The sequence below is a fragment of the Heptranchias perlo genome, unplaced genomic scaffold (genome assembly GCF_035084215.1).
Source record: "Heptranchias perlo isolate sHepPer1 unplaced genomic scaffold, sHepPer1.hap1 HAP1_SCAFFOLD_465, whole genome shotgun sequence".
NCBI lineage: Eukaryota > Metazoa > Chordata > Chondrichthyes > Hexanchiformes > Hexanchidae > Heptranchias > Heptranchias perlo.
The window spans coordinates 58,714-116,164 of record NW_027139479.1 but is presented as its reverse complement, the minus strand read 5'-3'; the positions used below and the strand labels follow the sequence as shown (position 1 = coordinate 116,164).

At 50.1% G+C, this 57,451-nt stretch overlaps 1 protein-coding gene across 1 annotated transcript; it reads right to left on the bottom strand.

Moving 5' to 3' along the window:
* Positions 1-12,176: 12,176 nt before the first annotated feature.
* hpxb (hemopexin b) lies at positions 12,177-44,865 on the bottom strand. Its single transcript, XM_067979421.1, has 10 exons — positions 44,752-44,865; positions 34,769-34,836; positions 33,652-33,729; positions 31,283-31,425; positions 29,767-29,914; positions 23,092-23,304; positions 22,147-22,257; positions 21,411-21,541; positions 17,506-17,656; positions 12,177-12,682 (listed from the first exon to the last, which is right to left on the bottom strand). The coding sequence occupies exons 1-10, from the start codon at positions 44,814-44,816 to the stop codon at positions 12,456-12,458; spliced, it is 1,335 nt and encodes a 444-aa protein (XP_067835522.1). The 5' UTR covers positions 44,817-44,865; the 3' UTR covers positions 12,177-12,455.
* Positions 44,866-57,451: the final 12,586 nt, after the last annotated feature.

Genomic DNA, 57,451 nt, shown 5'->3' with positions numbered 1-57,451 from the left:
TCATGGCTGATCTGTGATCTAACTCCATATACCTGCCTTTGGCCCATATCCCTTAATACCTTTGGTTGCCAAAAAGCTATCTATCTCAGATTTAAATTTAGCAATTGAGCTAGTATCAATTGCCGTTTGCGGAAGAGAGTTCCAAACTTCTACCACCCTTTGTGTGTAGAAATGTTTTCTAATCTCACTCCTGAAAGGTCTGGCTCTAATTTTTAGACTGTGCCCCCTACTCCTAGAATCCCCAACCAGCGGAAATAGTTTCTCTCTATCCACCCTATCTGTTCCCCTTAATATCTTATAAACTTCGATCAGATCACCCCTTAACCTTCTAAACTCCAGAGAATACAACCCCAATTTGTGTAATCTCTCCTCGTAACTTAACCCTTGAAGTCATTCTAGTAAACCTACGCTGCACTCCCTCCAAGGCCAATATGTCCTTCCGAAGGTGCGGTGCCCAGACCTGCTCACAGTACTCCAGGTGCGGTCTAACCAGGGTTTTGTATAGCTGCAGCATAACTTCTGCCCCCTTGTACTCCAGTCCTCTAGATATAAAGGCCAGCATTCCATTAGCCTTATTGATTATTTTCTGCACCTGTTCATGACACTTCAATGATCTATGTACCTGAACCCCTAAGTCCCTTTGGACATCCACTGTTTTTAACTTTTTACCATTTAGAAAGTACCCTGTTCTATCCTTTTTTGATCCAAAGTGGATGACCTCACATTTATCTACATTGAATTCCATTTGCCACAGTTTTGCCCATTCACCTAATCTATCAATATCCCTTTGTAATTTTATGTTTTCATCTACACTGCTTACAATGCCACCAATCTTTGTGTCATCGGCAAACTTAGATATGAGACTTTCTATGCCTTCATCTAAGTCGTTAATAAATATTGTGAATAATTGAGGCCCCTGCGGAACTCCATTAATCACATCCTGCCAATGTGAGTACCTACCCATTATCCCTACTCTCTGTCGCCTTTCGCTCAGCCAACTTCCTAACCAAGTCCGTACTTTTCCCTCGATTCCATGGGCTTCTATCTTAGTTAACAGTCTCTTATGTGAGACTTTATCAAATGCCTTCTGGAAGTCCATACAAATAACATCCATTGACATTCCCCTGTCCACTACTTTAGTCACCTCTTCAAAAAATTCAATCAGGTTTGTCAGGCACGACCTACCTTTCACAAATCCATGCTGGCTCTCTCTGATTAACTGAAAATTCTCGAGGTGTTCAGTCACCCCATCCTTAATTATAGACTCCATCAATTTCCCCACAACAGATGTTAGGCTAACTGGTCTATAATTCCCCGGTTTCCCTCGCGCTCCTTTCTTAAAAAGCGGAGTGACATGTGCAATTTTCCAGTCTAGAGGGACAGTTCCTGAATCTAGAGAACTTTGAAAGATTATAGTTAGGGCATCTGCAGGGAGGTTATGCTGGAACTGTATAAAACACTAGTTAGGCCACAGCTTGAGTAATAAAGGAAAGCATTCCATATGCCTTCTTTACCACCTTATCTACCTGTCCTGCTATCTTCAAGGATGCAATCCAAGGTCCCTCACTTCCTCTACACCTCTCAGTATCCTCCCATTTATTGTGTATGGGTAAGGAGACCAAAATCGTACACAATACTCCAGGTGTGGTCTCACCAAGGCCCTATGTAATTGCAGTAAGATATCTTTACTCCTGTACTCAAATCCTCTTGTAATAAAGGCCAACATATCATTTGCTTTCCTAATTGCTTGCTGCACCTGCATGTTAGCTTTCAGTGACTCATGTACAAGGACACCCAGGTCCCTTTGAACATCAACATTTCCCAATCTCTCACCATTTAAAAAAATACTCGGCATTTCTGTTTTTCCTACCAAAGTGGATAACTTCACATTTTTCCACATTATATTCCATCTGCCATGTTCTTGCCCACTCACTTAGCCTGTCTATATCCCCTTGAAGCCTCTTTGCATCCTCCTCATAACTCACATTCCCACCTAGTTTTGTGTCATCAGCAATCATGGAAATATTACATTTGGTTCCCTCATCCAAATCATTGATATGTATTGTGAATATCTGGGGCCCAAGCACTGATCCCTGCGGTACCCCACTAGTCACCACCTGCCACCCCGAGAAAGACCCATTTATTCCTACTCTATGTTTCCTGTCTGTTAACCAATTCTCAATCCATTCCAGTATATTACCCCCAATCCCATGTGCTCTAACTTTGTTCACCAACCTCCTGTGTGGGACCTTATCGAAAGCCTTCTGAAAATCCACATACACCACATCCACTGGTTCCCCCTTATCTATTCTACTCGTTACATCCTCAAAGAACTCCATGGGTTTGTCAAACGTGATTTCCCTTTCGTAAATCCATGTTGACTCTGCCAAATCCTATTATTATTTTCTGAGTGACATGTTATCACATCCTTTATAATAGACTCTAGCATTTTCCCTACTACTGATTTCAGGCTAACCGGTCTGTAGTTCCCTGTTTTCTCTCTCCCTCCTTTCTTAAATAATGGGGTTACATTTGCCACCCTCCAATCTGCAGGAACCGTTCCAGAACTTATAGAATTTTGGAAGATGACAACCAATGCATCCACTATCTCTATAGCCACTTCTTTCAAAACCCTGGGATGTAGATCATCAGGTCCTTGGGATTTTTTTAAATTATTCGTTCATGGGATCTGGGCGTCACTGGCAAGGCCAGCATTTATTGCCCATCCCTAATTGCCCTTGAGAAGGTGGTGGTGAGCTGCCTTCTTGAACAAGGCACAAGTCAGGAGTGTGATGGAATACTCTCCACTTGCCTGGATGAGTGCAGCTCCAACAACACTCAAGAAGCTTGATACTATCCAGGACAAAGCAGCCCACTTGATTGGCACCCCATACACCACCCTGAACATTCACTCCCTTCACCACTGGCGCACCGTGGCTGCAGTGTGTACCATCCACAGGATGCACTGCAGTAACTCGCCAAGGCTTCTTCGACAGCACCTCCCAAACCCGCGACCTTTTCCACCTAGAAGGACAAGGGCAACAGGCACATCGGAACAATACCACCTGCACGTTCCCCTCCAAGTCTCTCACTATCCCGACTTGGAAATATATCGCCGTTCCTTCATCATCGCTGGGTCAAAATCCTGGAACTCCCTTCCTAACAGCACTGTGGGAGAACCTTCACCACACGGACTGCAGCGGTTCAAGAAGGCGGCTCACCACCACCTTCTCAAGTGCAATTAGGGATGGGTAATAAATGCCGGCCTCGCCAGCGACGCCCACATCCCATGAACAAACAAAAAAAAATTCCGTGTGGTGATTCGGCGATGGTAATGCCTTTGAATGTCAAGGGGAGGTGATGGATGCTCTCTTGTTGGAGATGGTCATTGCCTGGCACTTGTCTGGCGCGAATGTCACTTGCCACTTATCACCCCAGACCTAGATGTTGTCCAGGTCTTGCTGCATGCGGGCTCGGACTGCTTCATTATTTGAGGGGTTGCGAATGGAACTGAACACTGTGCAATCATCAGCGAACATCCCCATTTCTGACCTTATGATGGAGGGAAGGTCATTGATGAAGCAGCTGAAGATGGTTGGGCCTAGGACACTGCCCCGAGGAACTCCTGCAGCAATGCCCTGGGGCTGAGATGATTGGCCTCCAACAACCACTACCATCTTCCTTTGTGCTAGGTATAACTCCAGCCACTGGAGAGTTTTCCCCCTGATTCCCATTCATTTCAATTTTACTAGGGCTGCTTGATGCCACACTCGGTCAAATGCTGCCTTGATGTCAAGGGCAGTCACTCTCACCTCACCTCTGGAATTCAGCTCTTTTGTCCATGTTTGGACCAAGGCTGTAATGAGGTCTGGAGCAGAGTGGTCCTGGCGGAACCCAAACTGAGCATCGGTGAGCAGGTTATTGGTGAGTAAGTGCCGCTTGATAGCACTGTCGATGACACCTTCCATCACTTTGCTGATGATTGAGAGTAGACTGATGGGTCGGTAATTGGCCGGATTGGATTTGTCCTGCTTTTTGTGGACAGGACATAACTGGGCAATTTTCCACATTGTCGGGTGGATGCCAGTGTTGTAGCTGTACTGGAACAGCTTGGCTAGAGGCGCAGCTAGTTCTGGAGCACAAGTCTTCAGCACTACAGCTGGGATGTTGTCGGGGCCCATAGCCTTTGCTGTATCCAGTGCACTCAGCCGTTTCTTGATATCACGTGGAGTGAATCGAATTGGCCGAAGACTGGCTTCCGTGATGGTGGGGATATCGGGAGGAGGCTGAGATGGATTATCCACTCGGCACTTCTGGCTGAAGATGGTTGCAAACGCTTCAGCCTTGTCTTTTGCACTCACGTGCTGGACTCCACCATCATTGAGAATGGGGATGTTTGCAGAGCCTCCTCCTCCCGTTAGTTGTTTAATTGTCCACCACCATTCACGACTGGATGTGGCAGGACTGCAGAGCTTTGATCTGATCCGTTGGTTGTGGAATCGCTTAGCTCTGTCTATAGCATGTTGCTTCCGCTGTTTAGCATGCATGTAGTCCTGAGTTGTAGCTTCACCAGGTTGGCATCTCATTTTTCGGTACGCCTGGTGCTGTTCCTGGCATGCTCTTCTACACTCCTCATTGAACCAGGGTTGATCCCCTGGCTTGTTGGTAATGGTAGAGTGAGGAATATGCCGGGCCATGAGGTTACAGATTGTGCTGGAATACAATTCTGCTGCTGCTGATGGCCCACAGCGCCTCATGGATGCCCAGTTTTGAGCTGCTAGATCTGTTCTGAATCTATCCCATTTAGCACGGTGGTAGTGCCACACAACATGTTGGATGGTGTCCTCAGTGCGAAGACGGGATTTCATCTCCACGAGGACTGTGCGGTGGTCACTCCTACCAATACTGTCATGGACAGATGCATTTGCGACAGGGAGATTGGTGAGGACGAGGTCAAGTAAGTTTTTCCCTCGTGTTGGTTCGCTCACCACCTGCCGCAGGCCCAGTCTAGCAGCTATGTCCTTCAGGACTCGGCCAGCTCGGTCAGTAGTGGTGCTACCGAGCCACTCTTGGTGATGGACATTGAAGTCCCCCACCCAGAGTACATTTTGTGCCCTTGCTGCCCTCAGTGCTTCCTCCAAGTGGTGTTCAACATGGAGGAGGACTGATTCATCAGCTGAGGGAGGACGGTAGGTGGTAATCAGCAGGAGGTTTCCTTGCCCATGTTTGACCTGATGCCATGAGATTTCATGGGGTCCAGAGTCAATGTTGAGGACTCCCAGGGCTACTCCCTCCTGACTGTATATCACTGTACCGCCACCTCTGGTGGGTCTGTCCTGCCGGTGGGACAGGACATACCCAGGGATGGTGATGGAAGAGTCTGGGACGTTGGCTGAAAGGTATGATTCTGTGAGTATGGCTATGTCAGGCTGTTGCTTGACTAGTCTGTGGGACAGCTCTCCCAATTTTGGCACAAGTCCCCAGATGTTAGTAAGGAGGACCTTGCAGGGTCGACTGGGCTTGGTGTTTTGCCGTTGTCGTGTCCGGTGCCTAGTGGTCCGATGCCGGGTGGTCCGTCCGGTTTTATTCTTATTATGACTTTTCGTAGCGAGATTTTACAACTGAGTGGCTTGCTAGGCCATTTCAGAGGGCAATTAAGAATCAACCACATTGCTGTGGGTCTGGAGTCACATATAGGCCAGACCGGGTAAGGGCGGCAGGTTTCCTTCCCTAAAGGACATTAGTGAACCAGATGGGTTTTTACGACAATCCGGTAGTTTCATGGCCATCATTACTGATACTAGTATTTTAATTCCAGATTTTATTTTTTAATTAATTGAATTTAATTAATTAATTGAATTTAAATTCGCCAGCTGCCGTGGCGGGATTTGAACTCATGACTCTGGATTTTAGTCCAGGCCTCTGGATTACTAGCCCAGTAACATAACCACTATGCTACCGTACCCAATATTTGGCTAGAGGCAAATATTGACTTACAGTCTCATTAATTTCTCTAGAATTTTTTTACTAATACGAATTTCTTTCAGTTCCTCATTCTCGCCAGACCCTTGGTTCTCTAGTATTTCTGGGAGGTTTTTTGTGTCTTCTTCTGTGAAGTCAAACACAAAGGGGGTGATTTTAACCCCCAGGACCGGGTGGGTTGGGGGCGAGTGGGAGTTGAAAAAAGTTTTTTTGGGTCGCAGTGTATAATTTAAATGCAGAGAGATTGCAGAACTCTGAGGTACAGAGGGATCTGGGTGTCCTGGTACATGAATCACAAAAAGTTAGTATACAGGTACAGCAAGTGATTAGGAAGGCAAATGGAATGTTGTCATTTATTGCAAGGGGAATGGAATATAAAAGTAGAGCTGTTTTGCTCCAGTTGTGCAGGGCATTGGTGAGACCACATCTGGAATACTGTGCGCAGTTTTGGTCTCCTTATTTAAGAAAGGACATAATTGCTTTGGAGGCGGTTCAGAGAAGATTCACTCGACTGATTCCTGGGATGAGGGGATTATCTTATGAGGAAAGGTTGGACAAGTTGGGCCTGTATACACTGGAGTTTAGAAGAATGAGAGGTGATCTTATTGAAACATATAAGATCCTGAGGGGACTGGAAGGGGTAGATGCTGAGAGGATGTTTCCTCTTGTGGGAGAGACTAGAACTAGGGGCCACAGTTTAAAAATAAGGGGTCTCCCATTTAAGACGGAGATGAGGAGGAATTTTTTCTCTCAGAGGGTGGTGAGTCTGTGGAACTCCCTTCCCCAGAGAGCGGTGGAGGCAGGGTCACTGAATATTTTTAAGGCTGAGTTAGATAGATTCCTGATTAACAAGGGAGTCAAAGGTTATAGTAGGTAGACGGGAAAGTAGGGTTGAGGTCACAATCAGGTCAGCCATGATCTTATCAAATGACAGAGCAGGCTCGAGGGGCCGAATGGCCTACTCCTGCTCTTAATTCGTATGTCCGTATGTTCAAATACTGCGTGTATTCTGATAAAGTGCCTTTAATTTTGCCTTTTTAACATTTTTTCCTATTTTGATCTTATTTGCTGCTGGCCTTTGTTTCCATTGCCTTCCAATTTCACTCACTACTTTTCTGCCTTCCACTTCCAGCTTTGTTACTCTCTGAATCTCCTCTCAGGTTCCCATCCCCCTGCCAAGTTAGTTTAAACCCTCCCATTCAGCACTAGCAAACCTCCCCGCAAGGATATTGGTCCCGGCCCTGTCCATCCTGTACAGGTCCCATCTCCCCCAGAACCGGTCCCAAAGCCCCAGGAATCTAAAGCCCTCCCTCCTGCACCATCTCTCCAGCCACGCATTCATCTGCTCTATCCTCCAATTTCTATAAAAGACCATAAGAGATAGGGGCAGGAGTAGGCCATTCGGCCCCTCGAGCCTGCTCCGCCATTTAATGAGATTATGGCTGATCTGATTATACCTCAACTCCACTTTCCCGCCTTTTCCCCATATCCTTTGACTCCCTTGCTGATCAAAAATTTGTCTAACTCAGCCTTGAATGTATTCAATGACTCAGCCTCCACAGCTTTTTGGGGTAAAGAATTCCAAAGATTCACGACCCTCTGGGAGAAGAAATTCCTCCTCATTTCCGTCTAACAGGACTAGACAGACTAGATGCAGGAAGGATATTCCCAATGGCTGGGGAATCCATAACCAAGGATCACAGTCTCAGGATACAGGGTCGGCCATTTAGAACCGAGATGAGGAGAAATTTCTTCACTCAGAGGGTGGTGAACCTGTGGAATTCTCTACCACAGAAGGCAGTGGAGGCCAAGTCATTAAATATATTCAAGAAGGAGATAGATATATTTCTTAATGCTAAAGGGATCAAGGGATATGGGGGAAAAGCGGGAAAAGGGTACTGAGTTAGACAATCAGCCATGATCATTTTGAATGGCGGAGCAGGCCCGAAGGGCCGAATGGCCTACTCTTGCTCCTATTTTCTATGATTCTATGACACCTTATTCTGAGACTATGCCCCCTAGTTTTAGATTCCCCCATGAGGGGTAACATCCTCTCAGCATCTACCCTATCGAGTCCCCTCAGAATCTTGTATGTTTCAATAAGATCTCCTCTCGTTCTTCTAAACTCCAATGAGTATAGACCCAACCTGTTCAATCTTTCCTCATAAGACAACCCTTCCATACCCGGAATCAACCTAGTGAACCTTCTCTGAACTGCCTCCAATGCAAGTATGTCCTTCCTTAAATAAGGGCATCAGAACTGTACGCAGTACTCCAGGTGTGGTCTCACCAGCACCCTGTACAGTTGTAGCATGACTTCCCTGCTTTTATACTCCATCCCCCTAGAAATAAAGGCCAATATTCCGTTTGCCTTCCGGATTATCTGCTGCACCTGTATATTGACTTTTTGAGCTTCATGTACGAGGACACCCAGATCCCTCTGTACCACAGCATTTTGTAGTATTTCTCCATTCAAATAATATTTTGCTTTTTTATTTTTCCTCCCAAAGTGGATGACTTCACATTTTCCCACATTATATTCCATCTGCCACATTTTTGCCCATTCACTTAACCTGTCAATATCCCTTTGCAGACACTTTGAGTCCTCATCGCAACTTGCTTTTCCACCTATCTTTATATCATCAGCAAATTTGGCCACAAGACACCCTGTTCCTTCATCCAAGTCATTGATATATATTGTAAATAGTTGAGGCCCCAGCACTGATCCATGCGGCATCCCACCGGTTACAGACTGCCATTTTGAAAATGACCTTTTTATCCCGACTCTTTATTTTCTGTTAGTTAGCCAATCCTCTATCCATGCCAGTATATTACCCCCAACACCATGAGCTCTTATCTTGTGCAGTAATCTTTTATGTGGCACCTTATCGAATGAATGCCTTTTGGAAATCCAAATATACTGCACCCATTGGTTCCCCTTTATCCACCCTGCCCGTTACTTCCTCAAAGAACTCTAATAAATTTGTCAGACACGATTTCCAGTAATCCAGAGATTACTACCCTTGAGGTCCTGTTTATTAATCTCTTTCCTAACTTCTTCAACTCTGCCTGCAGGACCTCATCCCTCTTTCTACCTGTGTCGTTGGTACCGATATGGACCACGACCTCTGGCTGTTCACCCTCCCCCTTCAGAATGTTCTGCAGCCGCTCAGTGACATCCTTGACCCTAGCACCAGAGAGGCAACATATCATCCTGGAATCATATCTGCGGCCGCAGAAATGCCTGTCTGTTCCCCTAACTATAGAATCCCCTATCGCTATCGCTCTCCTGACCTTTCTCCTCCCCCACTGTACAGCTGAGCCACCCATGGTGCTGTGGACTTGGCTCTGGCTGCACTCCCCAGAGGAACCCTCTCCCTCACTACTGATTAGAGAGCGAGATGCCCTCAGGGGACGCCTGCACTACCTGCCTGGTCCTCCTTGTCTGTCTGGCGGTCACCCAGTCCCTTTCTGCCTGCACTCTCTTAAGCTGCGGGGTGACCACCTCCTGAATCGTGCTGTCCACGTAGCCCTCAACCTCGAATAGACGGATATGGTGATAGGGTTGGATGAAGTAGGGAGGAGGCTCGTGTGGAGCATAAACAACAGCATAGACCTGTTGGGCCGAATGGCCTGTTTCTGAGCTGTAAATTCTATATAATTGATTGGTGGGGGGAGCACTCTTAATTCCTGTAGATGGCCCCTCCTTAAAAATACCCTGCTGGTGCTGGGGTTCAGTAGCTGGTCCCCCTGCTGGTGTTTGGGTTCGACAGTTATCCCCCAGCTTGTGTTTGGGTTAAGTTATTAACCCCCTGCTGGTGTTTGGTTTCGGTAGTTATCCCTCTGCTACCCGGGTGGGATGCATCCTAGGTTGCTGAGGGAAGTAAGGGTGGAAATTGCGGAGGTTCTGGCCATAATCTTCCAAACATCCTTAGATACGGGGAGTGGTGCCAGAGGACTGGAGAATTGCAAATGTTACACCCTTGTTCAAAAAAGGGTGTAAGGATAAACCCAGCAACTACAGGCCAGTCAGTTTAACCTCGGTGGTGGGGAAACTTTTAGAAACGATAATCCGGGACAGAGTTAATAGTCACTTGGTGAGTGTGGATTGATTAGGGAAAGCCAGCACGGATTTATTAAAGGCAAATCATGTTTAACTAACTTAATAGAGGTTTTTTGATGAGGTAACAGAGAGGGTCGATGAGGGCAATGCAGTTGATGTGGTGTATATGGACTTCCAAATGGAGTTTGATAAAGTGCCACACGGTAGGCTTATCATCAAGATTGCGACCCATTGAATAAAGGGGGCAGTGGCAGCATGGGTACAGAATTGGCTAAGGGACAGGAAACAGAGAGTAGTGGTGAACGGTTGTTTTTCGGACTGGAGGGAGGTGTACAGTGGTGTTCCCCAGGGGTCAGTGCTGGGACCACTGCTTTTCTTGATATATATTAATGACTTGGACTTGGAAATGCAGGGCACAATTTCAAAATTTGCAGATGACACAAAACTTGGAAGGATAGTGAACAGTGAGGAGGATAGTGATAGACTTCAAGAGGATATAGACAGGCTGGTGGAATGGGCAGACACGTGGCAGACGAAATTTAACGCAGAAAAATGCGAAGTGATACATTTTGGTAGGAAGAACGAGGAGAGGCAATATAAACTAGAGGGCACAATTCTAAAAGGGGTACAGGAACAGAGAGATCTGGGGGTATATGTACACAAATCGTTGAAGGTGGCAGGGCAGGTTGAGAAAGCGGTTAAAAAAGCATATGGGATCCTGGGCTTTATAAATAGAGACATAGAGTACAAAAGTATGGAAGTCATGATGAACCTTTATAAAACACTGGTTCGGCCACAACTGGAGTATTGTGTCCAGTTCTGGACACCGCACTTTAGGAAAGATGTGAAGGCCTTAGAGAGGGTGCAGAAGAGATTTACTAGAATGATTCCAGGGATGAGGGACTTTAGTTACATGGATAGACTGGAGAAGCTGGGGTTGTTCTCCTTGGAACAGAGACGGTTAAGAGGAGATTTGATCGAGGTGTTCAAAATCATGAAGGGTCTCGACAGAGTAGATAGAAAGAAACTGTTCCCATTGGTGGAAGGGTCAAGAACCAGAGGACAGAGATTTAAGGTGATTGGCAAAAGAACCAAAGGTGACATGAGGAGAAACTTTTTTACACAGTGAGTGGTTAGGACCTGGAATGCACTGCCCGAGGGGGTGGTGGAGGCAGATTCAATCATGGCCTTCAAAATGGAACTGGATAAGTACTTGAAAGAAAAAAATTTGCAGGGCTATGGGGATAGGGCGGGGGAGTGGGACTAGCTGGATCGCTGTTGCATAGAGCCGGCATGGACTCGATGGGCCGAATGGCCTCCTCCCATGCAGTAACCTTTCTAGGATTCTACGATGGTGTTTGGGTTCGGTAGTTATTCCCCTGCTGGTGCCTGGTTCAGTATTTGTCTGCAGGAGAGCCAATGCTGCCCTTGCCTAATGGCCACACACATTTCTCAGTGGGAGTCACTGGATGGCGATCTTGATTGGGAACCTGCTCTCTAGACCAGGGACGCTGAGGAAATCTCTCCCCTCCCCCAATGCTACCCTGGAGGGGTTCAGCTAACAACGTAATGACCTTGTAGTCTGTGACGTGTCCTGGAGCACACTGGGCAGTGCCCTCTCCCGCTGAACCATCAGAGCAGGTGATAGGTCTGCCCGAAACCTGCTGGTCTTCCAGCTGAAGGAGCCAGATGACCGAGTGTTGCCGACTGGCTCACTCCACGGTCCAGGAGTACCTGCTGTGGGACCCACTGAGGCGAAGGGCGGCCTACGCAAAGGCTCTATGGGGAAAGGCCAATGTGTAAGGCCACCCGCCCTTGTATTGTACACTGAGAGTCATAAGGAATATACTGTGTTTGAATTGTAATATTGAGATTGCATTGTGTACAATTGGTAATGTATTAGTTTGAATTGTACTGGTTTGAAATTGTGATATTTACGTTGAACTGTGTATATCTCTAATTCCTATGAAATAAAGTGTATTTTGAAATATAAAAAATAAATGAGGGCAGGTGATAAATCCCATTGAAGGGGAGTGGTTGATGAATTTGGAGAGTGACCTGTGAATGTTCATCACATGGACCCCAGAGTGTGCAGAGTATTGTTGAAAATCACAGACAGATAACAAGAGTATTGGATCGACAGCCGGTTTATTAGAAGTGGAGACAGACACAAAACCTTCAGAAACTGTACAGCTGTTTATGCAGTGGTGTGAGCAGGACAGAGTTTGCATTTTATGACACAAGCTCCGCTGGTAATAGCTCAGCCTCGCCAGGTCTGGTTCAGCACAGATTTCTGGGGCTTGTTTTGACCAGGTGGCACGGAACACAGACCTTCCCACTTGTTGAAGCCAGCTCGTCTTGTGCCACTGAGAGTCTCCGGGGGCTGTCGGTTCTGTCGGAGTGGCCCCTCTCAGTGTGGGCAGGACATGAAGTGTTGAGCAATGTTCTGTGGCACTGGTTTATTTAACCACGTAGCCAGCTGATCAGGTGAATCGTACTTGTAGAACACTGTGCCGACAAACAGGTAAACCCCACTGGCATTGCACATCGCCCCATCGACGTGGGTATGGCTGATACGGAACCCACTGCCCAGGACCTTGGGAGCCTTTTCCAGGTTGACGCTCTGCAGTTGATTACCTGCAGCATCAGAGCATAGAAAGGTTAGAAAGAAAGAAAGACAGACTTGTATTTATATAAAGCCTTTCACGACCTCAGGACGTCCCAAAGCGATTTACACCCAATCAAGTACTTTTTGAAATGTAGTCACTGTTGTAATGTAGGCAACCAATCTGCTCACAGCAAGATCCCACAAACATCAGATTGTCCCCCTCAAGGAGCCTCTCGGTGAGGGCAGCACATGAAGTGGCCGTGTGATGTATCGCAGTGTGTGATTGGCCGTGTGATATATCGCAGTGTGTGATTGGCCGTGTGGTGTATCCCAGTGTGTGATTGGCCGTGTGGTGTATCTCAGTGTGTGATTGGCCGTGTGGTGTATCTCAGTGTGTGATTGGCCGTGTGATATATCTCAGTGTGTGATTGGCCGTGTGATATATCTCAGTGTGTGATTGGCCGTGTGGTGTATCTCAGTGTGTGATTGGCCGTGTGATATATCGCAGTGTGTGATTGGCCGTGTGATATATCGCAGTGTGTGATTGGCCGTGTGGTGTATCTCAGTGTGTGATTGGCCGTGTGGTGTATCTCAGTGTGTGATTGGCCGTGTGGTGTATCTCAGTGTGTGATTGGCCGTGTGGTGTATCTCAGTGTGTGATTGGCCGTGTGGTGTATCTCAGTGTGTGATTGGCCGTGTGGTGTATCTCAGTGTGTGATTGGCCGTGTGGTGTATCTCAGTGTGTGATTGGCCGTGTGATATATCTCAGTGTGTGATTGGCCGTGTGGTGTATCTCAGTGCGGGATTGGCCGTGTGATATATCTCAGTGTGTGATTGGCCGTGTGGTGTATCTCAGTGCGTGATTGGCCGTGTGGTGTATCTCAGTGTGTGATTGGCCGTGTGATATATCTCAGTGTGTGATTGGCCGTGTGGTGTATCTCAGTGTGTGATTGGCCGTGTGGTGTATCTCAGTGTGTGATTGGCCGTGTGGTGTATCTCAGTGTGTGATTGGCCGTGTGGTGTATCTCAGTGTGTGATTGGCCGTGTGGTGTATCTCAGTGTGTGATTGGCCGTGTGGTGTATCTCAGTGTGTGATTGGCCGTGTGATATATCGCAGTGTGTGATTGGCCGTGTGGTGTATCTCAGTGTGTGATTGGCCGTGTGATATATCGCAGTGTGTGATTGGCCGTGTGGTGTATCTCAGTGTGTGATTGGCCATGTGGTGTATCTCAGTGTGTGATTGGCCGTGTGGTGTATCTCAGTGTGTGATTGGCCGTGTGGTGTATCTCAGTGTGTGATTGGCCGTGTGGTGTATCTCAGTGTGTGATTGGCCGTGTGATATATCTCAGTGTGTGATTGGCCGTGTGATATATCGCAGTGTGTGATTGGCCGTGTGGTGTATCTCAGTGTGTGATTGGCCGTGTGGTGTATCTCAGTGTGTGATTGGCCGTGTGGTGTATCTCAGTGTGTGATTGGCCGTGTGGTGTATCTCAGTGTGTGATTGGCCGTGTGGTGTATCTCAGTGTGTGATTGGCCGTGTGGTGTATCTCAGTGTGTGATTGGCCGTGTGGTGTATCTCAGTGTGTGATTGGCCGTGTGGTGTATCTCAGTGTGTGATTGGCCATGTGGTGTATCTCAGTGTGTGATTGGCCGTGTGATATATCGCAGTGTGTGATTGGCCGTGTGGTGTATCTCAGTGTGTGATTGGCCGTGTGGTGTATCTCAGTGTGTGATTGGCCGTGTGGTGTATCTCAGTGTGTGATTGGCCGTGTGATATATCGCAGTGTGTGATTGGCCGTGTGGTGTATCTCAGTGTGTGATTGGCCGTGTGATATATCTCAGTGTGTGATTGGCCGTGTGGTGTATCTCAGTGCGTGATTGGCCGTGTGGTGTATCTCAGTGTGTGATTGGCCGTGTGGTGTATCTCAGTGTGTGATTGGCCATGTGGTGTATCTCAGTGTGTGATTGGCCATGTGGTGTATCTCAGTGTGTGATTGGCCGTGTGATATATCGCAGTGTGTGATTGGCCGTGTGGTGTATCTCAGTGTGTGATTGGCCGTGTGGTGTATCTCAGTGTGTGATTGGCCATGTGGTGTATCTCAGTGTGTGATTGGCCGTGTGGTGTATCTCAGTGTGTGATTGGCCGTGTGGTGTATCTCAGTGTGTGATTGGCCGTGTGATATATCTCAGTGTGTGATTGGCCGTGTGGTGTATCTCAGTGTGTGATTGGCCGTGTGGTGTATCTCAGTGTGTGATTGGCCGTGTGGTGTATCTCAGTGTGTGATTGGCCGTGTGGTGTATCTCAGTGTGTGATTGGCCGTGTGGTGTATCTCAGTGTGTGATTGGCCGTGTGGTGTATCTCAGTGTGTGATTGGCCGTGTGATATATCGCAGTGTGTGATTGGCCGTGTTGAGACCCATTTTGCACTGAGTGGACACCATTGGGTCGGATTTCAACTTTTCTGCTCAAGCACTGAGCACAGAAGGGAAATTCTGTCCGAATTTCTGCCGGTCACGGAATTAGACTCTTTTTTTCTTCTATTTAAATGAATGGAAAGAAAATGCAGAGGATTCTCTGAAGGGTGTACAACACAGCCCCCAGGTATCCCACTCCACCCAGGCAATACTGAACACCCAGCTGGTGAAGATGAAATTCTTTCCCTATCGGTGAATAGTAAATTGCACCCACATTCTGTTCCTGTTCCACCTTCACTAATGGTCTTATTTAAAATAGGATCCCTCTATCACCCTCCAGTTTTCACCAGGGATTATTGTGATGTAGCGATGAGCAGTGTCTCGTCAGAGGGCACCACAAGGAAACTTTAGTTTAACTTGATTTTGTTATTTCATTCATCTTGTTTCACTCCCTGATCTTTTGGTGATGTTGCCCTCTTGAGGGGATTTACTAAATCCCAGCAAACTACCCAGACGAACCCTTCACTGTCTGCACATTTCCAATCTGCAAAACCTCACATTTGTCTTCCTGAAATTCATCTGCTGCCCCTCTGCTCATGTGATTGGCTGTGATCAATCTGCACACGGTCATTATCTCTTGTGCTTCCATCAGAGTTCGAGCTTTTCGACATTTTATAATGTTGTCAATAAAGAGCACGAACACCAGGAGGCACAGCACAGGCACCTGTGTATGTCCAATAGTGAATGCCCATCCCCACGACAGCATTAATTATCATCAGGGAAGAAAAGAAAGACTTGCATTTCTACAGCAGCTTTCACAACCTGAGGAAGTCCCAAAGGCGTTTACAACCAATGAAGTACTTTTTCAAGTGTAGTCGCTGTTGTAATGTAGGAAATGTGGCAGCCAATTTGTGCACAGCAAGATCCCAGAAACAGATAATCTGTTCGAGTGATGCTGGTTGAGGGATAAATATTGGCCAGGACACTGGGGAGAACTCCCCTGCTCTTCTTCGACTAGTGGCCATGGGATCTTTTACATCCAGCTCAACAGGGGCCTTGGTTTAACGTCTCATCTGAAAGATGGTACCTTCGACAGTGCAGCACTCCCTCAGTACTGACCCTCCGACAGTGCAGCACTCCCTCAGTACTGACCCTCCGACAGTGCAGCACTCCCTCAGCACTGACCCTCGGACAGTGCAGCGCTCCCTCAGTACTGACCCTCCGACAGTGCAGCGCTCCCTCAGTACCGACCCTCCGACAGTGCAGCGCTCCCTCAGTACTGACTCTCCGACAGTGCAGCGCTCCCTCAGTACTGACCCTCCGACAGTGCAGCGCTCCCTCAGTACTGACCCTCCGACAGTGCGGCGCTCCCTCAGTACAGACCCTCCGACAGTACAGCGCTCCCTCAGTACCGACCCTCCGACAGTGCAGCGCTCCCTCAGTACCAACCCTCCGACAGTGCAGCGCTCCCTCAGTACCAACCCTCTGACTGTGCAGCGCTCCCTCAGTACTGACCCTCCGACTGTGCAGCGCTCCCTCAGTACCGACCCTCCGACTGTGCAGCGCTCCCACAGTACTGACCCTCCGACTGTGCAGCCCCTCAGTACTGACCCTCCGACTGTGCAGCGCTCCCTCAGTACTGACTCTCCGACAGTGCAGCGCTCCCTCAGTACTGACCCTCCGACAGTGCAGCGCTCCCTCAGTACTGACCCTCCGACAGTGCGGCGCTCCCTCAGTACAGACCCTCCGACAGTACAGCGCTCCCTCAGTACTGACCCTCCGACAGTGCGGCGCTCCCTCAGTACAGACCCTCCGACAGTACAGCGCTCCCTCAGTACCGACCCTCCGACAGTGCAGCGCTCCCTCAGTACCAACCCTCCGACAGTGCAGCGCTCCCTCAGTACCAACCCTCTGACTGTGCAGCGCTCCCTCAGTACCGACCCTCCGACTGTGCAGCGCTCCCTCAGTACCGACCCTCCGACTGTGCAGCGCTCCCACAGTACTGACCCTCCGACTGTGCAGCCCCTCAGTACTGACCCTCCGACAGTGCAGCGCTCCCTCAGTTCTGCACTGGGAGTGTCGGCCTGGATTATGTGCTTCAGCCTCTGGAGTGGGACTTGGACCCACGAGTCAGTCCGATTGTCGACCCAGTTTTCAATCGAGCTGAGGTAATTGACCATTCTTAAATTGCTTTAAAAGTCTCAGCTATGGAACTTTATCAAATGACTCCCAAAAATTGAAGTAATTTCTATCACCTGGTTAGTTACGATCCACCTGTTAACTTACCCCCGTACAAAGCTCGAAAAAATGCTTCACCTGACTCCCCCCTCACAAAACCCCGGGCTCAGGATGACCATTGACAGCTTCCCACTGGGTGTGAAATAACAACAGGCTGATAATATTCCATAAAGATCGTGCAATAAACACATTTGTCTTACCCATAATCACGTAGAGAAGGGAGGAACCTGGACATATGAACGTTGCATCGACATCCGTACTGTGAATTCCCAGCTCGGTGCTGACAGCTTTAGGGTAACCCTTGATCAGGGTGTAAAGTGCACCAGTTTTGTATATGAACAGCTGTGATCCCTGCACATTAAAGACCCTGTCAGCACAGATCGCATCCTGCCTCAATTTTACAACAGCTTATTTTTATTTTTTGAACAATTCACATTTTCCAGGTCCAATCCGAGGCAAACAGCAATGTCCCCTCGCTGTTCTCTGTGAGAAACAGCAGGAATAGACCCTCACCGAGGGACAGTCAGGAATAGACACTCACCGAGGGACAGTCAGGAATAGACACTCACCGAGGGACAGTCAGGAATAGACCCTCACCGAGGGACAGTCAGGAATAGACCCTCACTGAGGGACAGTCAGGAATAGACCCTCACCGAGGGACAGTCAGAAATAGACACTCACCGAGGGACAGTCAGGAATAGACCCTCACCGAGGGACAGTCAGGAATAGACCCTCACTGAGGGACAGTCAGAAATAGACACTCACCGAGGAACAGTCAGGAATAGACACTCACCGAGGGACAGTCAGGAATAGACACTCACCGAGGGACAGTCAGGAATAGACACTCACCGAGGGACAGTCAGGAATAGACCCTCACCGAGGGACAGTCAGAAATAGACACTCACCGAGGGACAGTCAGGAATAGACCCTCACTGAGGGACAGTCAGAAACAGACCCTCACCGAGGGACAGTCAGGAATAGACCCTCACCGAGGGACAGTCAGAAATACACACTCACCGAGGGACAGTCAGGAATAGACCCTCACCGAGGGACAGTCAGGAATAGATAATGATGGACAGTCAGAAGTAGACACTCACCGAGGGACAGTCAGGAATAGACCCTCACCGAGGGACAGTCAGGAATAGACCCTCACCGAGGGACAGTCAGAAATACACACTCACCGAGGGACAGTCAGGAATAGACCCTCACTGATGGACAGTCAGAAATAGACACTCACCGAGGGACAGTCAGAAATAGACACTCACCGAGGGACAGTCAGAAATAGACACTCACCGAGGGACAGTCAGGAATAGACCCTCACCGAGGGACAGTCAGAAATACACACTCACCGAGGGACAGTCAGGAATAGACACTCACCGAGGGACAGTCAGGAATAGACCCTCACTGAGGGACAGTCAGAAATAGACCCTCACCGAGGGACAGTCAGGAATAGACCCTCACCGAGGGACAGTCAGAAATACACACTCACCGAGGGACAGTCAGGAATAGACCCTCACCGAGGAACAGTCAGAAATACACACTCACCGAGGGACAGTCAGGAATAGACCCTCACTGATGGACAGTCAGAAATAGACACTCACCGAGGGACAGTCAGGAATAGACACTCACCGAGGGACAGTCAGGAATAGACCCTCACTGAGGGACAGTCAGAAACAGACCCTCACCGAGGGACAGTCAGGAATAGACCCTCACCGAGGGACAGTCAGAAATACACACTCACCGAGGGACAGTCAGGAATAGACCCTCACCGAGGAACAGTCAGAAATACACACTCACCGAGGGACAGTCAGGAATAGACCCTCACTGATGGACAGTCAGAAATAGACACTCACCGAGGGACAGTCAGGAATAGACACTCACCGAGGGACAGTCAGGAATAGACCCTCACTGAGGGACAGTCAGAAACAGACCCTCACCGAGGGACAGTCAGGAATAGACCCTCACCGAGGGACAGTCAGGAACAGACCCTCACTGAGGGACAGTCAGAAATAGACCCTCACCGAGGGACAGTCAGGAATAGACCCTCACCGAGGGACAGTCAGAAATACACACTCACCGAGGGACAGTCAGGAATAGACCCTCACCGAGGGACAGTCAGGAATAGATAATGATGGACAGTCAGAAGTAGACACTCACCGAGGGACAGTCAGGAATAGACCCTCACCGAGGAACAGTCAGAAATACACACTCACCGAGGGACAGTCAGGAATAGACACTCACCGAGGGACAGTCAGGAATAGACCCTCACCGAGGGACAGTCAGAAATACACACTCACCGAGGGACAGTCAGGAATAGACCCTCACTGATGGACAGTCAGAAATAGAAACTCACCGAGGGACAGTCAGAAATAGACACTCACCGAGGGACAGTCAGGAATAGACACTCACCGAGGGACAGTCAGGAATAGACCCTCACTGAGGGACAGTCAGAAATAGACCCTCACCGAGGGACAGTCAGGAATAGACCCTCACCGAGGGACAGTCAGAAATACACACTCACCGAGGGACAGTCAGGAATAGACCCTCACCGAGGAACAGTCAGAAATACACACTCACCGAGGGACAGTCAGGAATAGACCCTCACTGATGGACAGTCAGAAATAGACACTCACCGAGGGACAGTCAGAAATAGACACTCACCGAGGGACAGTCAGAAATAGACACTCACCGAGGGACAGTCAGAAATAGACACTCACCGAGGGACAGTCAGAAATAGACACTCACCGAGGGACAGTCAGAAATAGACACTCACCGAGGGACAGTCAGGAATAGACCCTCACCGAGGGACAGTCAGAAATAGACACTCACCGAGGGACAGTCAGAAATAGACACTCACCGAGGGACAGTCAGGAATAGACCCTCACTGAGGGACAGTCAGAAATAGACCCTCACCGAGGAACAGTCAGAAATAGACACTCACCGAGGGACAGTCAGGAATAGACCCTCACCGAGGGACAGTCAGAAATACACACTCACCGAGGGACAGTCAGGAATAGACACTCACCGAGGGACAGTCAGAAATAGACACTCACCGAGGGACAGTCAGGAATAGACCCTCACCGAGGGACAGTCAGGAATAGACCCTCACCGAGGAACAGTCAGAAATAGACACTCACCGAGGGACAGTCAGGAATAGACCCTCACCGAGGGACAGTCAGGAATAGACCCTCACTGAGGAACAGTCAGAAATACACACTCACCGAGGGACAGTCAGGAATAGACCCTCACTGAGGGACAGTCAGAAATAGACCCTCACTGAGGGACAGTCAGAAATAGACACTCACCGAGGGACAGTCAGGAATAGACACTCACCGAGGGACAGTCAGAAATAGACACTCACCGAGGGACAGTCAGAAATAGACACTCACCGAGGGACAGTCAGAAATAGACACTCACCGAGGGACAGTCAGAAATAGACACTCACCGAGGGACAGTCAGAAATAGATAATGATGGACAGTCAGAAATAGACACTCACCGAGGGACAGTCAGAAATAGACACTCACCGAGGGACAGTCAGAAATAGACACTCACCGAGGGACAGTCAGAAATAGATAATGATGGACAGTCAGAAATAGACACTCACCGAGGGACAGTCAGAAATAGACACTCACCGAGGGACAGTCAGAAATAGACACTCACCGAGGGACAGTCAGAAATAGATAATGATGGACAGTCAGAAATACACACTCGCCGAGGGACAGTCAGAAATAGACACTCACCGAGGGACAGTCAGAAATAGACACTCACCGAGGGACAGTCAGAAATAGACACTCACCGAGGGACAGTCAGAAATAGACACTCACCGAGGGACAGTCAGAAATAGACACTCACCGAGGGACAGTCAGAAATAGACACTCACCGAGGGACAGTCAGAAATAGATTCTCACTGAGGAACAGAGTGATACAGGTAGAAATAGCAAAGCCTGTGTTTTTTCTGCGTTCACAGCCATGTGCAGAGATGCCTGTACACTGACCTATGACCTCAACATGGCCTGTGAAGCATCAACACATGTGCTGACATGAGGGATACAATGGTGGAATTCTCTGGTGGAAGGTCTGTCCCGTTCCGCATGTGCTACTTGCCTGGATGAAGTACATCTTGTTGTTCCAGCTGAAGACTCCATCTATTTTTCCGTGCAGGGATGGCCAGGTGGAGTTCACGGGCCAGGCGTGCCAGCCGTCTCGTCTGGTGTCTAGCCGAAAGTACCAGCCCTCTGGAAAGTCACCAAAACCATATGTTTAGTTCCGAACCGGCCAAGAGGGAATGTTGAGCTCACACGGAGCCCGGCCCTGGTGAGAAGCCTCTTCACTCAATCATGTAGCAGACTCCAGGGTCCTCAGACTCACTGTGTTCACCCTGGTCTCCCACCATTGTTGTCGAGGATGCTGACTCACTGCTGGGGGAGTGACAGGTCGACTGTCCCCTTCTCTCTCTCCCAAGTGGCCATTCTTCAGGTGTGAACCTAAAGAGGCTGTGGCAGTAAGGACATTCGAGTGTTAGGGGCATCACAGCCGAGCCCAGTCCTTTCCAGCAGGGGTGGCTGGATTGTGATCAGGGGCAGGAGCCACGTTGAATTTTCCCGCCTGTACTGACCTGACTGAGATCCTCTCTCTCTCAGTGCAGACCAGGGATGGACCTGTGACCTTCCTGAACTGGAGGGCTCAGTATCTCACTGGACGGCACACTTACCCACGGAGGCATCAGATGCAGGTCATGACCTTTGCTCTTAAAGTGACGTTACAGACACAAGTTGCCCTTTTGCTCCCATCTGACCCCCATTGACACAGGCCTCCGATGCCCTGTATGTGGGAAGCTCACCTCTGAATGCATAGCTCCTTCCCAACTCATCCTCATTGAACTCATCGAACGGGCGTTTACTGCACCGGTTGTAAATGGAATCGGCTGAAGTGCGATTCTTGGACCAATGTCCTGTTCAATAGAAAATCTGTCGATTACTCGAAAATATCAATCAGTCCATCAGCTACAGTCACAGTGAGCGCTGTGGGGAACAGCACCCTGGGGGGGAACAGCACCCTGCGGGGGAACAGCACCCTGCGGGAAAACAGCACCCTGCGGGAAAACAGCACCCTGGGGGGGAACAGCACCCTGGGGGGGAACAGCACCCTAGGGGGGGAACAGCACCCTGCGGGAAAACAGCACCCTGGGGGGGAACAGCACCCTGGGGGGGGGAACAGCACCCTGTGGGGAACAGCACCCTGTGGGGAACAGCACCTCGGGGTGAGGGGAACAGCACCTCGGGGGGGGAACAGCACCCTGTGGGGAACAGCACCCTGCGGGGGAACAGCACCCTGGGGGGGAACAGCACCCTGCGGGAGAACAGCTGCCTGAGGCCAAGTGTACAACCTCCCCACCCCCACCCCCACTCCGCCCCACCCCCACCCCCACTTCCCCCCACCCCCCAGCTGTCCTGGCTGAGATCAGCTGACTCAGGACAATCTGGGAATGAACGCTGGGATCTCTGGGGTCTGTACAGATCAGTCTCATTCCAGGTGTGTATTTACCCCACTGAGAGAGGGGCAGTGCTCCTGGGAGAGACATTTAAGGGGAAGCTCGATAAACACCTGAGGGAGAAAGGAACAGAAGGATATGGTGATAGGGTGAGATGGAGTCGGGAGGGAGGAGGCTCGTGTGGAGCATAAACACCAGCACAGACCCGTTGGGCCGAATGGCCTGTTTCTGTGCTGTGGACTCGATGTCCCTCGATGCATGTCTTTGAAACAGAAACAACAGTGAATCTCTCACCTCGACCCTCACAACGCATGAAGTAATCCCGTGCATCTTTCGGGTATCCGTCAGGAACTTCGCCAGACACGGGATTAAAGCGAGTAAAATTTGTCCCTTGGAAGCAGTAATATCGATCCATCCACCTCAAGGCTGCTGTGCAGTGCTGGATCCCACTCCACGTCTTCTCTTTCACCGTGTTGGTGATGAGATCCAGCATGTACACGGTATCGTCTGCACACAGAGGACCACACAGTTTATTAGATCGCTGCGTTTTGCTCCCTCCTCCCTGAAGGCGCAGACTCCTCAGGAGCAGGAGCAGAAAGTGAATGGGTACAGACTGCAACAAATGACACAGGGCACGGACCTGGGGGCTGGGGCTCAGTGGGCCTCACACTCGCCTCTGAGTCAGAAGGTCATGGGTTCAAGCCCACTCCAGACACTTGAGCACAAAATCCAGGCTAACATTCCCAGTGCAGAACTGAGGGAGTGCTGCACCGTCGGAGGGTCAGTACTGAGGGAGCGCTGCACTGTCGGAGGGTCAGTACTGAGGGAGCGTCGCACTGTCGGGGGGTCAGTACTGAGGGAGCGCTGCACTGTCGGAGGGTCAGTACTGAGGGAGCGCTGCACTGTCGGAGGGTCAGTACTGAGGGAGCGCTGCACTGTCGGGGGGTCAGTACTGAGGGAGTGCTGCACCGTCAGAGGGTCAGTACTGAGGGAGCGCTGCACTGTCGGAGGGTCAGTACTGAGGGAGCGCCGCACTGTCGGAGGGTCAGTACTGAGGGAGTGCTGCACCGTCAGAGGGTCAGTACTGAGGGAGCGCTGCACTGTCGGAGGGTCAGTACTGAGGGAGCGTCGCACTGTCGGAGGGTCAGTACTGAGGGAGCGCCGCACTGTCGGAGGGTCAGTATTGAGGGAGCGCTGCACTGTCGGGGGGTCAGTACTGAGGGAGCGCTGCACTGTCGGAGGGTCAGTACTGAGGGAGCGCTGCACTGTCGGAGGGTCAGTACTGAGGGAGCGCTGCACTGTCGGGGGGTCAGTACTGAGGGAGTGCTGCACTGTCAGAGGGTCAGTACTGAGGGAGCGCCGCACTGTCGGAGGGTCAGTACTGAGGGAGTGCTGCACCGTCAGAGGGTCAGTACTGAGGGAGCGCTGCACTGTCGGAGGGTCAGTACTGAGGGAGCGTCGCACTGTCGGAGGGTCAGTACTGAGGGAGCGCCGCACTGTCGGAGGGTCAGTACTGAGGGAGCGCTGCACTGTCGGGGGGTCAGTACTGAGGGAGCGCTGCACTGTCGGAGGGTCAGTACTGAGGGAGCGCTGCACTGTCGGAGGGTCAGTACTGAGGGAGCGCTGCACTGTCGGAGGGTCAGTACTGAGGGAGCGCTGCACTGTTGGAGGGTCAGTACTGAGGGAGCGCTGCACTGTCGGAGGGTCAGTACTGAGGGAGCGCTGCACTGTCGGAGGGTCAGTACTGAGGGAGTGCTACACTGTTTGTATCCTCTACAGTGAAGACGGACGCTAAATATCTGTTCAATTTATCCGCCCATTTCTTTTTCTCCATTATTAATTCCCCAGACTCACTCTTTGGAGGACCCATGTCTGAATGTACGGGATCAGGTTATTCTCCAATTTTTTTCCCCTCCTTTCTTGAAGGCATTGAGGTACAGTTCCATACTCTAAAATATGGTTCCACCCACTGGTTCGACAAGTTCAGATATGGGTCCACACACTGGGATAAGGGTCCACACACTGGGATAAGGGTCCACACACTGGGATAAGGGTCCACACACTGGGATAAGGGTCTACACACTGGGATAAGGGTCCACACACTGGGATACGGGTCCACACACTGAGATAAGGGTCCACACACTGGGATAAGGGTCCACACACTGAGATAAGGGTCTACACACTGGGATACGGGTCCACACACTGGGATAAGGGTCCACACACTGAGATAAGGGTCCACACACTGAGATAAGGGTCCACACACTGGGATAAGGGTCCACACACTGAGATAAGGGTCCACACACTGAGATAAGGGTCCACACACTGGGATAAGGGTCCACACACTGAGATAAGGGTCCACACACTGAGATAAGGGTCCACACACTGGGATAAGGGTCTACACACTGGGATACGGGTCCACACACTGAGATAAGGGTCCACACACTGGGATAAGGGTCCACACACTGAGATAAGGGTCTACACACTGGGATAAGGGTCCACACACTGGGATAAGGGTCCACACACTGGGATAAGGGTCCACACACTGGGATAAGGGTCCACACACTGGGATAAGGGTCCACACACTGGGATAAGGGTCCACACACTGAGATAAGGGTCCACACACTGGGATAAGGGTGCACACACTGGGATAAGGGTCTACACACTGAGATAAGGGTCCACACACTGGGATAAGGGTCCACACACTGGGATAAGGGTCCACACACTGGGATAAGGGTCCACACACTGAGATAAGGGTCCACACACTGGGATAAGGGTCCACACACTGGGATAAGGGTCCACACACTGGGATAAGGGTCCACACACTGGGATACGGGTCCACACACTGGGATAAGGGTCCACACACTGGGATAAGGGTCCACACACTGGGATAAGGGTCTACACACTGGGATAAAGGTCTACAAACTGGGATAAAGGGTCCACACACTGGGATAAGGGTCCACACACTGGGATAAGGGTCCACACACTGGGATAAGGGTCCACACACTGGGATAAGGGTCTACACACTGGGATAAGGGTCTACACACTGGGATAAAGGTCTACAAACTGGGATAAGGGTCCACACACTGGGATAAGGGTCCACACACTGGGATAAGGGTCCACACACTGGGATAAGGGTCCACACACTGGGATAAAGGTCCACACACTGAGATAAGGGTCCACACACTGAGATAAGGGTCCACACACTGGGATAAGGGTCCACACACTGGGATAAGGGTCCACACACTGGGATAAGGGTCCACACACTGGGATAAGGGTCCACACACTGAGATAAGGGTCCACACACTGGGATAAGGGTCTACACACTGGGATAAGGGTCCACACACTGGGATAAGGGTCCACACACTGGGATAAGGGTCCACACACTGAGATAAGGGTCCACACACTGGGATAAGGGTCCACACACTGAGATAAGGGTCCACACACTGAGATAAGGGTCCACACACTGGGATAAAGGTCCACACACTGGGATAAGGGTCCACACACTGGGATAAGGGTCCACACACTGAGATAAGGGTCCACACACTGAGATAAGGGTCCACACACTGGGATAAGGGTCCACACACTGAGATAAGGGTCCACACACTGAGATAAGGGTCCACACACTGAGATAAGGGTCCACAAACTGGGATAAGGGTCTACACACTGGGATAAGGGTCCACACACTGGGATAAGGGTCCACACACTGAGATAAAGGTCTACACACTGAGATAAGGGTCCACACACTGGGATAAGGGTCCACACACTGAGATAAGGGTCCACAAACTGGGATAAGGGTCCACACACTGGGATAAGGGTCCACACACTGGGATAAGGGTCCACACACTGAGATAAGGGTCTACACACTGGGATAAGGGTCCACACACTGAGATAAAGGTCCACACACTGGGATAAGGGTCCACACACTGGGATAAGGGTCTACACACTGGGATAAGGGTCCACACACTGGGATAAGCGTCCACACACTGGGATAAGGGTCTACACACTGGGATAAGGGTCCACACACTGAGATAAGGGTCTACACACTGGGATAAGGGTCCACACACTGAGATAAAGGTCCACACACTGGGATAAGGGTCCACACACTGGGATAAGGGTCTACACACTGGGATAAGGGTCCACACACTGGGATAAGGGTCCACACACTGGGATAAGGGTCCACACACTGGGATAAGGGTCCACACACTGGGATAAGGGTCTACACACTGGGATAAGGGTCCACACACTGAGATAAGGGTCTACACACTGGGATAAGGGTCCACACACTGGGATAAGGGTCTACACACTGGCATAAGGGTCTACACACTGGGATAAGGGTCCACACACTGGGATAAGGGTCTACACACTGGGATAAGGGTCCACACACTGGGATAAGGGTCTAGACACTGGGATAAGGGTCTACACACTGGGATAAGGGTCCACACACTGGGATAAGGGTCTACACACTGGGATAAGGGTCTACACACTGGGATAAGGGTCCACACACTGGGATAAGGGTCTACACACTGGGATAAGGGTCCACACACTGGGATAAGGGTCCACACACTGGGATAAGGGTCCACACACTGGGATAAGGGTCCACACACTGGGATAAGGGTCCACACACTGGGATAAGGGTCTACACACTGGGATAAGGGTCCACACACTGAGATAAGGGTCCACACACTGAGATAAGGGTCCACACACTGAGATAAGGGTCCACACACTGAGATAAGGGTCTACACACTGGGATAAGGGTCCACACACTGGGATAAGGGTCTACACACTGGGATAAGGGTCCACACACTGGGATAAGGGTCCACACACTGGGATAAGGGTCCACACACTGGGATAAGGGTCTACACACTGGGATAAGGGTCCACACACTGAGATAAGGGTCCACACACTGAGATAAGGGTCCACACACTGAGATAAGGGTCTACACACTGGGATAAGGCTCCACACACTGGGATAAGGGTCTACACACTGGGATAAGGGTCCACACACTGGGATAAGGGTCCACACACTGGGATAAGGGTCCACACACTGGGATAAGGGTCCACACACTGGGATAAATGTCCACACACTGGGATAAGGGTCCACACACTGGGATAAGGGTCCACACACTGGGATAAGGGTCCACACACTGGGATAAGGGTCCACGCACTGGGATAAAGGTCCACACACTGGGATAAGGGTCCACACACTGGGATAAGGGTCCACACACTGGGATAAGGGTCCACACACTGAAATAAGGGTCCACACACTGGGATAAGGGTCCACACACTGAGATAAGGGTCCACACACTGGGATAAGGGTCTACACACTGGGATAAGGGTCCACACACTGAGATAAGGGTCCACACACTGGGATAAGGGTCTACACACTGGGATAAGGGTCCACACACTGGGATAAGGGTCCACACACTGAGATAAGGGTCCACACACTGGGATAAGGGTCCACACACTGGGATAAGGGTCTACACACTGGGATAAGGGTCCACACACTGGGTAAGGGTCCACACACTGAGATAAGGGTCCACACACTGGGATAAGGGTCTACACACTGGGATAAGGGTCCACACACTGGGATAAGGGTCCACACACTGAGATAAGGGTCTACACACTGGGATAAGGGTCCACACACTGGGATAAGGGTCCACACACTGAGATAAGGGTCCACACACTGGGATAAGGGTCCACACACTGGGATAAGGGTCCACACACTGAGATAAGGGTCTACACATTGGGATAAGGGTCCACACACTGGGATAAGGGTCCACACACTGGGATAAGGGTCCACACACTGGGATAAGGGTCCACACACTGGGATAAGGGTCCACACACTGGGATAAGGGTCCACACACTGAGATAAGGGTCCACACACTGAGATAAGGGTCCACACACTGGGATAAGGGTCCACACACTGGGATAAGGGTCTACACACTGGGATAAGGGTCCACACACTGGGATAAGGGTCCACACACTGGGATAAGGGTCCACACACTGGGATAAGGGTCCACACACTGGGATAAGGGTCCACACACTGAGATAAGGGTCCACACACTGAGATAAGGGTCTACACACTGGGATAAGGGTCCACACACTGGGATAAGGGTCTACACACTGGGATAAGCGTCCACACACTGGGATAAGGGTCCACACACTGAGATAAGGGTCCACACACTGGGATAAGGGTCCACACACTGGGATAAGGGTCCACACACTGGGATAAGGGTCTACACACTGGGATAAGGGTCCACACACTGGGATAAGGGTCCACACACTGAGATAAGGGTCCACACACTGGGATAAGGGTCCACACACTGAGATAAGGGTCCACACACTGGGATAAGGGTCCACACACTGAGATAAGGGTCCACACACTGAGATAAGGGTCCACACACTGGGATAAGGGTCCACACACTGGGATAAGGGTCTGCACACTGGGATAAGGGTCCACACACTGGGATAAGGGTCCACACACTGGGATAAGGGTCCACACACTGGGATAAGGGTCCACACACTGGGATAAGGGTCCACACACTGGGATAAGGGTCCACACACTGGGATAAGGGTCCACACACTGAGATAAGGGTCCACACACTGGGATAAGGGTCCACACACTGGGATAAGGGTCCACACACTGGGATAAAGGTCCACAATCTGTGATTTGATTTCAGATGCTGGACTGAGTTTCCGCACAGAGATCTTTACTGCAGGATCACTGGATCGGGGGTCAGGACCCTGTCTCATTTTCCCCTTCCCAGCCCTGGAGCGAATAAACCCAACTAACAATCTCAAGCTGAGATGACGGAAGACAGCAGAGATGGGGGATGGAATGTGGGATTTTCCGGTCTCCGTGACTCAGCACCACACTGGCCACTGCCCATTGTCTGAATATATCTTTGTGGCACTTTGTAAAAAGACAGGAGGGAGAATCTACATCTTCCACCTCATTCAATGGTCTTACCTTTGAAAAAGAAAACAGAATCCATTCCGCATTCTCCCACTGGACATTCCGTAGCTGCCCCCAGATTATCTGGAATTCCCGGGAATTTATCATGAATCAGGAACTTGCCCTCTGGCACTGTGCCGTAATATTGCCAGACCTCATTCCCCTGAGAATTGATGAGAGTTCAGTGAGGAAGACAGAGTTCAGATTGTAGCCAAGTCTCACCCCTTTATTTCTATCCACCTCTCGGGCCCGTCTCTCCAGTGTCCTCCCCTTACTCTCATCTAGTCCTGCCCACCTTTCTCTTCTCCCCTCTCAGTAATTTTGCCCCCGGCCCCCCCATCCCTACCCCAACCCATCACTATTCCTCGACCTTCCTGCTCTCCTGCTGCCACTTCAGGCTTGTACCCCCCACCCCCTACCTTTGGAGAAGCCCACAGATACTCCCTGTGCCGTTCCCGGCATTCTTCGAAGGGCCCATCAAGGAACTAGTCGCTGCCTTTTTATGGATCTTACTCCAGCTCCTCCTCTTCCTCATCTACATGCTGCTTTTTGGCGACATGTGGTCAGGTACAGCTCTATCTCTCCATCATCTCTCTCCATCTCTCCATCATCTCTCTCCATCTCTCCATCACCTCTCTCCATCTCTCCAAAACCTCTCTCCATCTCTCCATCACCTCTCTCCATCTCTCCATCATCTCTCTCCATCTCTCCATCATCTCTCTCCATCTCTCCATCACCTCTCTCCACCTCTCCAAAACCTCTCTCCATCTCTCCAAAACCTCTCTCCACCTCTCTCCATCACCTCTCTCCATCTCTCCATCACCTCTCTCCACCTCTCTCCATCACCTCTCTCCATCTCTCCACCTCTCCATCACCTCTCTCCATCTCTCCATCACCTCTCTCCACCTCTCTCCATCACCTCTCTCCATCTCTCCATCACCTCTCTCCACCTCTCTCCATCACCTCTCTCCATCTCTCCATCACCTCTCTCCATCTCTCCATCACCTCTCTCCACCTCTCTCCATCACCTCTCTCCACCTCTCCATCACCTCTCTCCACCCCTCCAAAACCTCTCTCCACCTCTCCACCACCCCCTCCACCTCTCCATCACCTCTCTCCACCTCTCCACCACCCCCTCCACCTCTCCATCACCTCTCTCCACCTCTCCATCACCTCTCTCCACCTCTCCACCACCCCCTCCACCTCTCCATCAGGTCTCTCTACCTCTCCTCCACCCAGTTCTACCCCCCCGCCACCTCTCTCCACCTACAGTCACTCTTCCTGTCTGTCTGTCCTTTCTCTATGTCCCACGATCTCCTGCTGCTGCATGTGAGCCTGGTCGCTGGTCATGCTTGTGCCAGATTTACCCATGTAACCAGGGAATGAGAGCTCTGTTCCTATCTCAGTATTATCATCCTCAGTGAGCAGGTTCCAGGCTGACCTGAGGCTTTCCCCTGCCCCTGACTGAAAGCTGCAGGTGTGCTGGTCTGGTGGAGATGGGCTGCCCCTGCATGGCCACCACTGGGCCTACCTTGAAGAAGAACATCCTGTCATGCTGCTCCAGGGAGTTTTTGTGGTGCATACGGAATGCTGCATCAATCTGACCCGGTAAAGAGGGCCAGGTTTTATTGATGAGCTCGGCAGGGCCACGAAATCCCTTCCAGACAAATTCATCTGTCAAACGGAAAATGCCGGCAAGAAGATCAGTCTCTTTGTAAATCCCACAACATCAAAACAGTCTCTCAGCAATAAGGCACACAAAGATACCATTTTCATATATTAACCCCACCTACCCCCCATTACCCTCAACCCCACCTACCCCCCATTACCCTCAACCCCACCTACCCCCCATTACCCTCAACCCCACCTACCCCCCATTACCCTCAACCCCACCTACCCCCCATTACCCTCAACCCCACCTACCCCCCATTACCCTCAACCCCACCTACCCCCATTACCCTCAACCCCACCTACCCCCCATTACCCTCAACCCCACCTACCCCCCATTACCCTCAACCCCACCTACCCCCCATTACCCTCAACCCCACCTACCCCACCATTACCCTCAACCCCGCCTACCCCCCATTACCCTTAACCCCGCCTACCCCCATTACTCTCAACCCCACTACCCCCCCATTACCCTCAACCCCGCCTACCCCCCATTACCCTCAACCCCACCTACCCCCCATTACCCTCAACCCCACCTACCCCCCATCTGCTCACCTTTTCACCATATCCTTCAATCCCATCTACCCACCTTCTCACCATATCCCTCAATCCCACCTACCCACTTCTCCCCATATCCCTCAATCCCACCTACCCACTTTTCCCCATATCCCTCAACCCCACCTTCTCCCCATATCCCCCGATTGCTTCTCTCTCCATAAAGAACATTTATAAGATAAGAACATAAGAAATAGGAGCAGGAGTCGGCCATACGGCCCCTCGAGCCTGCTCCGCCATTCAATCAGATCATGGCTGATCTTCAACCTCAACTCCACTGAGTGAAGAAATTCCTCCTCATCTCAGTCTTGAATGGCCGACCCCTTATCCTGAGACTATGCTCCCTAGTTCTAGACTCTCCAGCCAGGGGAAACAATCTCTCAGCATCTTTTATATGACAATCAGGTCTCCTAGTCAGTGATCCATAAGACCATAAGACCATAAGAGATAGTAGCAGGAGTAGGCCATTCAGCCCCTTGAACCTGCTGCGTAATTCAATGAGATCATGGCTGATCTGATTTTACCTCAACTCCACTTTCCCGCCCTTTCCCCATATCCTTTGACTCCCTCGCTGATCAAAAATTTATCTAACTCAGCCTTGAATGTATTTAATGACTCAGCCTCCACAGCTTTTTGGGGCAAAGAATTCCAAAGATTCACGACCCTCTGGGAGAAGAAATTCCTCCTCATTTCCGTCTTAAACGGGCGACCCCTTATTCTGAGACTATGCCCCCTAGTTTTAGACTCCCCCATGAGGGGTAACATCCTCTCAGCATCTACCCTATCGCGTTCCCTCAGAATCTTGTACGTTTCAATAAGATCTCCTCTCGTTCTTCTAAACTCCAATGAGTATAGACCCAACCTGTTCAATCTTTCCTCATAAGACAACCCTTCCATACCCGGAATCAACCTAGTGAACCTTCTCTGAACTGCCTCCAATGCAAGTATGTCCTTCCTTAAATAAGGGCATCAGAACTGTACGCAGTACTCCAGGTGTGGTCTCACCAGCACCCTGTACAGTTGGAGCATGACTTCCCTGCTTTTATACTCCATCCTCCTAGAAATAAAGGCCAATATTCCGTTTGCCTTCCGGATTATCTGCTGCACCTGTATGTTGACTTTTTGTGCTTCATGTACGAGGACACCCAGATCCCTCTGTACCGCAGCATTTTGTAGTATTTCTCCATTCAAATAATATTTTGCTTTTTTATTTTTCCTCCCAAAGTGGATGGCTTCGTATTTTCCCACATTATATTCCATCTGCCACATTTTTGCCCATTCCCTTAACCTGTCAATATCCCTTTGCAGACACTTTGTGTCCTCATCACAACTTGCTTTTCCACCTATCTTTGTATCATCAGCAAATTTGGCCACAAGACACCCTGTTCCTTCATCTCCAATGCTCGTCTGGCATCTATCAGACAACATTAGGCTGTGATCTAAATTGCTGTGGGTCAGTGCAACTACACAGCTGCTCCAAGACCTCAGCCTGAGTTTCCAACTCATAGTCCTCAGTGTCTGGCCTTGATACAGATTGAAAAGTCTGATTATATCACAAGCAGGTGGGACAGAGGAATTAAGTGGTTACTCTGACACCAAGTTTGCTGTTTTAGGAGTGAGGATACTGTGCGACGGACTCCTCTTCTCCCATTGTGGACTCTGCAGCCCAAGTCTTACCTCGGAAAAAGTAGGTAACTCCGAGCTCATCCAACGTGATTGCATCAAATCCAAGACCATCACATCGATTGGGAAAACCTGGAAAAATAAATCACAAGCACCTTACAATGGAGACTAGTCCACTGAGATGGTCCATTGCAGTCCTGCATAAGGCAAGTGGAGTGGGCTTCATTCACTGGCATTGTACAAAGTGGGAGTGGGTGGGAAGGGGTTTGGTCCATTGGGATTTGATATAGTGGGAGTAGGTGGGAAGGGTTTGGTCCATTGGGATTTGATATAGTGGGAGTAGGTGGGAAGGGTTTGGTCCATTGGGATTTGATATAGTGGGAGTGGGTGGGAAGGGGTTTGGTCCATTGGGATTTGATATAGTGGGAGTAGGTGGGAAGGGTTTGGTCCATTGGGATTTGATATAGTGGGAGTGGGTGGGAAGGGGTTTGGTCCATTGGGATTTGATATAGTGGGAGTAGGTGGGAAGGGTTTGGTCCATTGGGATTTGATATAGTGGGAGTGGGTGGGAAGGGGTTTGGTCCATTGGGATTTGATATAGTGGGAGTGGGTGGGAAGGGTTTGGTCCATTGGGATTTTATACAGTGGGAGTGGATGGAAAGGGTTTGGTCCATTGGGATTTTATACAGTGGGAGTGGATGGAAAGGGTTTGGTCCATTGGGATTTTATACAGTGGGAGTGGATGGAAAGGGTTTGGTCCATTGGGATTTTATACAGTGGGAGTGGATGGAAAGGGTTTGGTCCATTGGGATTTTATACAGTGGGAGTGGATGGAAAGGGTTTGGTCCATTGGGATTTTATACAGTGGGAGTGGATGGAAAGGGTTTGGTCCATTGGGATTTTATACAGTGGGAGTGGATGGAAAGGGTTTGGTCCATTGGGATTTGATATAGTTGGGCTGATGGTAGAGGTTTGATTTTTTTGGGCCTCTATAGTGTGAGTGAATGGTTTGATGTTGGGACTACAGTCATTGTAATCCCAATATTATATTATGTTGGAAGACCAATGTGGCCCAGAGCTCAGTGTCCCATCCACTCCCACTGACAATAAGAGCCAGACAATCCAGAGAGAGAAGTGAAGGGGAGAGGAGAGCAGCAGAACAGGTACTGACCTGCGATGATGGGATGCTGATGGTCTTTGGTCATCTCATCATATGTGATGTTTGGGTGACCTTTCATCCTGGAATAAAGCAGGAAATCTCTTTAACTGATAGGATCTCTGACAATTGCCTTTCTTTCCTTCAAATGTTAACCCCTGCTCTTCTCAAGACCGGCCCTGTGCACAGGTTGCATTCCATCGACGCTGGCCCTACCCCAGTAACCAGCTGAAATACTCATTCTTCATATGAGAGTCTAGACAGTCAATGTTAACAGTCTGATCCACCACAGGGAGCATCACAGCCAAGTCTGGTCCTCACTCATATGCACCTAGGGCTAAATTATGAGGACAGGTTGTATAGACTAGGCTTGTATTCCCTCGAGTTTAGAAGATTAAGGGGTGATCCAAACGAGGTGTTTAAGATGATTAAAGGATTTGATAGGGTAGATAGAGAGAAACTATTTCCTCTGGTGGGAAGAGTCTGGAACAAGGGGGCATAACCTTAAAATTAGAGCTCGGATATTCAGGGGTGATGTCAGGAAGCACTTCCTCACACAGTGGAAGGGGAGTGGAAATTTGGAACTCTCTCCCCCAAAAAGCTGTGGATGCTGGGGGTCAATTGGAGCTTTCAATTGGAGATTGATAGATTTTTGTTGGGTAAGGGTATCGAGGGATATGGAACAAAGGCGGGTAAATGGAGTTGAGATACAGTTCAGCCATGCTCTACTTGATTGGTGGTACAAGCTCGAGGGGCTGAATGGCCTCCTTTTTTTAATTCATTCTGGGGATGTGGGCGTCACTGGCAAGGCCGGCATTTATTGCCCATCCCCAGTTACCCTGAGAGGGTGGGAGTGAGCCGCCGCCTTCTTGAACCATTGGGAGTGAGTTTGATACAAACTGAGGGGTTTGCTGGGTCACTGCAGAGGGCAGTTAAGAGTCAACCACGTTGGTGTGGGGACTGGAGTCACATATAGGCCCAGACCGGGGAAGGACGGCAGGTTTCCTTCCCTAAAGGACATTAATGAACCAGTTGGGTTTTTATGACAATCCGACAGCCTCATGGTCACTTTTACTGAGACCAGATTTTTATTTCCTGAATTTAAATTCTCAAACTGCCCATGGTGGGATTTGAGCCCATTGTTCTCTGGATTATTAGTCCAGAAACAGAACCACTACACCACCATACACCAAAATAAAACCACCCACTCACACACTCTACAGAATCCCAACAGATCAAACATCCCTATCCCAGCTCCACATCCCAAGAGCAAATTAGAAAAAAATGATTTCCATTCCTGAGAATCTGGGATGACCGTCTGATTGTTGCCATGGGTGACGGATTTCACCACTGGCCACTCATATCCAGAGATCGGGAGCGCCCTCCATGTCATTGACCAGAACCCACGGCCGGTGAGTGAGGTAATATTGACCCTCTCATCCTGCTCGAGGCTTGTGAAATTTATAATTGTCCCGTTAGGTTCTGCACTTACTGACCCTCAACCTTTCACTATTCGATTCGATATCTATCTGTCCTTCTCTTGGTTGACTTTCCTCCAGCAAATATGTGTTGAGCCACCCGAGCGTTTCTTCTTAACTCAGTCTTCTGAGGTCTGGAACTATCCTGATCTCCGCTCTCTACATCCTTCCAATTGCCAGCCGTGGCTCAGTGGGCAGCACTCTCGCCTCTGATCCAAAAGACCATGGGTTCAAATCCCACTCCAGACACCTGAGCATTTAATCCAGGCTGACACTGGAGTGCTGCACTGTCGGAGGGTCAGTACTGAGGGAGCGCCGCACTGTCGGAGGGTCAGTACTGAGGGAGCGCCACACTGTCGGAGGGTCAGTACTGAGGGAGCGCCGCACTGTCGGAGGGTCAGTACTGAGGGAGCGCCGCACTGTCGGAGGGTCAGTACCGAGGGAGCGCCGCACTGTCGGAGGGTCAGTACCGAGGGAGCGCTGCACTGTCGGAGGGTCAGTACCGAGGGAGCACTGCACTGTCGGAGGGTCAGTACTGAGGGAGTGCTGCACTGTCGGAGGGTCAGTACTGAGGGAGCGCTGCACCGTTGGAGGGTCGAAGGGTCAGCGCTGGAGGGTCGGCGCTGAGGGAGCGCTGCACCGTCGGAGGGTCGGCGCCGAGGGAGCGCTGCACTGTCGGAGGGTCGGCGCCGAGGGAGCGCTGCACTGTCAGAGGTGCTGCGTTTCAGGTGAGACATTAAACTTAGGTCCCGTCTGCCCTTTCAGGTGGACGTAAAAGATCGCATGGCACTATTTCGAAGAAGGGCAGGGGAGTTCTCCCCAGTGTCCTGGCCAATATTTATCCCTCGAGCAAGGTGATCTGGTCATTTATCTCATTGCTGTTTGTGGGATCTTGCTGTGTGCAAATTGGCTGCCGTGTTTTCTACATTACAACAGTGACTACACTTCAAAAGTACTTCATAGAATCATAGAAAGGTTACAGCATGGAAGGAGGCCATTTGGCCCATCGAGTCCGTGCCAGCGCTATGCAAGAGCAATCCAGCCAGTCCCTATCCCCGTAGCCCTGCAAATTTTTTCCTTTCAAGTACTTATCCAGTTCTCTTTTGAAGGCCATGATTGAATCTGCCTCCACCACCCCCTCGGGCAGTGCATTCCAGATCCTAACCACTCGCTGTGTAAAAATGTTTGGTTGTCACCTTTGGTTTTTTTGCCAATCACCTTAAATCTATATCCTCTGGTTCTTGATCCCTCCACCAATGGGAACAGTTTCTCTCTATCTACTCTGTCTAGACCCTTCATGATTTTGAACACCTCGATCAAATCTCCTCTCAACCGTTTCTGTTCCAAGGAGAACAACCCCAGCTTCTCCAGTCTATCCACGTAACTAAAGGCCCTCATCCCTGGAACCATTCTAGTAAATCTCTTCTGCACCCTCTCTAAGGCCTTCACATCTTTCCTAAAGTACGGTGCCCAGAACTGGACACAATACTCCAGCTGTGGTCGAACCAGTGTTTTATAAAGGTTCAACATGACTTCCTTGCTTTTGTACTCTATGCCTCTATGTTTAAAGCCCAGGATCCCGTTTGCTTTTTTAACCGCTTTCTCAACCTGCCCTGCCACCTTCAACGATTTGTGTACATATACCCCCAGATCTCTCTGTTCCTGTACCCCTTTTAGAATTGTGCCATCTAGTTTATATTGTTTCTCCTCGTTCTTCCTACCAAAATGATTCACTTTGCATTTTTCTGTGTTAAATTTCATCTGCCACGTGTCCGCCCATGCCACCAGCCTGTCTATATCCTCTTGAAGTCTATCACTATCCTCCTCACTGTTCACTACCCTTCCAAGTTTTGTGTCATCTGCAAATTTTGAAATTGTGCCCTGTACACCCAAGTCCAAGTCATTAATATATCAAGAAAAGCAGTGGTCCCAGCACTGACCCCTGGGGAACACCACTGTTCACCTCCCTCCAGTCCAAAAAACAACCGTTCACCACTACTCTCTGTTTCCTGTCCCTTTGCCAATTCTGTACCCATGTTGCCACTGCCCCTTTATTCCATGGGCCGCAATCTTGATGATAAGCCTATAATGTGGCACTTTATCAAACACCTTTCGAAAGTCCATATACACCACATCAACCGCATTGCCCTCATCAACCTTCTCTGTTACCTCATCAAAAAACTCTTATCAGGTTAGTTAAACATGATTTGCCTTCAACAAATCTGTGCTAGCTTTCCCTAATCAATCCACAATTGTCCAAGTGACTGTTAATTCTGTCCTGGATTATTGTTTCTAAAAGTTTCCCCAGCACCGAGGTTAAACTGACTGGCCTGTAGTTGCTGGGTTTATCCTTACACCCTTTTTTTGAACAAGGGTGTAACATTTGCAATTCTCCAGTCCTCTGGCACCACCCCCGTATCTAAGGATGTTTGGAAGATTATGGCCAGTACCTCCGCAATTTCCACCCTTACTCCCTCAGCAACCTAGGATGCATCCCATCCGGACCGGGTGACTTATCTACTTTAAGTACAGCCAGCCTTTCTAGTACCTCTTCTTTATCAATTTTTACCCCATCCAGTATCTCAACTACATCTTCCTTTACTGAGACTCTGGCAGAATCTTCTTCCTTGGTAAAGACAGATGCAAAGTACTCATTTAGTACCTCGGCCATGCCCTCTGCCTCCATCAGTAGATCTCTTTTTTGGTCCCTAATCGGCCCCACCCCTCCTCTTACTACCCGTTTACTGTTTACAGCCTGTAGAAGACTTTTGGATTCCCTTTTATGTTGGCCGCCAGTCTATTCTCATACTCTCTCTTTGCCCCTCTTATTTCCTTTTTCACTTCCCCTCTGAACTTTCTACATTCAGCCTGGTTCTCACTTGTGTTATCAACCTGACATCTGTCATATGCCCCTTTTTTCTGCTTCATCTTACTCTCTATCTCTTTTGTTATCCAGGGAGCTCTGGCGTTAGTTGCCCTACCTTTCTCCCTCGTGGGAATGTACCCAGACTGTACCCGAACCATCTTCTCCTTAAAGGCCGCCCAATGTTCAATTACAGTTTTGCCTGCCAATCTTTGATTCCAATTTACCCGGGCCAGATCTGTTCTCATCCCACTGAAATTGGCCCTCCTCCAATTGAGTATTTTTACTTTAGAGTGGTCCTGTCCTTTTCCATAATTAATCTAAACCTTATGATACTATGATCGCTGTTCCCTAAATGTTCCACCACTGACACTTGCTCCACTTGGCCCGCCTCCTTCCTCAGAACCAGATCCAGCAATGCCTCCTTCCTCATTGGGCCGGAAAAGTACTGGTTAAGAAAGTTCTCCTGAGCACATTTCAAAAATTCCTCCCCCTCTGTGCCCATTATATTATTATTATTATTATCCTAGTCTAACTCTAACCAAATAGATTCTGTCCTTGACCCCTCCAGGACATCCTCTCTCTCCTTAATCAATACTGCCACCCCTCCTTCCTTTCCTTCCCTCTCTTTCCTGAACACCTTGTATCCAGGAATATTTAGTACCCAATCCTGCCCTTTTTTGAGCCAGGTCTCCGTTATCGCCATGACATCATATTCCCATGTGGCTATTTGTGCCTGCAGCTCACCAACCTTGTTTACCACACTTCGTGCGTGTACACACATGCATTGCAAACCAGTCTTAGATTTTCTTGTACTCTCTCTTAGTCTGATCCCACCTAATACTGCACTATAACTTGCTCCAGTGCTATCTGTCTCCCCCGATCCTTTGTGCTCCGTGTTTCTCCTTTCCGTTGCTACATCCTGGTGCCCATCCCCCTGCCAAATTAGTTTAAACCCTCCCCACAGCACCAGTGAACCTCCCCGCGAGGACATTGGTCCTGGCCCTGTTGAGGTGCAACCTGTCCGCCCTGTACAGGTCCCACCTCCCCCAGACCTGGTCCCAATGCCCCAGGAATCTAAAGCCCTCCCTCCTGCACCATCTCTCCAGCCACGCATTCATCTGCTCTATCCTCCTATTTCTATACTCACTAGCGTGAGGCACCGGGAGTAATCCGGAGATTACTACCTTTGAGATCCTGTTTATTAATCTCTTTCCTAACTCCTTAAAATCTGCCTGCAGAACCTCATCCCTCTTTCTACCTGTGTCATTGGTACCGATATGGACCACGACCTCTGGCTGTTCACCCTCTCCCTCTAGAATGTTCTGCAGCTGCTCGGTAACATCCTTGACCCTGGCACCAGGGAGGCAACATACCATCCTGGAATCACGTCTGCAGCCGCAGGAACGCCTGTCTATTCCCCTAACTATAGAATCCCCTATCACTATCGCTCTCCTGACCTTTCTCCTCCCCCCCCTACAGCTAAGCCACCCATGGTGCTGTGGTCTTGGCTCTGGCTGCACTCCCCAGAGGAATCCTCTCTTGAACTGAATACTGGTGAGGGAGAGGTCATTGGCTGTGAAGCGTCCTGTGGTGGTAAAAGGGGAAGCGCTCTTGAAATGCAAATCTTTCGTTCTTCCTTGTTTCTAATCTAATCCTCTTCATTCAAAACTGCTTAATTTGAATTATCTGTTAATTTGAATTGAAATTGCTCAAAAAACCTGCCCATGGCCTGTGTTATTTAAATTGTTTCATTGAAACTACCGAAATAATTCCTGGCATTTGTGGCTCAGTTACCACAGCAGGCAGTGAACATAGGAACATCGGAACAGGAGGAGGCCATTCAGCCCCTCCTGCCTGCTCCGCCATTTGATAAGATCATGGCTGATCTGTGATCTAACTCCATATACCTGCCTTTGGCCCATATCCCTTAATAACTTTGGTTGTCAAAAAGCTATCTATCTCAGATTTAAATTTAGCAATTGAGCTAGTATCAATTGCCATTTGTGGAAGAGAGTTCCAAACTTCTACCACCCTTTGTGTGTAGAAATATTTTCTAATCTCACTCCTGAAAGGTCTGGCTCTAATTTTTAGACTGTGCCCCCTACTCCTAGAGTCCCCAACCAGCGGAAATAGTTTCTCTCTATCCACCCTATCCGTTCCCCTTAATATCTTATAAACTTCGATCAGATCACCCCTTAACCTTCGAAACTCTAGAGAATACAACCCCAATTTGTGTAATCTCTCCTCGTAACTTAACCCTTGAATTCTGGGTATCATTCTAGTAAATCTACGCTGCACTCCCTCCAAGGCCAATATGTCCTTCTAGATATAAAGGCCAGCATTCCATTAGCCTTATTGATTATTTTCTGCAACTGTTCATGACACTTCAATGGTCTATGTACCTGAACCCCTAAGCCATAGAGTCATAGAGTTATACAGCACGGATAGAGGCCCTTCGGCCCATCGTGTCCGCGCCGGCCATCAAGCCCTGTCTACTCTAATCCCATATTCCAGCATTTGGTCCGTAGCCTTGTATGCTATGGCATTTCAAGTGCTCATCCAAATGCTTCTTGAATGTTGTGAGGGTTCCTGCCTCCACAACCCTCTCAGGCAGTGAGTTCCAGACTCCAACCACCCTCTGGGTGAAAAAGTTCTTTCTCAAATCCCCTCTAAACCTCCCGCCTTTTACCTTGAATCTATGTCCCCTTGTTATAGAAACCTCAACAAAGGGAAAAAGCTCCTTAGTATCCATCCTATCTGTGCCCCTCATAATTTTGTACACCTCAATCATATCCCCCCTCAGCCTCCTCTGCTCCAAGGAAAACAAACCCAATCCTCCCAGTCTCTCTTCATAGCTGAAGCGCTCCAGCCCTGGTAACATCCTGGTGAATCTCCTCTGCACCCTCTCCAAAGCGATCACATCCTTCCTGTAGTGTGGCGACCAGAACTGCACACAGTACTCCAGCTGTGGCCTAACCAGTGTTTTATACAGCTCCATCATAACCTCCTTGCTCTTATATTCTATGCCTCGGCTAATAAAGGCAAGTATCCCATATGCCTTCTTTACCACCTTATCTACCTGTTCCGCCGCCTTCAGGGATCTGTGAACTTGCACACCAAGATCCCTCTGACCCTCTGTCTTGCCTAGGGTCCTCCCATTCATTGTGTATTCCCTTGCCTTGTTAGTCCCTCCAAAGTGCATCACCTCGCACTTTTCCGGGTTAAATTCCATTTGCCACTGTTCCGCCCATCTGACCAACCCATCTATATCGTCCTGCAGACTGAGGCTATCCTCCTCGCTATTTACCACCCTACCAATTTTTGTATCATCAGCGAACTTACTGATCATACCTTTTACATTCATATCCAAGTCATTAATGTAGACCACAAACAGCAAGGGACCCAGCACCGATCCCTGTGGTACCCCACTGGCCACAAGCTGCCAGTCACAAAAACAACCTTCGACCATCACCCTCTGCCTTCTGCCACTAAGCCAGTTTTGTATCCAAAGTGCCAAGGCACCCTGGATTCCATGGGCTCGTACCTTCTTGACCAGTCTCCTGTGGGGGACTTTATCGAAGGCCTTACTGAAATCCATGTATACCACATCCACTGCGTTACCCTCATCCACACGCCTAGTCACCCCCTCAAAAAATTCAATCAAATTAGTCAGACATGATCTTCCCTTGACAAAGCCATGTTGACTATCCCTGATTAATCCTTGCTTCTCCAAGTGGAGACTAATTTTGTCCTTCAGAATTTTTTCCAATAATTTTCCTACCACTGATGTTAGGCTCACTGGCCTGTAGTTCCCCGGTTTTTCCCTACTCCCCTTCTTGAATAATGGTACTACATTAGCGGTTCTCCAGTCCTCTGGCACATCCCCTGTGGCCAGAGAGGTTCTGAATATATGTGTCAGAGCCCCCGCAATCTCCTCCTTTGCCTCACACAGTAGCCTGGGATACATTTCGTCCGGGCCTGGGGATTTATCCATTTTTAGGCCTGCTAAAACCGCCAATACCTCCTCCCGCTCGATGTTAATATGTTCGAGTATATCACAGTCCCCCTGCCGTATTTCTATGTCTACATCGTCCTTCTCCATAGTGAAAACAGATGCAAAAAATTCATTTAGAACCCCTCCTACATCTGCCGACTCTACACACAGATTGCCATTTTTGTCCCTAATGGGCCCTATTTTTTCCCTAGTCATCCTCTTACCCTTAATATACTTATAAAACATCTTAGGATTTTCCTTTATTTTGCTCGCCAGTGTCATTTCATGGCCCCTCCTTGATCTCCTAATTTCTTTGGACATCCACTGGTTTTAACTTTTTACCATTTAGAAAGTACCCTGTTCTATCCTTTTTTGATCCAAAGTGGATGACCTCACATTTGCCTACATTGAATTCCATTTGCCACAGTTTTGCCCATTCACCTAATCTATCAATATCGCTTTGTAATTTTATGTTTTCATCGACACTGCTTACAATGCCACCAATCTTTGTGTCATCGGCAAACTTAGATATGAGACTTTCTATGCCTTCATCTAAGTCGTTAATAAATATTGTGAATAATTGAGGCCCCAAGACAGATCCCTGCGGGACTCCACTAGTCACATCCTGCCAATGTGAGTACCTACCCATTATCCCTACTCTCTGTCGCCTTTCACTCAGCCAACTTCCTAACCAAGTCCGTACTTTTCCCTCGATTCCATGGGCTTCTATCTTAGCTAACAGTCTCTTATGTGGGACCTTATCAAATGCCTTCTGGAAGTCCATATAAATAACATCCATTGACATTCCCCGTCCACTATTTTAGTCACCTCTTCAAAAAATTCAATCAGGTTTGTCAGGCACGACCTACCTTTCACAAATCCATGCTGGCTCTCTCTGATTAACTGAAAATTCTCGAGGTGTTCAGTCACCCTATCCTTAATTATAGACTCCAGCATTTTCCCCACAACAGATGTTAGGCTAACTGGTCTATAATTCCCTGGTTTCTCTCTCCTTTCTTAAAAGCGGAGTGACATGTGCAATTTTCCAATCTAGAGGGACAGTTCCTGAACCTATTGCTACATTATTGAACGTATTGGTTTTGATATCCCTTGCAAGTTTCTTTTCATACTCTCTTTTTGTAGCTCTTACTATCTGTTTTGTGACCCTTTGATGATCTTTGTATCTTTCACATTCGCCAGGTTCTGTGCCATTTTTTGCCTTTTTGTATGCCCATTCCTTATGTCTTATACTGTCTCTTACCGCTTTTGTTGTCCACGGCTGTTTTTTTTGGCAAGTAGAGTTCTTGCCCCTCAGGGGTATAAACCGATTCTGTTTCACGTCAAATGTTTCTTTAAACATTTCCCACTGATCATCAGTCGTTTTACCCATTAACAGATTTGCCCAGTTTACTGAGGACAGTCTCTGTCTCATCCCATTGAAGTCGGCCTTACCCAAGTCTAGAATCTTAGCAGCTGATTCGCTTTTTTCCCTTTCAAACACTACATTGAACTCGATCATGGTATGATCGCTATTGGATAGATGTTCACGCACCTACTGAGCCCTGTGGTTAACTCACTGGCGTCTGCTTAATCTTCACTAACTGGACACTGTGAGCACCTACACTGTGCCATCCTGCAGGAACTCCGGACTAGTACTCACCATGGATAAGAGACGCTGAGCCCGAGAGCCGAGGAGAGGCACAGCACTCCTAACAGCAGCTTCATTCTCACTCCAGCAGACCTGTGTGTGGACTGTGTGGTGTACTCCAGTCTGGGGCTTATATATACCCACTTTACACAGTCTCTTTCAAAAACAAACATGCAAAGGATCAGCCTGGTGGAGCAGAGAGGTCAGAGTCAGAACAAACAGCCCCTGGCTCACAGTCCTTTTCAAAAGGCGTTTCATAAAGTGCCACGTAATAGACTTATTTGCAAAATTTAAGCCCATGGGATTAAAGGGACAGTGGCAGCATGGATTCAAAATTGTCTAAGGGACAGAAAGCAGAGAGTAGTGGTGAACGGTTGTTTTTCAGACTGGAGGGAAGTATATAGTGGTGTTCCCCAGGGGTCAGTATTAGGGCCACTGCTCTTTTTGATATATATTAATGACCTGGACTTGGGTATAGAGGGTATAATTTCAAAGTTTGCAGATGACACAAAACTCGGAAATGTTGTAAACAATGTGGAGGATAGGAACAGACTTCAGGAGGATATAGACAGACTGGTGAAATGGGCAGACACATGGCAAATTAAATTTAACACAGAGAAGTGTGAAGTGATACATTTTGGTAGGAAGAATGAGGAGAGGCAATATAAACTAAATGGTACAATTTTAAAGGGGGTGCAGAAACAGAGAGACCTGGGGGTACACATGCACAAATCTTTGAAGGTGGCAGGACAAGTTGAGAAGGCAGTTAAAAAGCATATGGGATCCTGGGCTTTATTAATCGAGGCATAGAGTGCAAAAGGAAGGAAGTTATGCTAAACCTTTATGAAACACGGGTTAGGCCTCAGCTGGAGTATTGTGTTCAATTCTGGGCACCGCACTTTAGGAAGGATGTCAAGGCCTCAGAGAGGGTGGGGTTGTTCTCCTTGGAACAGAGAAGGTTAAGGGGTTAATTTCACCCCTGCACTTTCTATGCTGCTCTCGGCTTTCTGTAGTATTGAGTTCTCAGTGTCTGATATAAGCAGACGGAAAGCAGAGAGTAATGGTGAACGGTTGTTTTTCCGAGTTTTGTGTCATCTGCAAACTTTGAAATTATACCCTCTATACCCAAGTCCAGGTCATTAATATATATCAAAAAGAGCAGTGGTCCTAATACTGACCCCTGGGGAACACCACTGTAAACTTCCCTCCAGTCTGAAAAACAACCGTTCACCACTACTCTCTGCTTTCTGTCTGCTTATGTCAGACACCGAGAACTCAATACTACAGAAAGCCTAGAGGAGTATAGAAAGTGCAGCGGTGAAATTAAAAAGGAAATTAGGAAAGCAAAGAGAGGGCATGAAAAAAATATTGGCAAGTAAAATTAAGGAAAACCCAAAGATGTTTTATAAATACATAAAGAGCAAGAGGATAACTCAGGAAAGATTAGGGCCTATTAGAGACCAAAAAGGTAAACTGTCTGTGGAGGCGGAAGATGTGGGTGTGGTTCTTAATGAATACTTTGCATCTGTCTTCACAAAAGAGAGGGACGATACAGAGATTGTAGTTAAGGAGGAGGAGTGTGAAATATTGGATGGGATAAACATATTGAGAGAGGAAGTATTAAGGGGATTAGCATCTTTGAAAGTGGATAAATCACCAGGCCCGGATGAAATGTATCCCAGGCTATTAAAAGAAGTCAGGAACGAAATAGCGGAGGCTCTGACCATCATTTCCCATCCTCCCTGGATACAGGCATGGTGTCGGAGGATTGGAGGACTGCTAACATTGTACCATTGTTTAAAGAGGGAGCAAGGGATAGACCGAGTAATTACAGGCCAGTCAGTCTAACCTCGGTGGTGGGCAAATTATTGGAATCAATTCTGAGGGACAGGATAAACCGTCATTTAGAAAGGCACGGAGTAATCAAGGACAGTCAGCATGGATTTGTTAAGGGAAGATCGTGTCTAGGAACATAGGAACAGGAGTAGGCCATTCAGCCCCTCGTGCCTGCTCCGCCATTTGATAAGATCATGGCTGATCTGTGATCGAACTCCATATACCTGCCTTTGGCCCATATCCCTTAATACCTTTGGTTGCCAAAAAGCTATCTATCTCACATTTAAATTTAGCAATTGAGCTAGTATCAATTGCCATTTGCGGAAGAGAGTTCCAAACTTCTACCACCCTTTGTGTGTAGAAATGTTTTCTAATCTCACTCCTGAAAGGTCTGGCTCTAATTTTTAGACTGTGCCCCCTACTCCTAGAATCCCCAACCAGCGGAAATAGTTTCTCTCTATCTGTTCCCCTTAATATCTTATAAACTTCGATCAGATCACCCCTTAACCTTCGAAACTCCAGAGAATACAACCCCAATTTGTGTAATCTCTCCTCGTAACTTAACCCTTGAAGTCCGGGTGTCATTCTAGTAAACCTACGCTGTACTCCCTCCAAGGCCAATATGTCCTTCCGAAGGTGCGGTGCCCAGAACTGCTCACGGTACTCCAGGTGCGGTCTAACCAGGGTTTTGTATAGCTGCAGCATAACTTCTGCCCCCTTGTACTCCAGTCCTCTAGATATAAAGGCCAGCATTCCATTAGCCTTATTGATTATTTTCTGCACCTGTTCATGACACTTCAATGATCGATGTACCTGAACCCCTAAGTCCCTTTGGACATCCACTGTTTTTAACTTTTTACCATTTAGAAAGTACCCTGTTCTATCTTTTCTTGATCCAAAGTGGATGACTTCACATTTGTCTACATTGAACTAACTTAATTGAATTTTTTGAGCAGGTAACAAGGAGGGTCGATGAGGGTAGTGCGTTTGATGTAGTGTACATGGATTTTAGCAAGGCTTTTGATAAGGTTCCACATGGCAGACTGGTCAAAAAAGTACAAGCCCATGGGATCCAAGGGAAAGTGGCAAGTTGGATCCAAAATTGGCTCAATGGCAGGAAATAAAGGGTAATGGTCGATGGGTGTTTTTGTGACTGGAAGGCTGTTTCCAGTGGGGTGCCGCAAGGCTCAGTACGAGGTCCCTTGCTTTTTGTGATATAAATGATTTGGACTTAAATGTAGGGGGCATGATTAAGAAGTTTGCAGATGATACAAAAATTGGCCGCGTGGTTGATAGTGAGGAGGAAAGCTGTAGACTGCAGGAAGATATCAATGGACTGGTCAGGTGGGCAGAAAAGTGGCAAATGGAATTCAATCCAGAGAAGTGTGAGGTAATGTATTTGGGGAGGGCAAACAAGGCAAGGGAATACACAATAAATAGGATATTGAGAGGTGTAGAGGAAGTGAGGGACCTTGGAGTGCATGTCCACAGATCCCTGAAGGTAGCAGGACAGGTAGATAAGGTGGTTAAGGCAGCATACGGGATACTTTCCTTTATTAGCCGAGGCATAGAATATAAGAGCAGGGATGTTATGCTGGAACTGTATAAAACACTGGTTAGGCCACAGCTTGAGTACTGGGTACAGTTCTGGTCACCACATTACAGGAAGGATGTAATTGCACCAGAGAGGGTACAGAGGAGATTTACGAGGATGTTGCCAGGGCTGGAGAATTTTAGCTATGAGGAAAGATTGGATAGGCTGGGGTTGTTCTCTTTGGAAAGAGGAGGCTGAGGGGAGATTTAATTGAGGTATAAAATTATGAAGGGCCCAGATAGAGTGGATAGGGAGGACCTATTTCCATTAGAAGAGAGGTCAATAGCCAGGGTGTGGAGATGCTGGTGATGGACTGGGGTGGACAAATGTAAGGAATCTTACAACACCAGGTTATAGTCCAACAGTTTTATTTGAAAATCACAAGCTTTCGGAGGCTTTCTCCAGGGGGCATAGATTTAAAGTGATTGGTAGAAAGATTAGAGGGTTGATGAGGAGAATTTTTTTTATGCAGTGAGTTGTTCTGATCTGGAATGCGCTGCCTGAAAGGGCGGTGAAAGCAGATTCAATAATAACTTTCAAAAGGGAATTGGATAAATACTTGAAAAAGAAAGATTTCCAGGGCAATGGGGAAAGAGCAGGGGAGTGGGACTAATCGGATAGCTCTTTCACAGAGCACGATGGGCCGAACGGCCTCCTTCCGCAATCTATGATTAAATGGTCACACAGATTACTTTTTAACCAGACATTGTGTGACTCAGGAACTGTTGAAATCCAGACCAAGGCTTGCCAAGAAAACAAGGCCACACTATTGACACTACACTGCCATTACACGGCTCCTCAAACAATGCACAGACAGTGGATAATTAAAGGGACAGCATCAAAATCCCAGGGAGGGTGGGGAGTTGGAATAGAGTCCAAATCATTTTCCACAATAATGTCATAGAAATATAGAAACATTAGGAACAAGAGGAGGCCATTCAGCCCCTCAAGCCTGTTCCACCATTCAATGAGAGCATAGCAGATCTGTACCTCAACTCCATTTACCCGCCTTTGCTCCATATCCCTTGTCATCTCATGTCATACAACATCATGTCATACAATGTCATCTCATGTCATACAACATCATGTCATACAATGTCATCTCATGTCATACAACATCATGTCATACAATGTCATCTCATGTCATACAACGTCATGTCATGTCATATAAGATCGTGTCATGTCATACAATGATTTATCGTGTGCAAATGACACGATGGTGGTTTAGTGATGGGATCGTCCGTTCCCACATCAACCATTTGTAGGAATAAACGGGTCTTTTTCCGGGTGGCAGGCAGTGACTAGTGGGGTACCGCAGGGATCAGTGCTTGGGCCCCAGCTATTCACAATATATATCAATGATTTGGATGAGGGAACTGAATGTAACATTTCCAAGTTTGCAGACGACACAAAGCTGGGGTGGAATGTGAGCTGTGAGGAGGATGCAAAGAGGCTCCAATGTGATTTAGACAAGTTGGGTGAGTGGGCAAGAACATGGCAGATGCAGTATAACGTGGATAAATGTGAGGTTATCCACTTTGGTTGTAAAAACAGAAAGGCAGATTATTATCTGAATGGTGATAGATTGGGAAAAGGGGAGGTGCAACGAGACCTGGGTGTCCTTGTACACCAGTCACTGAAAGCGAGCATTCAGGTACAGCAAGCAGTTAGGAAGGCGAATGGTATGTTGGCCTTCATTGCAAGAGGATTTGAGTACAGGAGCAGGGATGTCTTACTGCAGTTATACAGGGCCTTGGTGAGACCACATCTGGAGTATTGTGTGCAGTTTTGGTCTCCTTATCTGAGGAAGGATGTCCTTGCCATGGAGGGAGTGCAACAAAGGTTTACCAGACTGATTCCTGGGATGGCAGGACTGACGTATGAGGAGAGATTGGGTCGACTCGGCCTATATTCACTGGAGTTTAGAAGAATGAGAGGTGATCTGATCGAAGTTTATAAGATATTAAGGGGAACGGATAGGGTGGATAGAGAGAAACTATTTCCGCTGGTTGGGGATTCTAGGAGTAGGGGGCACAGTCTAAAAATTAGAGCCAGACCTTCCAGGAGTGAGATTAGAAAACATTTCTACACACAAAGGGTGGTAGAAGTTTGGAACTCTCTTCCGCAAACGGCAATTGATACTAGCTCAATTGCTAAATTTAAATCTGAGATAGATAGCTTTTTGGCAACTAAAGGTATTAAGGGATATGGGCCAAAGGCAGGTATATGGAGTTAGATCACAGATCAGCCATGATCTTATCAAATGGCGGAGCAGGCACGAGGGGCTGAATGGCCTACTCCTGTTCCTATGTTCCTATCTTATCGAAACATATAAAATTCTAACAGGACTAGACAGACTAGATGCAGGGAGGATGTTCCCGATGGCTGGGGAGTCCAGAACCAGGGGTCACAGTCTCAGGATACGGGGTATGCCATTTAGAACCGAGATGAGGAGAAATTTCTTCACTCAGAGGGTGGTGAACCTGTACTGACCGCTCTGACAGTGCAGCGCTCCCTCAGTACTGCAACGGGATCTTGATAAATTGGGCCAGTGGGCCGATGAATGGCAGATGGAGTTTCATTTAGATAAATGTGAGGTGATGCATTTTGGTAGATCGAATCGGGCCAGGACCTACTCCGTTAATGGTAGGGCGTTGGGGAGAGTTATAGAACAAAGAGATCTAGGAGTACAGATTCATAGCTCCTTGAAAGTGGAGTCACAGGTGGATAGGGTGGTGAAGAAGGCATTCGGCATGCTTGGTTTCATTGGTCAGAACATTGAATGCAGGAGTTGGGATGTCTTGTTGAAGTTGCACAGGGCATTGGTGAGGCCACACTTGGAATACTGTGTACAGTTCTGGTCACCCTATTATAGAAAGGATATTATTAAACTAGAAAGAGTGCAGAAAAGATTTACTAGGATGCTACCGGGACTTGATGGTTTGACATATAGGGAGAGGTTGGATAGACTGAGACTTTTTTCCCTGGAGAGTAGGAGGTTTAGGGGTGATCTTATAGAAGTCTATAAAATAATGAGGGGCATAGATAAGGTAGATAGTCAAAATCTTTTCCCAAAGGTAGGGGACATAGATTTAAGGTGAGAGGGGAGAGATACAAAAGGGTCCGGAGGGGCAATTTTTTCACTCAAAGGGTGGTGAGTGTCTGGAACGAGCTGCCAGAGGCAGTAGTAGAGGCGGGTACAATTTTGTCTTTTAAAAAGCATTTGGACAGTGACATGGGTAAGATGGGTATAGAGGGATATGGGCCAAGTGCAGGCAATTGGGCGACATGGACATGTTGGGCCGAAGGGCCTGTTTCCATGTTGTAACTTCTATGATTCTATGACCCTCCGACAGTGCGGCGCTCCCTCAGTACTGACCCTCCGACAGTGCAGCACTCCCTCAGTACTGACCCTCTGACAGTGCGGCGCTCCCTCAGTACTGACCCTCTGACAGTGCAGTGCTCCCTCAGTACTGACCCTCTGACAGTGCAGCGCTCCCTCAGTACTGACCCTCCGACAGTGCAGTGCTCCCTCAGTACTGACCCTCTGACAGTGCAGCGCTCCCTCAGTACTGACCCTCCGACAGTGCAGCGCTCCCTCAGTACTGACCCTCCGACAGTGCAGCGCTCCCTCAGTACTGACCCTCCGACAGTGCAGCGCTCCCTCAGTACTGACCCTCCGACAGTGCAGCGCTCCCTCAGTACTGACCCTCCGACAGTGCAGCGCTCCCTCAGTACTGACCCTCCGACAGTGCAGCGCTCCCTCAGTACTGACCCTCCGACAGTGCAGCGCTCCCTCAGTACTGACCCTCCGACAGTGCAGCGCTCCCTCAGTACTGCATCGTTAATAGACAGTAAATTGTTTACTGGTGTGTCAGGACCAAGAAACTGGCCTCCAACCAGCCCGGGGTCCAGTCACTCTCCCGCCAGCTTATAATGGTGCAGAGTTTTAAGAATCAGTTCTCCCCAGGTCTCTCCCTCCCATTCTCTGCTGGCTCTCGCTGCGGTTTGGGCTCCACAGGTACCAGGTACCCTGGTCTTCATGTGTGAGCCCAGTCAGTGAGTGTTGCTGGGCTATTGAACCATGATGGAAGCACCACAACTGAGTCCAATCCTCTCCTCTCCTCCTCCAATGGTCACATTTTCCAGCATGAAAATAGGAAGCTCTCCCTTCCTAACCCGGGGCACTGAGGCCAACCCTGGAGTGCTCTGGTATCCTGGTTTGGAACAACACAGGCCGGGTGGGCCTTACCTGCTCTGTGAGGGGCTCAGTCCCATCCCGGGGGAGATCAGCTTGGGGCTATAGTCCTGGTGTTAGATTAGTAGGCGGACACCGACACAGTCACCCTACACCCTGTGAAGCTCCACACAGTCACAACCTTTCATCCCCTTCTCTGTCTCCTTAAACCCAAGGGGCTGGGGCTCACTCATTCTTAGCTTCTACTCTCCTCTCCTACAGATCCATCACCCCAACAGGGGGCAGAAGAGGAGGTGGAGGAAGAGGAGGTGGAGGAAGAGGAGGTGGAGGAAGGTAATGATCATGAGAAGGTGGAGAAGGTTGAGGAGGAGAATAATGATGAAGGAGGAGGGGGGAAGGTTGAGCAGGAAGGAGAGAAGAAATTCTTCCTCATCAAACATGACGATGACAAAAACAAGGAAGATGATGGTGATGAAGAGGAAGAGGAAGTCGAGCCCATCCGTGGCTGCCTGAAATGCGCCTGTGCCTCAAAGGTTGGGTGAGGTTGTTACCTTCATAGTGAGCAGTGTGGGCAATGTGGGCAGTGTGGGCAATGTGGGCAGTGTGGGCACTGTCAGGAGTGTGGACAGTGTGGACAGAGTGGGCAGAGTGGGCAGTGTGGGCAATGTGGGCAGTGTGGGGAGTGTGGGGAGTGTGGGCAGTGTGGACAGTGTGGGCAATGTGGGGAGTGTGGGGAGTGTGGGCAGTGTGGGCAGTGTGGGGATTGTGGGCAGTGTGGGCAGTGTGGGGAGTGTGGGGAGTGTGGGGAGTGTGGGCAGTGTGGGGAGTGTGGGCAGTGTGGGGAGTGTGGGCAGTGTGGGCAGTGTGGGGAGTGTGGGCAGTGTGGGGAGTGTGGGGAGTGTGGGCAGTGTGGGGAGTGTGGGGAGTGTGGGCAGTGTGGGCAGTGTGGGGAGTGTGGGGAGTGTGGGCAGTGTGGGGAGTGTGGGGATTGTGGGCAGTGTGGGCAGTGTGGGCAGTGTGGGCAGTGTGGGCAGTGTGGGCAGTGTGGGGATTGTGGGCAGTGTGGGCAGTGTGGGGATTGTGGGGATTGTGGACAGTGTGGACAGTGTGGACAGTGTGGGGAGTGTGGGCAGTGTGGGCAGTGTGGGGAGTGTGGGGAGTGTGGGCAGTGTGGGGAGTGTGGGCAGTGTGGGCAGTGTGGGGAGTGTGGGGAGTGTGGGGAGTGTGGGCAGTGTGGGGATTGTGGGGATTGTGGACAGTGTGGACAGTGTGGGGATTGTGGGGACTGTGGACAGTGTGGACAGTGTGGGCAGTGTGGGGAGTGTGGGCAGTGTGGGCAGTGTGGGCAGTGTGGGCAGTGTGGGGATTGTGGGCAGTGTGGGCAGTGTGGGGATTGTGGGGATTGTGGACAGTGTGGGCAGTGTGGACAGTGTGGGGAGTGTGGGCAGTGTGGGGAGTGTGGGCAGTGTGGGGAGTGTGGGCAGTGTGGGGAGTGTGGGCAGTGTGGGGAGTGTGGGGAGTGTGGGCAGTGTGGGCAGTGTAGGGAGTGTGGGCAGTGTGGGCAGTGTGGGCAGTGTGGACAGTGTGGGGAGTGTGGGCAGTGTGGGGAGTGTGGGCAGTGTGGGGAGTGTGGGCAGTGTGGGGAGTGTGGGCAGTGTGGGGAGTGTGGGCAGTGTGGGGAGTGTGGGGAGTGTGGGGAGTGTGGACAGTGTGGGCAGTGTGGGGATTGTGGGCAGTGTGGGCAGTGTGGGCAGTGTGGGCAGTGTGGGCAGTGTGGGGAGTGTGGGCAGTGTGGGCAGTGTGGGCAGTGTGGGGAGTGTGGGGAGTGTGGGCAGTGTGGGGAGTGTGGGCAGTGTGGGGAGTGTGGGGAGTGTGGACAGTGTGGGGAGTGTGGGCAGTGTGGGGAGTGTGGGCAGTGTGGGCAGTGTGGGGATTGTGGGCAGTGTGGGGAGTGTGGGGAGTGTGGGCAGTGTGGGCAGTGTGGGGAGTGTGGGGAGTGTGGGCAGTGTGGGCAGTGTGGGCAGTGTGGGCAGTGTGGACAGTGTGGGCAGTGTGGGGATTGTGGGGATTGTGGACAGTGTGGGCAGTGTGGGCAGTGTGGGGATTGTGGACAGTGTGGGCAGTGTGGGCAGTGTGGGCAGTGTGGGCAGTGTGGGCAGGGTGGGGAGTGTGGGCAGTGTGGGCAGTGTGGGCAGTGTGGGGATTGTGGACAGTGTGGGGAGTGTGGGGAGTGTGGGCAGTGTGGGGAGTGTGGACAGTGTGGGCAGTGTGGGCAGTGTGGGGAGTGTGGGCAGTGTGGGCAGTGTGGGGAGTGTGGGGATTGTGGACAGTGTGGGCAGTGTGGGGAGTGTGGGCAGTGTGGGCAGTGTGGGCAGTGTGGGCAGTGTGGGCAGTGTGGGGAGTGTGGGCAGTGTGGGCAGTGTGGGGAGTGTGGGGATTGTGGACAGTGTGGGCAGTGTGGGGAGTGTGGGCAGTGTGGGCAGTGTGGGGAGTGTGGGCAGTGTGGGGAGTGTGGGGAGTGTGGGCAGTGTGGGCAGTGTGGGCAGTGTGGGGAGTGTGGGGAGTGTGGGCAGTGTGGGGAGTGTGGGGAGTGTGGGGAGTGTGGGCAGTGTGGGCAGTGTGGGCAGTGTGGGGAGTGTGGGGAGTGTGGGGAGTGTGGGCAGTGTGGGGAGCGTGGGGAGTGTGGGGAGTGTGGGCAGTGTGGGGAGTGTGGGCAGTGTGGGGAGTGTGGGGAGTGTGGGCAGTGTGGGGAGTGTGGGCAGTGTGGGCAGTGTGGGGAGTGTGGGCAGTGTGGGGAGTGTGGGGAGTGTGGGCAGTGTGGGGAGTGTGGGCAGTGTGGGCAGTGTGGGCAGTGTGGGGATTGTGGGCAGTGTGGACAGTGTGGGGATTGTGGGGATTGTGGACAGTGTGGACAGTGTGGGCAGTGTGGGCAGTGTGGGCAGTGTGGGCAGTGTGGGCAGTGTGGGCAGTGTGGGGATTGTGGGCAGTGTGGGCAGTGTGGGGATTGTGGGGATTGTGGACAGTGTGGACAGTGTGGACAGTGTGGGCAGTGTGGGCAGTGTGGGGAGTGTGGGGAGTGTGGGGATTGTGGACAGTGTGGGCAGTGTGGGCAGTGTGGGCAGTGTGGGGAGTGTGGGGATTGTGGACAGTGTGGGCAGTGTGGGCAGTGTGGGGAGTGTGGGGAGTGTGGGCAGTGTGGGCAGTGTGGGGATTGTGGGGATTGTGGACAGTGTGGACAGTGTGGGCAGTGTGGGGAGTGTGGGGAGTGTGGGGATTGTGGACAGTGTGGGCAGTGTGGGCAGTGTGGGGAGTGTGGGGATTGTGGACAGTGTGGGCAGTGTGGGGAGTGTGGACAGTGTGGGCAGTGTGGGCAGTGTGGGCAGTGTGGGGAGTGTGGGCAGTGTGGGCAGTGTGGGGAGTGTGGGGAGTGTGGACAGTGTGGGCAGTGTGGGGAGTGTGGGCAGTGTGGGCAGTGTGGGGAGTGTGGGGAGTGTGGGCAGTGTGGGGAGTGTGGGGAGTGTGGGCAGTGTGGGGAGTGAGGACAGTGTGGGCAGTGTGGGGAGTGTGGGGAGTGTGGGCAGTGTGGGGAGTGTGGGCAGTGTGGGCAGTGTGGACAGTGTGGACAGTGTGGGGAGTGTGGACAGTGTGGACAGTGTGGACAGTGTGGACAGTGTGGGCAGTGTGGGCAGTGTGGGCAGTGTGGACAGTGTGGGGAGTGTGGGCAGTGTGGGCAGTGTGGGGAGTGTGGGGAGTGTGGGGAGTGTGGGCAGTGTGGGGAGTGTGGACAGTGTGGACAGTGTGGGGAGTGTGGGCAGTGTGGGGAGTGTGGACAGTGTGGGCAGTGTGGGCAGTGTGTGCAGTGTGGGGAGTGTGGGCAGTGTGGGGAGTGTGGACAGTGTGGGGAGTGTGGACAGTGTGGGGAGTGTGGGCAGTGTGGGCAGTGTGGACAGTGTGGGCAGTGTGGGGAGTGTGGACAGTGTGGGGAGTGTGGGCAGTGTGGGCAGTGTGGGGAGTGTGGGCAGTGTGGGGAGTGTGGACAGTGTGGGGAGTGTGGGCAGTGTGGGGAGTGTGGACAGTGTGGGGAGTGTGGGCAGTGTGGGCAGTGTGGACAGTGTGGGGAGTGTGGGCAGTGTGGGCAGTGTGGACAGTGTGGGCAGTGTGGGCAGTGTGGGCAGTGTGGACAGTGTGGGCAGTGTGGGCAGTGTGTGCAGTGTGGGGAGTGTGGGCAGTGTGGGGAGTGTGGACAGTGTGGGGAGTGTGGGCAGTGTGGGGAGTGTGGACAGTGTGGGGAGTGTGGACAGTGTGGGGAGTGTGGACAGTGTGGACAGTGTGGGGAGTGTGGGCAGTGTGGGGAGTGTGGACAGTGTGGGCAGTGTGGGGAGTGTGGGCAGTGTGGGCAGTGTGGGCAGTGTGGGCAGTGTGGGGAGTGTGGGCAGTGTGGGCAGTGTGGGGAGTGTGGGGAGTGTGGACAGTGTGGGGAGTGTGGACAGTGTGGGGAGTGTGGGCAGTGTGGGCAGTGTGGGGAGTGTGGGGAGTGTGGACAGTGTGGGGAGTGTGGGCAGTGTGGGCAGTGTGGGGAGTGTGGGGAGTGTGGACAGTGTGGGGAGTGTGGACAGTGTGGGGAGTGTGGGCAGTGTGGGCAGTGTGGGGAGTGTGGGGAGTGTGGACAGTGTGGGGAGTGTGGGCAGTGTAGGCAGTGTGGGGAGTGTGGGCAGTGTGGGGAGTGTGGGCAGTGTGGGCAGTGTGGGGAGTGTGGACAGTGTGGGGAGTGTGGACAGTGTGGGGAGTGTGGGGAGTGTGGACAGTGTGGGGAGTGTGGGCAGTGTGGGCAGTGTGGGGAGTGTGGGCAGTGTGGGGAGTGTGGGGAGTGTGGGCAGTGTGGGCAGTGTGGGCAGTGTGGGCAGTGTGGTGAGTGTGGGCAGTGTGGGCAGTGTGGGGAGTGTGGGCAGTGTGGGCAGTGTGGGCAGTGTGGTGAGTGTGGGCAGTGTGGGCAGTGTGGGGAGTGTGGGCAGTGTGGGGAGTGTGGGGAGTGTGGGCAGTGTGGGCAGTGTGGGGAGTGTGGACAGTGTGGGCAGTGTGGGCAG

Excerpts from the sequence above, each read along its gene's own strand:
- hpxb (XM_067979421.1), bottom strand. The coding sequence starts at position 44,816 with ATGAAGCTGCTGTTAGGAGTGCTGTGCCTCTCCTCGGCTCTCGGGCTC. Across the intron at positions 21,542-22,146 it reads AAGGAGCTATGCATTCAGAG|AGGGCTGGTACTTTCGGCTA; the intron begins GTGAGCTTCCCA and ends GTGACTTTCCAG. Across the intron at positions 12,683-17,505 it reads CCTTCTCTACGTGATTATGG|GTAATCAACTGCAGAGCGTC; the intron begins GTAAGACAAATG and ends CTGATGCTGCAG.